Here is a 71909-nt window from a genome sequence, read left to right as displayed (position 1 = left end):
ACCGCACATGATGCTCCATTCTGTATAATGACCGCACATGAGGCTCCATACTGTATAATGACTGCACATGATGTTCCATACTGTATAATGACCACACGTGATGCTCCATACTGTATAATGGCCGCACATGATACTTCGTACCGTATGATGGCCACACATAGCTACTCCTACACACGCGGCTGCACTCCGTACACACGCGCTCCGCTCCATACACCTCGTACACACGCGGCTCTGCTCCATACACCTCGTACACATTTAGCTCCGCTCCATACACCTCATACACACACGACTCTACTCCGTACACCTCATACACATGGCTCTGCCCGCTCCGTACACCTCGTACACACAGCTCCGCTCCGTACACCTCGTACACATTTAGCTCCGCTCCATACACCTCATACACACACAGCTCCGCTTCATACACCTCGTACACATTTAGCTCCGCTCCATACACCTCATACACACACGGCTCCGCTCCGTACACCTCATACACACACGGCTCCACTCCATACACCTCGTACACACACGGCTCCGCTCCGTACACCTCGTACACACACGGCTCTGCTCCATACACCTCGTACACATTCAGCTCCGCTCCATACACCTCGTACACATGCGCTCCGCTCCATACACCTCGTACACACATGCGCTCCACTCCGTACACCTCATACACACACGGCTCCGCTCCGTACACCTCATACACACACGGCTCCGCTCCATACACCTCGTACACACACGGCTCCGCTCCATACACCTCGTACACATTCAGCTCCGCTCCATACACCTCGTACACACACGTGCTCCGCTCCATACACCTCGTACACACACGCTCCACTCCATACACCTCGTACACACGCACTCCGCTCCATACACCTCGTACACATGCGCTCCGCTCCATACACCTCGTACACACGCGCTCCGCTCCATACACCTCGTACACACACGCTCCGCTCCATACACCTCGTACACACACGCTCCGCTCCATACACCTCGTACACACGCGCTCTGCTCCATACACCTCGTACACACACGGCTCCACTCCATACACCTCGTACACACACGCGCTCCGCTTCATACACCTCGTACACACACGGCTCCGCTCCATACACCTCGTACACACGCGCTCTGCTCCATACACCTCGAACACACGGCTCCGCTACATCCACACTGTACACCTCCTGACCCCACACACGGCAGCTTACCTCATCCAGCAGGCACCATGGCAAGTTGGCAGCCAGCACAGAGCCGAGTCCTGCAATCCACGAGGTCCCGATCATATGACCCCTGACTCCTCCCTCCTGTGACCTCATCACAGGTCCTGTGGCCACGAAGCAGCCAATATGTGCTGTGCTCAGGGCTTAGGCAGCTCTGCGGGTGCAGGGAAGAGGCTGACCACAGTGACCGCCTGATACTGCAGTACACCTCCCAACCACTGCGGGACAATTAATGTCCCGCCCGGGATCGCGGGGCTGACTGTCAAAATCAGGACAGTCTCTCTGTATCCGGGACGGTTGGAAGGTATGCTGCTACTAAGCCCAAAACCCCAAAACAATTGACTGGGTTAGATGCCGTAAAAATTGAGATACACAGGCGGTGTAGCTAGCTTTACAGGCGGCTACTCTGCTGATGTGCAGACAATGCTACTAGGCCCAAAACTATCAACTGGATTAGATGCAGTGAAAATAGAGATACACAGGCGGTATAGTTTGTTTCACAGGCGGGCTACTCTGCTGACGTGCAGACAATGCTACTAGGCCCAAAACTATCAACTGGATTAGATGCAGTGAAAATAGAGATACACAGGCGGTATAGTTTGTTTCACAGGCGGGCTACTCTGCTGACGTGCAGACACTGCTACTAAGCACAAAACCCCAAAACGATTTACTGGGTTAGATGCCGTAAAAATTGAGATACACAGGCGGTGTAGCTAGCTTCACAGGCGGGCCAGGGTCATCCATCTGGCTAATCTCTCTTCTTGCTCCCTCTTTGACCGCTTACAATCTGGCTTCCGGTCACACCATCCACTGAAACTGCGCTAACTAAGGTCACCAATGACCTCTTAACCGCCAAGAGCAAGCGACACTACTCTGTTCTCCTCCTCCTCGACCTGTCGGCTGCCTTTGACACAGTGGACCATTCCCTATTATTACAGACCCTCTCATCCCTTGGCATCACAGACTTGGCCCTATCCTGGATCTCATCATACCTAACAGACCGGACATTCAGCGTCTCCCACTCACACACCACCTCCTCACCTCGCCCCCTCTCTGTCGGAGTCCCACAAGGTTCAGTCCTTGGGTCCCTGCTCTTCTCCATTTACACCTTTGGCCTGGGACAGCTCATAGAATCTCATGGCTTTCAGTATCACCTCTATGCTGATGACACACAGATCTACATCTCTGGACCAGATATCACCTCCCTACTAACCAGAATCCCTCAATGTCTGTCCACTATTTCATCCTTCTTCTCCGCTAAATTTCTGAAACTTAACATGGACAAAACAGAATTCATCATCTTTCCCCCATCTCACGTGACCCCCCCAACGAACCTATCCATTACAGTAAATGGCTGCCCACTCTCCCCAGTCCCACAAGCTCGCTGCCTCGGGGTTATCCTTGACGCTGATCTCTCCTTCAAACCACATATCCAAGCCCTTTCCACTTCCTGCCGACTTCAACTCAAAAATATTGCAGGAATCCGTTCATTCCTCAACCAAGAATCTGCAAAAACCCTAGTCCATGCCCTCATCATCTCTCGCCTTGACTACTGCAACCTCCTGCTCTGTGGCCTCCCCTCAAACACTCTCGCACCCCTCCAATCTATTCTAAACTCTGCTGCCCGACTAATCCACCTGTCCCCCCGCTATTCTCCGGCCTCTCCCCTCTGTCAATCCCTTCACTGGCTCCCCATTGCCCAGAGACTCCAGTACAAAACCCTAACCATGACGTACAAAGCCATCCACAACCTGTCTCCTCCTTACATCTGTGACCTCATCTCCCGGTACTTTCCTACACGCAACCTCCGATCCTCACAAGATCTCCTTCTCTACTCCCCTCTTATCTCCTCTTCCCACAATCGTATACAAGATTTCTCTCGCGTATCACCCCTACTCTGGAACCCTCTACCACAACACATCAGACTCTCGCCCACCATCGAAACCTTCAAAAAGAATCTGAAGACCCACCTCTTCCGACAAGCCTACAACCTGCAGTAACCACCGATCGACCAAACCGCTGCATGACCAGCTCTACCCTCACCTACTGTATCCTCACCCATCCCTTGTAGATTGTGAGCCTTCGCGGGCAGGGTCCTCTCTCCTACTGTACCAGTTATGACTTGTATTGTTCAAGATTATTGTACTTGTTTTTATTATGTATACCCCTCCTCACTTGTAAAGCGCCATGGAATAAATGGCGCTATAACAATAAATAATAATAATAATAATCGTTACTCGGACGTGTCCGCTCTTCGCCAATCGTTACACTGGCTGCCCATTCATTACAGGATACAATTCAAAGTACTTGTTCTCACCCACAAAGCTCTCCACAGTGCGGCACCCCCTTACATCTCCTCCCTCATTTCTGTCTATCGGCCTAGCCGACCGCTGCGCTCTGCAAACGACTTTCGACTAACCTCTGCACTAATCCGTACCTCCCACTCCCGACTCCAAGACTTCTCCCGTGCTGCGCCAATCCTCTGGAATGCTCTACCCCAAGATATTAGGACCATCCACAACTTGCATAGTTTTAGGCGCTCGTTCAAAACTCATTTGTTCAGAGCGGCCTATCACGTTCCCTAATCAGTCATTTTATGTTTGTGTGTGTGTGTAGCCCATTCACTATCTCCATCTACCCCCCACCCCCTGAAGATGGCTGGACCATCATTGTAAATACATCATTGTAAATACACACCTGTAATTTGTATCTCCCAACCTCATTGTAGATTGTAAGCTCTCACGAGCAGGGTCGTCTTATTTTGTCTTATTTTGCTTTATTACTGTATTGTTAACATTGTTACCTATGACTGTTGTGTTTGAAACTGTTAAACTGTAAAGCGCTGCGGAATATGTTGGCGCTATATAAATAAAGATTATTATTATATTATTATTACTCTGCTGACGTGCAGACAATGCTACTAGGCCAAAAACCATCAACTAGATTAGATGCAGTGAAAATAGAGATACACAGGCGGTATAGTTTGTTTCACAGGCGGGCTACTCTGCTGACGTGCAGACACTGCTACTAAGCCCAAAACCCCAAAATTATTTACTGGGTTAGATGCAGTAAAAATTGAGATACAAAGGCGGTGTAGCTAGCTTCACAGGCGGGCTACTCTGCTGATGTGCAGACACTGCTACTAGGCCCAAAACTATCAACTGGATTAGATGCAGTGAAAATAGAGAAACACAGGCGGTATAGTTTGTTTCACAGGCGGGCTACTCTGCTGACGTGCAGACAATGCTACTAGGCCCAAAACTATCAACTGGATTAGATGCAGTGAAAATAGAGAAACACAGGCGGTATAGTTTGTTTCACAGGCGGGCTACTCTGCTGACGTGCAGACACTGCTACTAGGCCCAAAACTATGAACTGGATTAGATGCAGTGAAAATAGAGATACACAGGCGGTATAGTTTGTTTCACAGGCGGGCTACTCTGCTGACGTGCAGACAATGCTACTAGGCCCAAAACTATCAACTGGATTAGATGCAGTGAAAATAGAGAAACACAGGCGGTATAGTTTGTTTCACAGGCGGGCTACTCTGCTGACGTGCAGACACTGCTACTAGGCCCAAAACTATGAACTGGATTAGATGCAGTGAAAATAGAGATACACAGGCGGTATAGTTTGTTTCACAGGCGGGCTACTCTGCTGACGTGCAGACACTGCTACTAAGCCCAAAGCCCCAAAATGATTTACTGGGTTAGATGCAGTAAAAATTGAGATACACAGGCGGTGTAGCTAGCTTCACAGGCGGGCTACTCAGATGACTATCAGACAATGCTACTAGCCCAAAAGGATTGGCTGAGCTAGATTACACCAAATGCTATGAAAAACACTTGCACAGCACTGGCACAGACCTGCCTGGCAAACAGTGCTATGAACTGCTGTAACCTACCCTGAAAAGGGCTGATATTACAACTAGTCCCATAGTCCCAACTCCCGACTCCCTAAACCTATCTCTCAGAAAATTCGCTGGCAAAAAAAGACTCTTTGACTGTATAGCGCCCACAGCAGCAGCGGTGCCGTCTAACACTAAGCTGCAGCAGTGAGGAAATGGTGGCGACGGGGCAAATGGCTGGTTCTCATTGGGCAAGGAGTGACATGTGACATACACAGCCAATGAGACATGCCCTTGCTTGTCTGAATCACATGCACATTGCTGTGTGTGTGCGCACTGCTGATAGGCTGAGAGACTGCACCACCCCTCTGTAAATGCGGGAAAGAAAAAAAAAAAGGAGATCGGCGTTATTTCAGCACAGATCTATCCTCCGCCCACTATACACTGAAACAGTCCATTAACAATGATAAACAGTTTTAATGTGCAAATCAAGCTAGGCTTTTTGTGAACGAACAGTTATCGAAAACTCAAACAGCCGAATTTTAAGCAAATTGTTCGGGTTCGTCGAACGACTCGAACACCGCCCAAGACAGCTCGAATTTGAAATTGGCGAACAGTTCGACTCGAACACCGCTCATCTCTACTTGTCATAGACTGGTTTTTATCACCTCTAAACAAGCTTTGTATTTGCATTTAATGTTTGAATGATTTGTCATTCTGTATCATGCTGTTCTGAGGAACGTTTTTTTAAATGCACATTGTGGTTGTATGCTATGCTGACATGCCGCATGTGATTTCTATGAATTTTAATTGTATGCAAATGTCATCACATGTGTGCGTTTAAAAGAACTAACTTACCATTCTCTGTATCTGGACCCGTGGAAACAGCCGTCGTCCTGTTTCATTTGCCTGCATAATCTGCACTTGTTTACCCGCAATACCTTGTCCATGATTTTTATAATGCAATAAAGGACTAAGGTTGTTTTTTCACCAATATTTGGAGTGCTGCTGCTGTTTTTCTTGCTTCTTTGGACTTTTCATGTTAGTAGCGTGTGTGTGAAAAATTTGGGGGCTCTAGCTGTTAAAATAAAGGGTTAGATCACGGAACAAACTGGCATGGGCTACTGCACAATTTTCTCCACCAGAGTGGTAAAGCCAGTGACTGAGGGCAGATATTAATAGCCTAGAGAGGGACCATGGTTTTTGCCCCCCCTGGCTAAAAACATCTGCCCCCAGCCACCCCAGACAAGGAGCATCTTTAAGGCTGCCGTCACACTATCAGTATTTGGTCAGTATTTTACATCAGTATTTGCAAGCCAAAACCAGGAGTGGGTGATAAATGCAGAAGTGGTGCATATGTTTCTATTATACTTTTCCTCTAATTGTTCCACTCCTGGTTTTGGGTTACAAATACTGATGTAAAATACTGACCAAATACTGCTAGTGTGATGGCAGCCTAAGATGCGCCTATTCTGGCACTTAGCCTCTCTCTTCCCACTCCCTAGTAGCGGTGGGATATGGGGTAATAAAGGGTTAATGTCACCTTGCTAATGTAAGGTGACATTAAGCCGGCTTAATAATGGAGAGGTGTCAATAAGACACCTATCCATTATTAATCCAATATTAATAAAGGGTTTAAAAAAACACACATTAGGAAAAAAGAATTTTAATGAAATAAATACACATGGTGTTGTAATATCTTTATTATATGCTCAATCCAAATGACAACCCTTGTCTTCTATAAAAAAAAGGTAAAAACAAAAAGCAACAATATCCCATACCTGTCCGGCGTACAGTCATGTCCCACGATGTAAATCCATCAGAAGGGGTTAAATAATTTTGCAACCAGGAGCCTACTAATGCAGCTGTTGCCCCTGGCTTTAAAAACTGGGGAATGAATGGAATGCAGGGGAACGTAGCTACCTAGACTTGCGGTGCTGTGACCCCTGCTGGCATAACCTCATATGAACTACAGCGTGGAAATTTTTGAGAATATTTTCCCACGCTAGAGTTCATATGAGTTTATGCCAGCAGGGGGCACATCACCGCAAGTCTACGATGCTACGTTCCTCTGCATTCTATTCATTTCCCAGTTTTTACAGCCAGGGGCCACAGCGGCATTAGCAGGCTCCTAGTAGTAAAATTATTTAACCCCTTCTGATGGATTTACATCATGAGACATGACTACGCCAGACAGATATGGGATATTGTTGTTTGTTTTTTACCTTTTTTCAGAAGACAAGGGTCTTCATTTGGATTGAGGGTATAATAAAGCTTATTACAACACCATGTGTATTTATTTCATTAATATACCTTTTTCCTAACGTGTGTGTTTTTTTAACCCTTTATGAACATAGGATTAATAATGGATAGGTGTCTTATTGACACCTCTCCATTATTAACCTGGCTTAATGTCACCTTACATTATCAAGGTGACATTAACCCTTTATTACCCCATATCCCACCACTACTCGGGAGTGGGAAGAGAGAAGCTAAGTGCCAGTATAGGCGCATCTTACAGATGTGCCTTTTCTGGGGTGGCTGGGGGCAGATGTTTTTAGCCATTGGGGGATCAATAACCATGGTCCCTCTCTAGGCTATTAATATCTGCCCTCAGTCACTGGCTTTCCCACTCTGGCGGAGAAAATTGCACACCCACACCAGTGTTTTCCATGATTTAACACTTTATTTTAACACCTACAGCGCCTAAATTTTGCACACATACACTTGTAACATTATTAGTGATTAATATGTTAAAAAAATAAGGGATATGAAATGGTTTACTGTATGTAACCCATGTCTCATATCCAGTCGGGTTTGGTAAGGTGATAGCAAAAGCCGACAATTGAATTGCCGGCTATTCTGCTATCTAGCTCTGTATTAAATATATATATATATATATATATATATATATATATATATATATATATATATATATATATATATATATATGTGTGTCTCACATGTATATGTATATATAAATACAGGGTTTGGACAAAATAATGGAAACACTTAACGTTTTGGCATCATAATCTTCGAACATGTTATAAACATGCACATGCAAACCGTGATATATGGTAATGTTTTGTAGTTGATTATTTGTGTTATGTGATATGTGTATGTAAATTAACTGTTTGTTTTGCTGAATTGTAAGAACATTGATGAGAACCTGATACCAATGGCAGACCTCTCAGATTTTCAAAGAGACCAAATTGTTGGTGCTTGTATGGCAGGCGCTAGTGTAACAGAAAGTGCCCGAATGCTTGGCGTGTCAAGAGGTACTGTCTCCAAAGTAATGACTGCATTTGAAAGAGAAGGAAAAATGTCTGCAGCAAAGAACTGGTCCGGCCGAAAGTCGAAGTTGACTGAGAGAGACCGTCGGACTCTAAAGCGAATTGTGAGAGAGGATCGCAATACCACGGCTCCGAAAATCACTGCTGAGCTCAATGAACACCTACATAACCCAGTTTCCACAAAAACTGTGCGTCGGGACCTGCACAAATCTGGATTCCACGGAAGAGCTGCAATTAGAAAACCGCTGCTCTCAATGACAAATGTTTACAAGCATTTAGAGTGGTGTAGAAACCTCCAGAATTGGTCCCTCGAGCAGTGGAAACATGTGATATTCTCAGACGAATCACCGTTTACCCTATTTCCAACCTCCGGCCGAGTGTACATTTGGAGACAGCACAAAGAAGCATTCCATCCAGACTGCCTTCTCCCAACCGTAAAACATGGCGGAGGGGAACGCCATCTTTCAGGATGATAATGCACCAATTCATACAGCTAGAATCGTTAAAGCATGGCACGAGGAACATTCTAATGAAGTTGAGCATGTCATCTGGCCCCCACAGTCCCCAGACCTCAACATTATTGAGCATTTATGGTCGATTTTATTAGAGATTCAAGTTAGACTAGAGGGTGTTTTAACTGCAGAATGGACTAAAATTCCTTTGGAAACAATTCACACCTTGTATGAATCCATACCTCGGAGAATTGAGGCTGAAATCACCACAAAAGGTGGACCTACACTATATTAAACTAACTTTTGTTGATGTTTCCATTATTTTGTCCAACCCCTGTATAGATATATACCTACACTGTGTGTAGACATTTATTTTCTCTATTCTATTCTAACCTGTCAGTGTGATTTTACTGTACAACGCACTGAATTACTCGCTTTTCCATAGAACACCGCTGCGTATTTCTCGCAAGTCACACATATAGTCCATGTGTAATCCGTATTTTTCTCACCCCCATAGACTTTAATTGGCGGATTTTTTTGCGCAATACGCTGACAAACGCAGCATGCTGCGATTTTCTCAGCCTGTAAAATACGTCTGCGACATATTCGGCAGATAGGAGCTGCTCCATAGAGAAATATTGGTTCGTGTGCAATGCGTTTTGCCCCTCTCATACATCCGTAAAACTCTCTCGTGTGTCGCCGTCCTATGTATGAGGTGTACGGAGAGGAGCCTTGTGTGTAATGGGTGGACGGAGCGGAGCAGAGACGTGTGTGTACAGGATGTACGGAGCAGAACCGTGTGTGTAAGAGGTGTACGGAGCAGAACCGTGTGTACGAGGTGTACAGAGCAGAGCCATGTGTGTACGAGGTGTACGGAGCAGAGCCATGTGTGTACGAGGTGTACGGAGCAGAGCCATGTGTGTATGAGTTGTACGGAGCGGACCCATGTGTGTACGAGGTGTACGGAGGGAGCTGTGTGTGTACGAGGTGTACGGAGCGGAGCCGTGTGTACGAGATGTACGGAGCAGAGTCGTGTGTGTATGAGGTGTACGGAGCGGAGCCGTGTGTGTACAAGGTGTATGGAGCAGAGCTGTGTGTGTACAAGGTGTACAGAGAGAGCCGTGTGTGTACGAGGTGTACGGAGCAGAGGTGTGTGTGTACGAGGTGTACGGAGCGGAGCCGTGTGTACGAGGTTTACGGAGCAGAGCCGTGTGTGTACGAGGTGTACGGAGCGGAGCTGTGTGTGTATGAGGTGTACGGAGCGGAGGTGTGTGTACGAGGTGTACGGAGCGGAGCCGTGTGTACGAGGTTTACGGACCAGAGCCGTGTGTGTTCGAGGTGTACGGAAAGAGCTGTGTGTGTACGAGGTGTACAGAGCAGAGCAGTGTGTGTACGAGGTGTACAGAGCGGAGCCGCACGTGTATTGTCATGTGTGTACAATGTGTGCAGAGCCGCGTGTGTACAAGGTGTACGGAGCGGACCCGTGAGTATGATCATCTTTTGGAGGATGAATAGCTTTCTATAATTGCCCTTAGAGGAGCTTACTATTTGATACAGATTAAGAAGGGTGATGAGTAGAGATTTGTGAACCCAAACAGTAAAGTTCAGGGTCCATATTGAACACCTACTGTTGAGGCATGGACCCCCGAACATGGACTTCACCAGGTAGTCCATTTTGTGACATCATGCTTTTTTATTATTATGATATACACTCACTGGCCACTTTATTAGGTACACCTGTCCAACTTCTTGTTAACACTTAATTTCTAATCAGCCAATCACATGGCGGCAACTCAGTGCATTTAGGCATGTAGACATGGTCAAGACAATCTCCTGCAGTTCAAACCGAGCATCAGTATGGGGAAGAAAGGTGATTTGAGTGCCTTTGAACGTGGCATGGTTGTTGGTGCCAGAAGGGCTGGTCTGAGTATTTCAGAAACTGCTGATCTACTGGGATTTTCACGCACAACCATCTCTAGGGTTTACAGAGAATGGTCCGAAAAAGAAAAAAAATCCAGTGAGCGGCAGTTCTGTGGGCGGAAATGCCTTGTTGATGCCAGAGGTCAGAGGAGAATGGGCAGACTGGTTCGAGCTGATAGAAAGGCAACAGTGACTCAAATCGCCACCCGTTACAACCAAGGTAGGCCTAAGAGCATCTCTGAAGGCACAGTGCGTCGAACTTTGAGGCAGATGGGCTACAGCAGCAGAAGACCACACCGGGTACCACTCCTTTCAGCTAAGAACAGGAAACTGAGGCTACAATTTGCACAAGCTCATCGAAATTGGACAGTAGAAGATTGGAAAAACGTTGCTTGGTCTGATGAGTCTCGATTTCTGCTGCGACATTCGGATGGTAGGGTCAGAATTTGGCGTAAACAACATGAAATCTTTGGGATGTGGTGGAACGGGAGATTCGCATCAGGGATGTGCAGCCGACAAATCTGCGGCAACTGTGTGATGCCATCATGTCAATATGGACCAAAATCTCTGAGGAATGCTTCCAGCACCTTGTTGAATCTATGCCACGAAGAATTGAGGCAGTTCTGAAGGCAAAAGGGGTCCAACCCGTTACTAGCATGGTGTACCTAATAAAGTGGCCAGTGAGTGTATAATGGGGTCTAGTTTCCACAATTTGGTCACTTGTGGTGTATTTCCTCTCTTTAGGCACATTAGGGGTTGTCCAAACGTGCATGACGTCCGCTAATGATACCAGCAAATTTTGCAGTCACACAGTCAAATGGAGCTACATCCCATCTGTGCCCTATCTTACACCCAAAGAGTAATTTTCCCCACATATGGGGTACCAGCTTGCTCAGGAGAAAATGCACAACAAATTTTGCAGTTTGTTTTCTCTGGGTACATACAAAAAAAATTTGGGTCTAAGGTAAAATTTTTGTGAAAAAAAAGTTAAATGTCCATTTTTTTTCCCTCGACATTCCACTTATTCCTGTGAAGCACGTAAAGGGTTAAAAAAACTTGTTGAATGTGGTTTTAAGCACCTTGAGGTTGTGTGCACACGTTGCGGATTTTGCTGCGAGTCCACAGTGGATTGGCCACTGCTGATTCGCCGCAGTTTTCCATGCGTTTACAGTACCATGTAAACCTATGGAAAACAAAATCCGCAGTGCACATGCTGTGGAAAAAAACACGCAGAAACGTAGCGTTGTTTATACCGCAGCATGTCAATTCTTTGTGCGGATTCCGCAGTAGTTTACACCTGCTCCATAATAGGAATCCACAGGTGTAAAATCGCAGGTGGAGTCAGCACAAAATCCGCAAAAAATTGCGATAAATCCGGGGTAATTCCGCAGGAAATCCGCAGTGCGGTTTACCTGCGGATTTACCAAAATCAGTCCGGAAAATTTACACCACTTTTCGCAACTTGTGCACGTGGCCTAAGGGGTGCAGTTTTTAGAATGGTGTCACTTTTGGTTATTTTCTGCCACATAGAACCCTCAAAGTCACTTCAAATGTGAGGTGGTCCCTATAAAAATGGCTTTGTAAATTTGTTGGTAAAAATAATAGAATTTGCTGGTGAACTTTTAACCCTTATAACTTCCTAATATCAAGAAAATGATGTTTCAAAAATTGTGCTGATATAAAGTAGACATGTGGGAAATGTTATTTATTAACTATTTTGTCTGACATCTCTCTCTTATTTAAGGGCATAAAAATTAAAAGTTTGATCATTTCAACATTTTCACCAAATTTCTGATTTTTTTCACAAACACAAGTCACATAGAAGAAATTTTACCACTGTAATGAAGCACAATAAGTCAAGAGAAATATGCCGCCATATAGTATACGTCCGGTTACCCTTGTGAAAATAAGGGGGCTAATAATTCCCTCATGTGTGGGGTCTATTTGTCTCCAAGCAGAGAAATCACACATTACATTCCACACACATATATATATAAGGCGCGGGGTAATTGTGCCAGTAGTGAGGGGAAATAATGGCGGAAATGTCACTAAGGCTGGTTTCACACGTCAGTGGCTCCGGTACATGTAGTGACAGTTTTCTCACGTACCGGAGACACTGACACACGTAGACCCATTCAAATGAATGGGTCTATGCACATGCCTGCGTGTTTTCACGGACCGTGTGCAAAACACAGAGACATGTCCATTTTTCTCCGGCAGCACGGTCCGCAAAGCGTCCCGCACACGTGCACACGGAGAACAGTGTGCACTCTCCTCCGTGTTCACGTACCGCCGCAGGAGAAACAGCGCTACAGTTAAACGCTGTCCCCTGCGTGTGGTGCTGAAGCCGGCATTCATCCCTTCTGTCCTGCTCGGCTGAAAGCAGCGCTTGCAGGAGAGAAGGGATGAAAGATCAAGTTTTTTTTTGTTAAAAATAAAGTTTGGGGTCACCTCCCGCGTCCCACCCCTCCCCACCCCCGTGAGCCCTGGTGCTTTCAGCCGAGCAGGACAGAAGAGATGAATGCCGCCTTCAGCACCACACGCTGGGGACAGTGCTCACTGTAGCGGTGTCTCTCCTGCACGGTCTGTGTGGTCCTCAGGCGGCACAAGGCTGCCGCACGTGTGCCACACTGATCTTCCACGTGAGCACACGGACACGGATAACTCCGGTACCGTTTTCTCCGGTACCGGAATCATCTGGACGTGTGAGACTGGCCTGAGGAGAAGTTTCCATGTAGCATCTAGTCCGCATATCATTCCCTGAGGCCCCTGATCATGTGACCCCTGACTCCTCCCCTCCTGTGACCTCATCACAGGCCCTGTGCGCACAGAGCAGCCATATATGTGGAGTGCGGCTTTGCAGGTGGAGGTAAGTGCTGGAGATTCCCCATTACTGAGCGCGGGGGACATTAACCCCTTCAGCACTGAGACTCTTTTGGGGGTTTTTGTTGTCACTTAATAAGAATCATATTGTTTTTGTTCTGTTTCCTGTAATAGTTCATACCACTAAACTATGGAAGACAGGAAGTGAGGGAACGGATTGTTCTCATAATACAGGGCATCATTCTTGGCTCTACGTAGTGCAATGCCCCCACATTACTGACATCCCCCCCACATACAGTATAGTGTTCCCACAGTACTGCCATCCCCCCCAAAGAGCAATGCCCGCATTATGCCCCTTATGCAGTAAGTATAATGCACCCAACACGGTAATGTTCTTACAGCACCGCCATCCCCCCACACCGTGTATTGCCCCATTATGTTCCTGTATTTAGTGACCAGATACAAAAAACACAAGGTAGAAGTAACCAATATAATTATTTATTTCCCTGATAATAGGAATCGTGAAAACTATGGCAACAGTGAATAATGCAAAACAGGGTGATTATGAGGTGAAACATACAATATCAGATATACAATGAATTCTCCGGCTCACTCTCACTGTAATAGCAGCCTCTAACCACATGTTATGTTAGCTATTGACAAGAGTGATGGTCCTGACACATATAGGCAACAACACTTTCTCTTCTGCGAACACCGGCCATAGTGGGGTCTCTGGTTCTTCCCGCTAGGCCACATGTCCTCCTGACAAAGTTTACCAAGGCTTGCTGAAATGCCTTCACTTCAACCGGCCCCTGTCTTGACTGTTGTATTGACCAGTGTTCCCCAAGTCCGGTCCTCAAGAGCCACCAACAGGTCATGTTTTCAGGATTTCCGTAGTATTGCTCAGGTGATAATTGCATCACCTGGACAGGCAAGCATTCAATGACCTGTGCAATACTAAGGAAATCCTCAAAACATGACCTGTTGGTGGCTCTTGAGGACCGGAGTTGGGGAACACTGATCTAAACTGTTCCTTCATGAAACTCTCCTTTTTCCCATTGATTCCTCAGTGTCCCTCCAGAATGACAGTCTTCTTGTATAAATGCCGCACAGTGTTGAGAATTCTCGCTCGCACACCTTTATAAAACACCCTATGTAGTATGTATGATGCCCCTCGCACAGTATAATGTTCAAACAGTGCTGACTTCTCTCACACAAAAGATATTTCCATGTTACCGCCCTCCCCCCACACACAGTATAATGTTCCCGTAGTACCAGCAACCCACCACACGCAGTATAATCGTCTCACGGTATCAAGATTCTCTCCACACACTAAAATGTTCCCACAGTACCGCCATCCCACCACACACATTATAATGTTCCCATGACAACTCCATTCCCCTCACACAGGATAGTGTTCCCACCGCCCCGCCATTCCACCATGCACAGTATAATGCTCCAATGGTTCCATCATCCCCCCACACATAGTAAACTGTTCCCATACCAAAGTACCATCATCTCCCCATACACAGTATAATGTTCCCAGAGTACCGCAGTCCCCTCCATACTGAGTTGGTGGTCCTTATTTTGTGTAGCAGGCTGTGGTGGCCATAATATTGTGTGAGGTGCTGTGGGGGCCATCATACTGTATGGGAGACCTCATTCTGAGCTACCTGGGTCACCAGGAGAAAAATTTCCTGGTGATGAGTATGACAGGGATTAGTAAGTGAGAAATATATCTAGTTGCAGACTTGAATTGACAAAGGCAGCATGCGGTCTTCAGAATCGGGAGATATGACTCCATCAAAAATATATACTGTATCTGTATATTTATTTCCTTGTGAGGTCAGGGGACCCAAATACAGCTATTGCTGTGGGACCTGTGATTTCTATATACACCACTGTGTATAGGATAATATAGTATAATATAGTTGTTATGGACGAGACTTGACTAACATTGTACAGTGACTGTTTTCCACATAGTGGCGGATATTTCTTTTTGCTAAAACTATATATTTTTTTCACTTTAACATGTAAAAAAAAATGCAAAATGTGTCTTTTCCTTTTTTATGTTTTTTCTTTTTACAAGAATTGTTGGAGCCAATTTCCTTTTGAAACATTTTAATATCGAATTTTTTACTCTTCGCCACAACAGCACCCACATGAGAGGGGGATCCGCTTATAGGAACAAGAAACCTACAGAAATAAAAGGGGCGGTCCCCCTCTCCTCCTCAGTTGGTTTCCTGTTCCTATAGGATTCCCTGGAATACCTGCATGAAATGAAGATTCCTGGGCCAATGCACCCGCCTGTGTGGTCTTTGTGGGAACAGCAGGGGCTGCGGTTTCAGAAGCAGCGGCGGGGGAGCCACTGCATGCAGCCTCCCCCTTGTCTGGACACTATCCGGCAGGCTTCGGGGAGATGACTCGGCCTCCCGAGGACACGTTCGGTAGTGGAAGCGGGGCAGCGGCGCGGCCACAGTTAGTGATCTCCGGCGTGTCTGACCTTTTTTGATGGCGCCATGCTTTAAAATGCCGGTGGTACACAGAGCGGTGTGCTCATTATGTTGTCCCCGGCGCATGAGGTGCACCCACCAGTGGTGGAGCAGAGCAGCGCCACTAAGAGTAGCAGCACTAGGAGTATTAAAAGTGCCAGGAGTGGCCACAGTGGCAGTACAAAAAGCAGCAGTACCAAGAAGAGTGGACACTCCAGAGAGGAGACTTCCACAGGCACAGGGCAACGGAGTAGAGAAGTGGATCTACCTTGAACCCACATGGCGTCTCCCCCTCCAGAACCGGTACCATTATAGCTTCACTGGGTGAGTGTGAACAAGCCTCTACCTATTAAGCTGACCCCTTCCTTCTCTATACCTCTCCCTCCTAGGCTAAGAAAACTCATAAGTTGAAACATGTGGAATGCGCCCTGTGTATACACCCCCTTCCTGACTCATACCCCAAACGGTTGTGCCCAGGTTGCATTGATCAGACCTTGCAAGAGCAGGCTGCAGTAGCAACCACAAATGTCAGAACCTTGATCAGACAGGAAATTCAGGCTCTGGAGTGCAAAGGTTCAAAGAAACAGGGGAACAGAGTCCCCTCCCCCGTCTTAAGTTCAGGATCCGAAGAGGGCTTGATCCGATCATCTTGTACCTCTGGTTCGTCATCTAGGTCATCAGACAACGAGGGCAGAACTTGCTTCCCCATCGATAGCATAGATAATCTTGTGAAATCTGTTAGGAATACAATGGGGTGCCCAGACACGAAAGAGTCTCGGTCCGCACAAGATATAATGTTTGCTGGACTAGCACAGAAGAAGCGGCGGACCTTTCCAGTGGTCTCTGCCATTAAGGACCTTGTTAAAATGGAATGGGACAGACAAGGTAAAGGATTCCGCCCATCCTCTTCTAAAAGGCGTTACCCTTTTAGTGACGAGGAACTGGCCGTATGGTCTAAGGTTCCAAAGGCTTTTGCATCCACCTCAAAACAGTCGTTTCTACCAGTGGAGGATGCAGGGGGTCTTGTCGGACCCACTGGACTGCAAGACTGATGCCTTGCTTAAAAGGTCCTGGGAAACAAACACGGGAGCTTTCAAACCTGCCATCTCTGGCACATGCACGGCAAGATCCCTATTAGTCTGGTTAGATCAGCTGGAGCAACAGGTCAAAGGGAAGGTGGCAAGAGAAAAAGTCCTACAGACAATTCCATTGATCAAAGATGCCGCAGCATTTTTAGCCAACGCATCAGCAGATTCTTTGCATCTGGCGGCTAGGTCGGCCGGCCTGGTTAACGCGGCTCGAAGAGCCCTCAGGCTAAAGGGCTGGAAAGGGGATGCACAGTTCAAATCTAGACTTTGTACTATCCAATGTCAGGGTGAGTTCCTGAAGACGACCATTTAATAGAAGGAAGCCATATGAGCCGTAAAAAGACCGCTGGGATTCAAAAGAAACAAGGCAAAGAGGTGCCTTGTTTTGTGGATGCGATACAACTAGACATAATAGATACCGATAGTATAAAAACCCCAGTAGGTGGTAGGTTAAGATTTTCTCACCACAAATGGAGGCATATAACAGCAAGTCAGTGGATCCTTCACCTAATAAAATCTGGGTTGAAATTGGAGTTTTGTCGGATTCCACAGGATACATTCATACGGACATCCCTTAGAGCGCTAGAAAAACAGGAGGCGCTCCAATTAGAATTCTTCAGTCTTTTGGCCAAAAAGGTTCTGGTAGAAGTGCCAAAGGTTCACAGGAAGGAAGGGGATTTTATTCCTGGTCCCCAAACCTGATGGTTCATTCCGTACTATAATAAATCTTATGAAATTGAATACCTTTCTGTATGAACGTACCTTTTAAGATGGAATCAATCAGGTCTACTATCAAACTTTTGTTCCCCAGATGTTTTATGGCTGTACTAAACTTGAGGGATGCATATTATCATCTTCCTATTCATGCCGGACACCAGCAGTACCTCAGGGTGGCAGTCAATCTGGCAGGTCAAACCCGACATTTCCAGTTTGCAGCAAAGCCTTTTGGCCTTTCGATGGCTCCTCGAGTATTGATGAAACTTATCCTGGAGGTGATGGCTTATCTATGTCAACAGGATACACTAATTGTGCCCTATCTAGATGATTTTCTAGTAATAGAAAAATCTGCCTCCCAATGTAAAGATGAGTCTATGAGAAACGTATTCAGCTGCCGACTCCGAGGAAGAAACTGCTTGTTGTCTATGGCCTAAAATATATAGGTTGTTCTGCCAATTTATGCTCAGTAAGAGAAAGTATTTGTAGTTTGACACGTGTTACGACCTATAAGCTGTGATGTTATCCTTTTATGATGTTTAAATATGTTTAGCACTTTCTGGCAGCATTCTTACAGATGCAGGTGTCTTCCCCTTTAAGTTCAGTGTGCTTGTGGGACCATCCCTTGCTCCTCTGTGAAGGAGACATGTTTTTAAACAAGCCTGGACTCCCTGCAGACAAGAGACCTCTATGCAGACAAGACACGTGTCTTTTGCTTCTGCTCACTTCTTACTACTATCCCCATCCTTCAGCTAATCCGGTGAGAATTGTAGTCTTGACTATGTGCTTATGTTAAAGCTTGTTTATATAAGTCACTGTTATAGTATTGTGTTAGTACAGGTGTATTGTGCTCTGTAATCCTCCATCTTAGTTTGTATTTCTTGCACTGTACATTTGAAGTGTCCGAGGGCAAGGCCGCCCGTGCATATCCATGATCTGGCCCAGCAAAACCTCCACACTCAGATTCCATCTTAACAAACGTATCTTTACTGTTATACATTTTTCTTAACACAGCAGAACACAATAATAGACAGTACAAAGTATGCTTATTCACAGAAATAACGTGTAATAACAAACTATCCCTCACTGTCCCTATACACACGTTACCAGTTCCTTTGCTCCAAGAGGTTATCTTCCCACGTCGCAGGCCTGTCGGTCACAGCAGGGAGACGCTCCAGCCGAAGAGAAAAAAGGAATTAAACAAAACTTTGTCTCTCAGGCCCAGACTGTAGTCCTTGGGGTTCAGCAGGTAAGGGTGGAATGTTCGGCCTCTCAATAGAGGACCCGCTTACAGTTCATGAGCTCCAGGATCTGTGAAGATGTCACCGCTGAGTGCTCCGCAGTGTGGGAGCTGGGAACAATCTGGATGTCAGCTTCCAAGAGAGAGGGGTAATCCAGGCAACCTTCTATATCGCATCTACAGGAGGACGCCAGCACACACAGACCTCTCTCTGCACCGACTGGTTTCCCGGGCTCTTTCTCTTCTCCCTCCCCTTCCTGTTCACATGACATAACAGGGGGGAGTTTAGCCAATACAGTTTGTTTCTCTGTAATCACATTCGGCATAGGTATAACTTCTGGCCACACGGGGGCAGTGTCTGTCACAGATTCTATGTCAATGATAACGGAACAGCCACAGCCGGCCAGCTCACTACACGCCCCCCCGCTTAAAGGTTGGCAGTCCCTGTCAACGACTGTCTCCAGGGCGGCGATGGCTGTGGAGGTTGTAGGACCTGGCTGTGAAAAGGGCCACACATATTGGTCTCTGTAGGACTGTCCCGGGGGCACTCCTGCGGTGGTCCTCGCTATCCGCCTAACGGGTGCTAGTCTCTCTCCCCGATCAGTCACCCCACTCTCCGCCCCAGTCGGTAAGTCAGTCGAGGAGGTAAGGGGTTCAGACGCGTCAGTCAGGCGAGCAGGGGTAGGGATGTCTTCCACCTCTACATCCCCGGTATCGGTGTCTCCCACAGTATTAGTGATATCCGTCTCTCTAGGCATTATAGGAGGGGAGTCAGGCTGAGAACGACAGGGGCGCAACATGTTACGGTGCAGGGTGCGGAGGCTGCCGCTGTCTTCGCCTTGTACTTGGTAGACGGGGCCACCAGGGTACGGGTGTCCAATTATTCGATAGACTTCGGACTCCCACTTGGGCCGGAGTTTTCCTTGCGGTTTCTTTATACGAACTAGGACTAGTTGACCCACACTGAGTAGGTCTTCTTGTACTGGAAGTGGATCAACGTGGACCTGGTCCTGGATCTGCTGTTCCACCAGCCGGTAGACAGTTTCCATCCTTTGACGGTGTGCTTGTAGCCAGGAAGGATAGGTACCACAGGTGTCTTCATCAGAGTTAGACAGGTGTAGCTCATGGATGCCTTTGCCTGGGCGGCCAAAAAGGAGGGTGTAAGGCGTGTATCCGGTGACAGAATGGACTTGATTGTTATAGGCCCACAGCAGTTTTGGGAGGAATCGAGGCCAGTCGGGCTTTTTGTCTTCTGCTAAGGTTCGGATCAGTTGTAAGAGGGTCTGGTTGAAACGTTCACACCCGCCATTCCCTTGTGGATGATACGGGGTGGTCTTGGACTTCTTGATTCCATACATCTGCTGAAGTTCTTCAATGACTCGCCCTTCGAAACACGCCCCCTGATCAGAGTGAAGCCGCTCCGGACACCCGTAGACCCGAACGAAGTGTTGACAGATGGCCTATGCAGCTGATTCGGCAGTCTGATCTTTGGTAGCAACAGCGACGGCGAATTTCGTGAAGTGGTCCACCATCACCAGACAGTACTGGTAGCCACTATTCGCCGTACCGATCAACAGATAGTCCACCATCAACAACTCAAGGGGCCTGGATGTGCTAATAGTCTGGACGGGTGCACGCTGCTCAGTAGACTTGTGGAGTTCACATGTACGACATCTTAGGCAGACGTTTTCAACCAGCTTACGGAGTCCTGGGCAAAAAATGAATTGCTGGGTCCACCGGAGGGTCTTGTCTATGCCGAAGTGGCCGTTCCTTCTGTGGGCTTCAGCCACCATCTCATGGGCTAGCTGCATCGGGACGACAATCTGCAAACATTCTTCCAGCATATGGGATAAAAGGGCCCTGCGATACAAGACTCCATCCTTCACGATCAGCCGATCCCATTGGGCAAGTAGGGCAGAGGCCCTGGTTGATAGTCGGGCTCTTACTTCGGAGGGTGGTTTCTCTTGTGTCTTCACGTACTGTTTCAGTAAGACGTGTTCAGGGTCTCGATCTTGAAGCTTGGCCCATTCTTGTTGGGACAGGGGGGACCCCACTACGGCTTCGATCCCACCTACAGCATACTGGCGGCTATCTTCTATTTGTTTAGCTAGCCGGGCAAAGTCGGGCAGTTCATCTTCCTCCAACTCTTCATCCCGGTCCCCCACTGGCAGGGATGATGTCACTCTGGAAAGGCTGTCAGCATTCTGATTCTCCGTCCCCACTCTGTATTTAATTTTGTATTGGAATCTAGAGAGCCTTGCCATCCAGCGCTGTTCCATTGCCCCTAGTTTGGCATTTTCTAGGTGGGCAAGAGGATTGTTGTCTGTCACGACCAGCACCTCCGCCACTGTCAGGTAGCCAGCAAATTTCTCTGTCATAGCCCAGGTCAGGGCCAGGAGTTCCAGGCGGAAACAGCTGTAGTTGACGGGGTTCTTTTCGGTGTCACGGAGGGATCTACTGGCATAGGCTATTACGCGTTCCTTGTTATCTTGGACTTGGGAGAGGACCGCCCCGAGACCTTGAAGGCTGGCGTCGGTGTATAACTGGAACGGCAAGGTGTAGTCTGCATATGCCAGAATAGGGGGTGATGTCAGAGCAGCTTGAAGCGCCCGGAAGGATTTTTCTTGGTCGGGCCCCCAGCTGATGTGTCGTCCTCTGGGACTTTTCGCGGTCCCTCGGAGGGTCTCATGCAGTGGTTCCGCAAGCCGGGCAAAGTCCTTGACAAATCGGCGGTAATAGCCTGCTAGCCCCAGGAAAGCCTGGACTTCTTTGATGGTAGTTGGCTGTGGCCACTCTTGGACAGCTGCTATCTTCTCTGGAGAGGGTTGGACACCTTCGGCCGAGATCCGGTGTCCCAGGTAATCGATCTCCTGCTGGAATAGACGGCACTTGCTGGGCTTCAACTTCAAGCCGTGTTTCTTCAAGCGCTGGAACACTTTGCCAAGCTTGTGAAGATGATCCTCGAAGGTGGCGGAGTATACCACGATGTCATCAAGGTATATCAGCGTGAATTCGAAGTTGAAATCTCCCAGACAGCGTTCCATCAGTAACGCTGACGGGGTGAATTGTAAGGGTCCCATGGGGTTTACTTCTGTGGGTAGAGCATATACTCTGGCAAGTTGCATGCCAGCCTCAAGAGCTACACCTACGTCTGCGGTGTTGTTTAGCCTGACAGGGACTCTTCCGTTCCTCACGACGGCTAGGGTGCGGGCGACTAGTGGGTTTAGCTTACTCCCACTTGGAGCCCTCGGCTCGATTAACACTTCAACTCCTTCAAGTTGTCGGTTGGTGTTAAGAGGCAGGGAAATGACTGTCTCTTTTTCAGCGGGCAAAGTAATCCGGGTACGGCGGGGCACTTTAATGGCTGCTAGGGGTAGTTGTTCCTTTGCCATCTGTTGAAGTCCAACGGTCCGGATTACGCGTTGGAACGCCAGACGAGTCGGTTTATGTTTGGTAACTTTCTGCCAGTACTTGGGCCCTTTTCTTGTCAACAGCATAAGGTCCAGGTCTTTCAAGATATTCATTCCGATTATCACTGGGGTCTCGGAGCCGAAGCCTTCCTTGACAATGACGATTCCTCGTTTCCCTAGGTCTTGTCCGCAGGCCTTCGTATCCATCCAGGCGACTCCGGTTACTGGAATAGGTAGGTTATTAGCCGCAATAATCTTAATGGTGGTATCTGGATCACAAGCAGTTCTTGGTTTGAGGTACTTTTCATAAAACTGTTCAGAGATCGTGGTCACTTGCGACCCAGTGTCCATCAATCCTTGCACTGCAACTCCCTCCAGAATAACTTCAAGTGTAGGACTACTCGAGGCAAGAGTACTCCGTTGCTGGCTCTGTTTTTCTACACCCCATTCTCTGTCCCCCCCTGCTGTTCGAACCTCAGCTGCAGGGGTGTCTAGTTTAACGGCGGCCATTGTGGTGAGACCTGGCGTGGTGGCTCTGCTTGTGGATGTAGCTGATATTCTGTTCGTCGTGGTAACTGATGGTTTGTTCGTTGAGGACAACGATTCGCCCTGTGGCGAGGGTCACCACATGACCAACACGGTCCCGCGGGATGGCTAGGTCGTATCCGCTGGTCTCTCTGTCGTTCTAGTGTTAACTGTGACACCTGTTGCTGTAAATCTGCTACCATCTGTTTCAGCTCCTCGGTGTCACTGTTGGGCTGTTTAATGTCTAATATGGATCTGCACGCGCGCTTTGAGTCCCCACATCCATGACGGGTCCCCTAGAACGTTCTATGGCTTCCTGCTTGACTTCAGCGAAGGTGAGAGTCGGCGTCATCCGAATCAAGTCCTGTAGCATACGGTTAAGATACTGGTCTCTCAGCCCTATAACGAATTGGTCTCTCAGTACCAGGTCACAAGGAGCTATAGTAGCCAGTTGTTCCCCTTTTGCACAGACTTGTTCAAGGAGTACCTGAAGGGCATTTGCATATTGGGGAATGTCCTCCCATTGAAGCTGTGTCCGTCTGAAGAACAGGTATCGCAGTGTTCCCTGGTACGTAGTAGGTCCATAGGTCTTTTCCAGCACCTGCACCAAATCCTCCAACGCACGCTGCCCCCTGACCGTCTCCAGTCTGTCGTCCATGCCTCCCCCTCTAGCGTCAGTACCGCCATTTCTGCCAAGGTCTTAGGGTCAATATTATACATTTCTCCCAGTATCCGCACTTGTTCCGCCCACTCTGGTACGGGGTAGTTTCGCCCGCCAAACTTCCTGACCTGGTTTACAATGGACACCGGCAGCGGTTTCTGACTGTACACTGGGCCTGGGTGGGAATCTTGCTGGGCACAGATCCTGCCGACTACGCCAGATGAAGTGTCCGAGGGCAAGGCCGCCCGTGCATATCCATGATCTGGCCCAGCAAAACCTCCACACTCAGATTCCATCTTAACAAACGTATCTTTACTGTTATACATTTTTCTTAACACAGCAGAACACAATAATAGACAGTACAAAGTATGCTTATTCACAGAAATAACGTGTGATAACAAACTATCCCTCACTGTCCCTATACACACGTTACCAGTTTCTTTGCTCCAAGAGGTTATCTTCCCACGTCGCAGGCCTGTCGGTCACAGCAGGGAGACGCTCCAGCCGAAGAGAAAAAAGGAATTAAACAAAACTTTGTCTCTCAGGTCCAGACTGTAGTCCTTGGGGTTCAGCAGGTAAGGGTGGAATGTTCGGCCTCTCAATAGAGGACCCGCTTACAGTTCATGAGCTCCAGGATCTGTGAAGATGTCACCGCTGAGTGCTCCGCAGTGTGGGAGCTGGGAACAATCTGGATGTCAGCTTCCAAGAGAGAGGGGTAATCAGGCAACCTTCTATATCGCATCTACAGGAGGACGCCAGCACACACAGACCTCTCTCTGCACCGACTGGTTTCCCGTGCTCTTTCTCTTCTCCCTCCCCTTCCTGTTCACATGACATAACAGGGGGGAGTTTAGCCAATACAGTTTGTTTCTCTGTAATCACATTCAGCATAGATATAACTTCTGGCCACACGGGGGCAGTGTCTGTCACAGATTCTATGTCAATGATAACGGAACAGCCACAGCCGGCCAGCTCACTACACGTTGTCAAGGTTGCTTGTTTTAGATTCATACCTCTGTGTAGAATTGTGCTTCCTGCAACTCATATTGTCCCAGCTGTTTATGATTAATGTATTCAGTGTACACTTTGTATTGTATTATCATTGCTGCTGGTTCTTATGATGTGCCCAGTATTGACTGCTACTCTCTGTATTTTTATAGTTTTACCACTCATATTCATCTTTATATCATCGCACCAATAAACCATAGACTACAGAACTTTACAGTCTATTTATTTGGGATGTGAAGGAGGTTTAGCTGTATGCTGGAATCCACATAGCCCCACACGTGGAAGAAGGCAGAACATAGGTTTTATTAGTAGATGTAAAGAAGAAAACAAAATACTGTAAAATAATAAATATCGTTATATGTTTCCCTTATTATCTCCAGTAATTGTATTATTACACAGGATTTTTATGATGTTAGATCGGCTCATCTTCTCATTCAGGTCTCTACAATATCGGATCCTCTCAGTGAAGATCTTCTATAGAAGAGAATTTTCCTGATTTACCCATCAAGGATGAATATGGACAGAGACAAGATGGCGGAGAGGATATTACACCTCACCCTAGAGATCCTCTTCCGGCTTACTGGAGAGGTGAGAGATTCTGGTGACGTCACATTACATCATTCTTATCTATGGGAATAACAGATGAACAGAACTGGAGAGGTGAGGACTCTGGAAATATCTGTAGTGAGATTTATTAATGTGTCTCCATTACCAGGATTACACAGTAGTGAAGAAGACCTCTAGTGAGCGCTGTCAGGACCCTGTGTCTGAGGGATGGGAAAAACCTCTGAACCCAAACACAGGACCTCCACCTCACCTCTTGATACATGAGGACATCAATGACCAAAAGATACTAGAACTCACCTACAAGATGATTGAGCTGCTGACTGGAGAGGTGATCATGCTGGGACATTGTACAGTAATGCCATGAAGGGATCAGGTGATAATGGTATCATTGTATGTGTCAGGTTCCTATAAGATGTCAGGATGCTGCCATATATTTCTCCATGGAGGAGTGGGAGTATTTAGAAGAGCACAAATATCTATACAAGGACTCCATGATGGAGGTTCCCCAGCCTCTCACATCACCAGGTATTAGACAGGACTAAATAAACAAGGCCTACAATTATCTGTATGTAAAGAATAAATTCAGTTACTGTATGTGTTTCCTCCAGATCTATCCAGTAAGAGGACAACACCAGAGAGATGTCCCCATCCACTTCTTCCACAGGACTGTAAACAAGAAGATCCCAATGTTCCTCAGGATCATCAGGTAGATGGAGAGAAGGTGTCATGAGATCTCCCCTATGATGTGTAGATGCTGTGAAGGTCTTGTGCTCTTTCTTGTTTTATCCACCAGTATTATATGTTTTATACTTGTGTAATGAGATTGGTGGAGATGGCAGGATTAGAGCTGATCATAGATGTGACTTCTCCATCTGTCTGTGACTTTTACAATATTTATTTCAGGGTAAAGATCTGACCCATATTAGTACTACAGAGACATATGTGAGGGGTGATGAGAGGTGTAAAGAGGAGATTACTTCAGATAACCAGCCAGGTGAGTATTAACCACGAAATACAGAGTCACAGATTCTACTCTGTCACCGATGGTGGCTGCTTTATCGGTGGTGTAGTTTTACCTTATCTGTCACGAATGTGTCACGTCCTCCAAGGAGATCTGGGATGAGAAGGTCACTATGTATTGTGAATCGCAGATCTTCCATTTACCCTGTGTGTTTGTGTGCCTTATTAAATAGATTTTGTTTCATTTTGTGCTGAAAAGGATAACGACCTGTTCAATACTGGTCAGAAACATGCACCTCCATTTCAGCGGCTTCTGATCTGGCCTGATCATCTCTGCCCTTTTTAGGTCCTTGGAGTAGCTGTACTGAGATCTTTGTTGCTGCTGGAGATTGTTGCATGATGTTTTGGGTGTATGCTTTCCTCATTGTCCTGTTCCAATTTGACTTGTACTTTCCTACCCTTCCTTATATACCGTATATACTCAAGTATAAGCCGATCCGAGTATAAGCGGAGACCCCTAATTTTGCCACAAAAAACTGGGAAAACTTAGAGACTCGAGTATAAGCCTAGGGTGGAAAATGCAGCAGCTACCTGTAAATGTCAAAAATAAAAATAGGTATCAATAAAAGTAAAATTAATTGAGACATCAGTAGGTTAAGTGTTTTTGAATATCCATATTGAATATAATGCTCCATACAGTTCATGATGGGCCCAATAAAATGCTCCATAAGAAAATATGCCCCATATAATTCTGCACAAAGGTTAATAATGGCCCCATAAGATGCTCCATAGAAAATGTGCCCCATATAATGCTGCATAAAGGTTGATTATTGCCCCATAAGATGCTCCATAGAAACATTTGCCCTATGTGCTGTTGCTGAGATTTAAAAAAAAAGACATACTCACCTCTCGTTGCTCCACTGCCGGGGGCGCCTCTCTGTCTTCCACGTCCTCTGCAGTGACTGTTCAGGCAGAGGTCGGCGCGCACACTAAACACGTCATCGAGCCCTCTGACCTGAGCGTCATAGCCCGAGGATGCGGAAGACGGAGCGGCGCCCGGCGGTGGAACGGGGACAGGTGAATATCGCGCAATGCTCACCCTCTCCATTATACTCCCCTGCTCCCGGCGCGGTCCCTGCTTCTTTCTGACAGATGGTCTCCGGGCGCTGGCAGCTTCTCTGAGCGGTCTCTGGTACCGCTCATTACAGTAATGAATATGCGGCTCCACCCCTATGGGAGTGGAGTCGCGTCCATTTTCATTACTGTGTTGAGTGGTACCATGTGACCGCTCAACACAGGAAGAGCTGCCAGCACCCGGAGACCATCGGGGATGCAGGGACCTCACCAGGAGCAGGTGAGTATGTCACAGACTCCGCCGCTCCCCCTCCCCTACTTACAATGACTCGAGTATAAGCCGAGAGGGGCACTTTCAGCCTAAACAAATGGGCTGAAAATCTCAGCTTATACTCGAGTATATACAGTACCTCTCTACCTTTGTTGAGTGTTTTTGTAGGTTAGTTGCTTTTGTTATCCCTGTTTGTCTTACGTGTTTATACACTAGCATTCTGTCCAGGCCTCCTGGGTAGTGGGAGGGGACAGCTTAGAGTATAACAGGAGAACAGTAAGGCTGGTGGCCCAAATCTCATCGCCTTTAGGCCGGTGTCACACTTAACGTATGAAAAATTGGTCCGATTCTCTCGGCCGAGAGTAGCACAAATCTTCTCCGTATGGTGTATAATGCGTGTGCAATGCGATGATGCGATTTTCTCTCACATATGTATCCGTATGACATCTGTATGGTACGCGTATGGATTTACATTTCTCACTGCTTTTCCCTATTGAATTTAATGCCCTTAGTAATCAGTTTTGTCAGGGTCTGTCTGAACCATTAAATGATGCATCGGTGCAGTACGAAACGCCAGCATCATTGGAGGCCACCATGACTCTTGCTATATTTATGGATAGACGCCTCAGGGATAGATCTGTGGTACTTCCCAAAACTTAAGTTCTCCCGGTGTGCTTTAAAGAATCTATGCAGATAGTGGGTCACTTGCAGGTTGCCATAAAACAGGGCCTGTGCTTTTATTGTGGAAAAAGGGTAATTTCATTAGGATTTGTCCGTCTATACCGAAACAGTATCCGTCGGAAAACTTCTGACCCCAAGATGTGTAGAGAATTACAACCTTGACGTATATATCTCCTCTGCAGGTGTGTCTCAGTTTATCCTACCTGCGTAAGTGGTTATAGGTACAAAAACTGAGACAATATCTGTCCTACTGTATAGTGGGACAGGAGCCAATATGGTAGATGCGTGATTTGCTCAGATCCATGATCTCTCCTGTAGTAAGCAGGCAAAGTCCATTCCCATATTTGCTATAGACTCTGCATCTCTTGGTCGGGGAAGCTTTAAAGGGAACCTGTCACCCCCCCACAGTCGTTTCAAACTAAAAGAGCCACCTTGTGCAGCAGTAATGCTGCATTCTGATAAGGTGGCTCTTTTAGTTCTGGGTGCTGTAACTACCGAAATAATCAGTTTTATTATTTGTCCGAAATACCTGCTCCTTAGTCAAGTGGGCCGGCGTTTCCCCCCTGCTTCAGACAGCACACAGCTGTCACTAACATCTTCTTGGCGCCGGGCGCCGCCTCCTCCTCACCGCTGTTTTGAAAAGTAGCTGGCGCCTGCGCTCTTATCCCCTGCCTGGTGCAGGCGCAGTGAGCGCTGGCCGTCTTTCCTCATATGCAGCCCAGCTGACTGCCTGCGCGGCCGCCCTGCCTGTGATTCCCAGCCCTGCAATATGAATAAATCATAAGTCACTGTGGGGTTGGAAATCACAAGCAGGGCAGCCGCGCAGTCAACTGGGCTGCATATGAGGAAAGACGACCAGCGCTCACTGCGCCTGCACCAGGCAGGGGATAAGAGCGCAGGCGCCGGCTACTTTTGAAAACAGCGGTGAGGAGGAGGTGGCGCCTGGCGCCAAGAAGATGTGAGTGACAGCTGTGTGCTGTCTGAAGCAGGGGGAAACGCCGGCCCACTTGACTGAGGAGCAGGTATTTCGGACAAATAATAAAACTGATTATTTCGGTAGTTACAGCACCCAGAACTAAAAGAGCCACCTTGTCAGAATGCAGCATTACTGCTGCACAAGGTGGCTCTTTTAGTTTGAAATGACTGGGGGGGGTGACAGGTTCCCTTTAAGCAAATAGCGCATCAGGTGAACCTTCGTGTAGACGCTCTTCACAAGGAGCTCCTTTCTTTTTATCTTCGGGAAGGCCTCTCTACTCTTATTGTGCTGGGTCTTCCCTGGTTGACTAAGCATAATCCGGTCATAGACTGGCAGGCCAGAGAGATTAAGTGGAGTGATTTTTTGCAAAAATAATTGCCTAGGTACTATTATCTCTAATGTCTCCACTAAGAACATTCCATCTTTCTGTGCGATTTTGAGGACATGTTCTCCGAAAAGGGGTGTCAAGAACTGCCTCCTCATCGTGTGCATGATCGTCCTGTGAATTTGCTTCCTGGGGCAAAGTTGCTCAAGACCAAATTATACAATCTGTCAGGTCTTGAGAGACAGGCAGTGAAAGACTATATCTCTGAGAGCACTGCCATGGGTCATATTAGATCCTCATCTTCGCTTGCAGCAGAGGAGTTTTTCTTAGTCAAGAAGAAAGATGGGGGGCCTGCACCCCTGTTTAGATTTTCATGACTTAAATCAGACCACTAGCCGGGACCCATATCCCCTCCCACTCATTCCTGATTTGTTCAATCAGATTACTGGGGCAAAATGGTTCCCAAATTGGATCTCAGGGGATCCTATAATCTGATGAGGATTATAGAAGGGGATGAGTGGAAGACGGCTTTCAACACCGCAGAAGGACATTATGAAAACCTTGTCATGCCTTTTAGTTAGGCTAATGCTCCCGCCATTTTCCAACATTTCGTTATTGACCTCTTCCTTAAACTCATGGGTAGATTTGTAGTAGTGTAGCTTGATGATATTTTGATCTACTTACCCAATCTCAAGTTTCGCCCGGGAAAAAGTCAGGCAGGTGTTACAGGTTCTCCAGGATAAAAAACTGTATGCCAAGTTGGCGAAGTGTGTATTCGCTGTACAAGTCTTTCAGTTCTTAGGTTTCCTAGTGTCAGGTTTCTGCATGGACCATGATAAGGTCTGAGCAGTCCTGGAATGGAACCTCCCTGAAGATCTGAAATCATTACACTTTTTTGGGTTTGCATACTGTTGTCAGGAAAATTATCCGAAACTTCTAGTCTATTGTTAAACCCCTCACTGATATGATGAGGAAAGATAGGGACTTCTCAAGGTGGTCGAACTGCGCTTGGCAGGCATTTTTTTCTCTGAAGAGATGTTTTTACTCTGTGCCAGTACTCATACACCCCGATGCTTCTCAACCATTTATTGTTGAGGTTGATGCTTCGGAGGTGGGGGTCAGGGCTGTATTGTTTCAAGGGTTGTCCTCTGGTAAATGGCATCTATGTGTTTTCTTCTCTAAAAAGTTGTCATTGGCAGAAACGATAATGTAGGAAATAGGGAACTTTTGGCCATTAAATTGGCATTTGAAGAGTGGCATAATTTTTTGGAGTGGGCAGGTCACTCGGTCACAGTCATTACTGATCACAAAAACTTGATGTACTTTGAATCGGCTAAACGTATTAATACGAGGCAAGCTAGATTGTCTTTGTTTTTCACCAGGTTTAATTTTGTGGTCAGTTACCGTCCTTGGATTAGGAACTTCAAAGCGGATGCTTTGTCTCGGAGTTTCCCTGGGGGTGGGAGTACTGAAGATGCTGTCCCTGTTTTACAAGAAGGAGTGTCCGTCTCAGCAGTGTGTTCTAAACTTGAGGGCGAGGTATTGAAGGCTCAAGGGGGACGCCCCTGCTGGTTTTTTTAGGGAAATTGTTTGTACCTGTACATATGAGTCTTAAAACTTTGGAGGCACATCATAACTCAGGTCTGACTGGTCACCCAGGTAGTAAGGTGACCTTGGACCCCCTTTCTCGTCATTTTGGTGGCCAAGGTTATATAAGGATGTAGTTGACTTTGTGTCTGTGCGCGTTCCAAGACCCCGCACACTCATCCGTCTGGGGCTCTTTTACCATTAACCATTCCTGAATGTCTATGGACTCATTGATCCATTGATTTCATTATGGCTCTTCCTTCATCCTCTAAAATGCTTATCTTGGTTGTAGTGGATAGGTTTAGTAAAATGGCGCACTTTACCTGCTTTCCTTAAAGGGAACCTGTCACCCCCCCAGGCGTTTGTAACTAAAAGAGCCACTTTGTGCTGCACTAATGCTGCATTCTGAGAAGGTGGCTCTTTTAGTTCGGGTCCCTGGCACTGCTGAAATAATCGCTTTTGAAGTTTGTCCCTCATAACTGTGAAATCGTCCCGAGGGCAGGTCTTCCCCCCGAATCCAGACACCTCGCAGCCGTCAATCATGGCCTCTGCACATCGGGCGCCGCCTCCTCTTCCTTCATTAGCGTCCCCGGCGCCTGCGCTGTAAGTTCGAAGGGCAGCGCAACTGCGCATGCCGAAAAAAAAGAACAGCGCAGGCGCCGGGGACGCTAGTGAAGGAAGAGAAGGCGGCGCCGGGCGCTCAGAGGCCATGATTGACAGCTACGAGGTGTCTGGATTAGGGGGGAAAGATCTGCTCCCGGGACGATTTCACAGGTATGAGGGACAAACTTCAAAAGCGATTATTGCAGCAGTGCCAGGGACCCGAACTAAAAGAGCCACCTTGTCAGAATGCAGCATTAGTGCAGCACAAGGTGGCTCTTTTAGCTACAAACGCCTATCAGATCTTATTGGATGACTCTACCTTCTCTCCCTTTTGTGCTGCTGAATGTGCTCATATGGTCTCTACAAGACCAGGTCCAGTCTTTCTTGCCAAACCTCACTTTTATGATGGACAACATGCAGTGAGGGCCAAGTGGGAATTTCTGTACAATAAGAACAGAGTTTCCCTTATCCTGACTTTTCAGCCTCTTTTAAAACCAACTAAAGTCAAACAGGATTGTGATAAACTACATTAAAACATTACACCTGTGCCATGATATATCTCTAAGCTGTGTGTGGCTAATGGCTGTAATATACCGTATTTTCCGGCGTATAAGACGACTGGGCGTATAAGACGACCCCCCAACTTTTCCAGTTAAAATGTAAAATCTTCTTAAAAGTCGGGGGTCTTCTTATAAACCGTGTCGTCTTATAGGGCCGTGACTTTTGTGCCTTTTGGGGGGGGGGAGTGGGCCTGATGACGACGAGGGGGCGTCTCACAGGAAAGTGAGTATCCCCCATTACCTCATTGTATCGCTGCAGCGTGGGGTCTCTGCTGGGAGCGGCGGCGGCGGCTGTGCTGTGGGGCGGCGGCGGCTCCTCTTCTTCAGTGTGGGGCCTCTGTGCTGCTGGGCGGCGGCGGCTTATCTTCAGGCAGTCGGGGCTCCTCCGGTATCTCCTTAAAGCCCGGAGGCCCCGCTGGTAGCTCGGTACAATGCGGTGGCCTCCGGGAACATGGCCGCTGCTCAGATTCAGATCTCGTCCCTAGATCTCGGGAGACGAGATCTAAATCTGAGCAGCGGCCATTTTCCCGGAGACAGCTCCATTGCTGCTATGCGGTGACCTCCGGGAAAATGGCCGCTGCTCAGATTTAGATCTCGTCTCCCGAGATCTAGGGACGAGATCTGAATCTGAGCAGCGGCCATGTTCCCGGAGGCCACCGCATTGTACCGAGCTGCCAGCGGGGCCTCCGGGCTTTAAGGAGATACCGGAGGAGCCCCGACTGCCTGAAGATAAGCCGCTGCCGCCCAGCAGCACAGAGGCCCCACACTGAAGAAGAGGAGCCGCCGCCCCACAGCACAGCCGCCGCCGCCGCTCCCAGCAGAGACCCCACGCTGCAGCGATACAATGAGGTAATGGGGGATACTCACTTTCCTGTGAGACGCCCCCTCGTCGTCATCAGGCCCACTCCCCCCCCACCCACTATACACCGGCGTACAAGGCGATACCCGGCGTATAAGACGACCCCCGACTTTTAAGAAGATTTTCAGGGGTTAAAAAGTCATCTTATACGCCGGAAAATACGGTACATTTATTCATGCATGCAGGAGATGTGTTGGCATGGCTCGAGCTCTGGTTTCATGGATTCATTCCATGTCATAAATTACATTGTTTTCAATCCTATGAGACTGGGATTACTGCACAATCTCTCCTGAAATGGGGCGCACTAGAAATAGAGGGAATATCTCTATATTCGGTTCAGGTCACGTTCGCCGAATGAGCACTTATTCACCAATTAATTTGGCTAATATTCGCCGATCATAGCTGAACGCCATTCATGTCAATGGGAGGCAAAAACAAATGCATGCACAACACCTTAGACTGGCCCCAAATGCTGCCAACACACATACAATGAGGGACAGACACCAGGAAAGTGGCCTCAATTCACCCACAGTACAAATTTCAGCATGGAACTGTAGTAATCAGCCAGGCATGAGGTATCATGAGGGGTCTGAGACAGCATTTACAACTTTCCAATGGACGTCACAGTAAGACGATGTGGGTGAGGGATCGGTGTAGGGCCCTTTTGCTGGAAGCCCTGATACCACACAAATATAAGTTTTCTAGACTACCATTGTCAGAAAAATTTAAGGATAGTAACACGGGTAGTTGAGTGCAAGGAAGTGGAAGCCTGATGTTCTCGGAGACCTATTGCTACATGATGGACACCCAACCAGGAGTGTTCACATTTCCAATAATTCTTGGCAGACAACACCAAAGTGGAATCAATTTCACCACAGTAGAAATTGTAGAATAGGGACTGACAGGTCTTTCACAACACCTAAACCAGCAGATGGACACTCTGTAAGCAGGTGCGGGAATGCAGTAATGCAGGGATTGCAGAACAATGCTGTATAACAATGTTGTTTAATTTTTAACAGAGAAATCAAAATGATTTCCTCGCAGGGAGTTAATAAACAGGAAAAAAGAGCAGTAAATAGTTAATGCAACAGTCTGATAGTTAAACAGCACTTATCGTAGTCTTTTCTGATCTTGTTCCACAAACAGTCTGATGGGAGTTGGAGTACCGGCAACGGCTGGCATGGTGTCCTCAGGTGGATGCCAAAGAGTTACGGTCCAGCTTCTGGCGGCAACGTACGGTCACCGGTTTTGCCCTCTGAGCCCCTAGTCCATAAATCTGTGTAGGTACCCGCAGCTCGGCCTTCCTCTTTACAACTCAACAAGAAGTGTTCCCATTTAAGCATTACAGCAGATGTAGACCAACCATGACTGTTCACATTACAACAAATTTGTGTTAGCATCAGCAGCAGTCACAGAAGTGACACTAAAGATAGCACAGTGTGCAGTTATGTGACATTAATGCATCACACAAAAGAATGCAATATCACCTATTCTGTACAGTCTGACTTGTTCATCTTAATGAAAGTTAGGCGGTCTACACTTTCAGGGGACAGCCGGATACGCTCATCCGTCAGGCACCACCAGCAGCACTGAAGACACGTTCTGAGAGAATGCTGGCTGCCAGGCACGATAAAACCTCCAAGGCATGTGAGGCGATCTCAGGCCACTCCTCCATTTTGGAAGACCAAAACATGAAAGGGTACAAATCCTCCCAGATGGTATTGATATTTAGTTCTAGATACTCCTGCATCCTTTTCTCCATCCATTCACCACGTGTAAGACTTGGACTCTGTTGTGCTGGTGCACGAGTTGGTCTAAAAAAAGTGTCAAAAATTGCTTCTTCCACTTCAACCACCGCTGCTGCTGCTAATGGTTGGGTCTTGATGAATTGACGGGCCGGAGGTTGGAAGTTTACAGCTGTAATGTGAACTGTGTGCTTCACTGCTGTCTTGGGGAAAAGCTCTCTTAAGGTTGTATACAAGTGTGTTTCGATACTCCAGCATTCGAGGGTCCCTTTCTAGGGCAGGAATCATTTCACCAATTTTTTTTTTTTATAATGTGGATCTAATAAAGTGGCAACCCAGTAGTCAGCATTATTCCTAATCATAACCTTACGGAGATCATGTTGCAGATAGTGCAGCAAGAAGGCACTCATATGTCAGGCTCTACCATGAGGTCCAAGCCCATGCTGTGTTGGTGGCTGTGTAACAATGAAGTTCATTTCCTTCGTACCCTCCCACCAACTCCGAACAACAGAGAGGTGAGGATTATCCTCTTCATCCGACAGTTGCTCGCCCATCACCTCTTCCTCCTCTATTTGGTCCTTGGATCTTGCACCTTCGATAACAGTTTGCCTGTTATCATCATCACCAGCCCTCCTCGACCGTAGTACTCCACCCTCCCTTGCCACTCGCCTGTGTGACAACAGTCTTGAACTTTGAGACAATGTTGTCCCTTCCACAGCCTCCTCTTCTTCCTCCTCTTCTTATGGGACCACCATCTCTTCCCGCAGGCTATTCAATGTCTGCTCCAGCATATAAATGTCCGGAATAGTGATGCTAATGACGTCGTCGTCAGCTCTAACCATCTTAGTAGTTTGAAACTGTGTAGAAGGTCCTTAATCTGTGCCCACTCTGTAATCATGATAGGTGCCACCTCCGTACTGTGTTGGCTCAGGCTATACGACATGGCATACTGCATCAGGGCTCGTCGCTGCTGACAGTCTCTGCAACATGTGCAGAGTAGAATTCCATCCGTGCCGGCACATCGCATATCAACCTGTTAACTGGCATGGATAAAGACATCTGTATCGATGCAAGTCGATGAGCAGAGAGGTGCGAATGGTGGCAATTAGCACACTTCTTACATGCTTTCTGGAGCAGGTCTTCCCCGCCAGGATAGTGACTGAGAAAACGCTGTACCACTATGTTGAGGACATGAGCCATGCAAGGCACGTGTGTGAGCTTGCCTTGTAGGGCCGCCACCAGGTTTGCACCGTTATCGGAGATGGCCTTCACTGGATGCAGGTCCAGTGGAGACAGCCATTGATCAAACTCAGCCTGGAGAGCTGTCCACAACTCTTCAGCTGTATGACTACGACCTGCAAGGCATATCAATTTTAAGACTGCCTGATTTTGGTGCACCCTGGCTGTGCAGTACGGGGGTGGCGGGGGTTCGCTGTGCACTGTTGGAATTCGTGTCTTGTGAAAGCAGAAATTGAGGGTGTAGGTGTAGGCCCTAGAGGAGATAGATAAGGCAGAAGCAGTGGAGAAAGTGTTTAATGTAGAGGTTTGGCCTGAAAGCCATGGGGATTCCAACACTTGTGGAGCAGCGCCTGTCCCCACAGCCACTAGAGTGACCCAGTGCCCAGTCAGCGACATGTAATGCCCTTGGCCATGCTTACTCGTCCAAGTGTCTGTGGTGAAATGCACCCTGTCAGACAATGATTTTGTCAAGAAATGGGTGATGATGTCTGCTACATGCTGGTGTAGCGCAGGCACAGCTTCCTTTGAAAAATAATGGAGACTGGGTAATTGGTACTGGGGGACTCTGACGGCCAACAGCTTTTGGAAACCCTTGGTGTCCTTCAAGCGGAAAGGCAACATTTCTGTTGCCAACAAATTTGAGAAGGTGGAGTTCAACCTCTTAGCTTTGTCATGTGTAGGAGAAAACAATCTTTTCCATGACCACAACTGCAAAACAGTGGGCTAGCTGCTGTGATGTGAGAGGGCGGAGTACGGTGAACCGGACAAACTGCTGGACCGTGAGAGAGGTACAGGCGAATATGTTAGTGTGGATTGAGAAACTGCTAGTGTGATCGTTCTCTGAGAGTGGTCAAAAATTACAGGCATGTCCGCTTCCATTACAGCTGAAGGATGCCTCTTGGTCAGCGTTACTCGATCGGGTAAACAACGCGAGGTATTACGGTCAAAGACCTGCACCTCAATAGTTGGCACGGTAACAGAGGAGGAAGAAAAAGCAGCAGTGGCGATTGATTGGGAGGCTGATGGTGGTTGTTGTCCGCCGGTCTGCATTTTTGCGCAGTGGACTTCCCACACTAAAGCGTGTTGATTGTGCATGTGAAGGTTCATACATGTAGTAGTACAATTATTGCAGTTTTTACCTCAACTCAGTTTTTTGCAAAGTTGGCAGATTACATGAGTTGGCTCATCCTTTGCAATGTCAAAAAGGGCCCAGGCAAGGCAACCCTTGCCACCCCTGAGAGCTGCGGACTCTGCTGGTCAGAGGCACAGCTGTGGCTGAGGATCAATCGCTCGTCGTGGTTGCATCACTATGTGTCTGCGATGGATGGCACAACGTAACCTCCTCATCCTCCCCTTTAGATGACTTACTCAGCTGTGTGCCTCTATGTCCACACCAACTGGGATCTTAAGGTACCTTCACACGAAGCGACGCTGCAGCGATAACGATGCCGATCGCTGCAGCGTCGCTGTTTGATCGCTGGAGAGCTGTCACACAGACCGCTCTCCAGCGACCAACGATGCCGAGGTCCCCGGGTAACCAGGGTAAACATCGGGTTGCTAAGCGCAGGGCCGCGCTTAGTAACCCGATGTTTACCCTGGTTACCAGCGTAAAAGTAAAAACAACAAACAGTACATACTCACCTGCGCGTCCCCCAGCGTCTGGTTCCTGACACTGACTGAGCTCCGGCCCTAACAGCACAGCGGTGACGTCACCGCTGTGCTTTTACTTTCACTTTAGGGCCGGCGCTCAGTAAGTGTCAGGAAGCAGACGCTGGGGGACGCGCAGGTGAGTATGTACTGTTTGTTTTTTTTTTACTTTTACGCTGGTAACCAGGGTAAACATCGGGTTACTAAGCGCGGCCCTGCGCTTGGTAACCCGATGTTTACCCTGGTTACCAGTGTAAAACATCGCTGGTATCGTTGCTTTTGCTGTCAAACACAACGATACACGGCGATCGGACGACCAAATAAAGTTCTGAACTTTATTCAGCGACCAGCAACATCACAGCAGGATCCTGATCGCTGCTGCGTGTCAAACTAAACGATATCGCTAGCCAGGACGCTGCAACGTCACGGATCGCTAGCGATATCGTTACAAAGTCGTTTCGTGTGAAGGTACCTTAACACCTCATCACTATCATCTGTGTTATCACATTCCTGGCCATTGGAGTCACTCTTTTCTCTCACTCTCACTCTCTTCTTGCTCTGACAGCACAGTACAGTCTGCGTAGGCCTCAGATATCTGAGTCTCATCAGGGTCACCTTTCCCCCAGGGTTAACATCTGATGAGGAGGGTCAGGATGCTGTTGGGACCATACATCTTCCTGCCCCTGATCCAGGCTAAAAAAATTTGGGCATCGGTGCAGATTTCCTCATCTTAACTCTGCAAAGCTCTTGAGTACACTTCTGATGAACATGGCATAGAATGTGTAAAAAGCTCTTCAGACTCATCATCTGTGGTTCCATACAGTCAGTTGAACGTTTGGATAGTTGGGACGCAGGGGGAAGCAAGGGGAATTTGGGTGCAACATCTGTAGACTGTACTGGGTGTGATGTTGAGGTGGAGGAAGAGGAGGAGAGGCCACTTGAAGCTGCACTTGCCATCCACTCGAGTACATGCTCTTTCTGGGCATCATCGACAAGGTACCACTGTGCGGCTGCCAAAGAAAGGTAGTGGTGTAGCCTGTCCAGTTACATAAGTTGTCAGTTGTCTTTGCATAAGAAGTGAGGTTGCTTCACTAGTGCTTTCACCAACAATACCACCTACCCCATGTACACTTTGAACAACAAGCCTAATTCCCCTTCCACCACGGCCTCGCTTTTTCCCAGTCATGTTGCTCAGATAGTGTGGTATGAGCACAGTATTAACACGCAAAAATAAGATTTTAAACTCTGCACCACCTCTCCAAACAGCTGATTTTCAGCAACCCTGACCTTGGATCAGGCCTCTATAACACACTACATGCTAGAAAAATATTTCTCAAGTCAGGTCCCTTACTATATAACATTAATTTCAGAATAATTTGTTTGTGGCCTATGTATCAGCCCTCTATAACACACGAGATGCTACCAAAATATGTTTCGAGTCAGGTCCCTTACTGTATGACGTTACAGAAGAATGTGTTTGTGGCCTCTGGATCAGGCCTCTAAAGCTTTATTTCAACCCAAACAAAATGACAAAGTGTGCTACAGTTGGTCATCTAACTTTTTGCAACTGACAAATTATAATTTTCTTTTAATGTGCCTTAGGTCTGCACACAGGTTCATATCACCGCCACAAAATGACAACATGGTATATAGCAGGCTGTTTCACATTTAGCACCTGGAAAAATTATAAAAAAAATTTATGTGACTTAGGTCTACAGACAGTTCTATTTCACCACAGCACTAAATTACAAGGTGGGATACAGCTGGCTGTTTAATTTTTTTCTCTAGCTACATATGAATTAGAATGCTATACTTGTGCATGGATCACAATAGAAGCAGGGCACAACATGTGCCTTGCTGGATTTGTTTGTGCACCTCAGTATGACCAAAAAAGAAGAAAAAGTGCTGGAAGGTAAATTTAACCCCTTCCTGACGTCGGACGGGATAATACGTCCGACGTCAGGTCCCCTGCTTTGATGCAGGGCTCCGCAGTGAGCCCGCATCAAAGCCGGGACATGTCAGCTGTTATGAACAGCTGACATGTGCCCGCAATAGGCGCGGGCAGAATCGCGATCTGCTCGCACCTATTAGCTAGTTAAATGCCGCTGTCAAACGCAGACAGCTGCATTTAACTACCGCATCCGGCCGTGCGGCCGGAAATAACGGCATCGCCGACCCCCGTCACATGATCGGGGGTCGGCGATGTGTCAGGAAGGTAACCATAGAGGTCCTTGAGACCTCTATGGTTACTGATCTTCGGTAGCTGTGAGCGCCACCCTGTGGTCGGCGCTCACAGCACACCTGTATTTCTGCTACATAACAGCGATCTGATGATCGCTGTTATGTGCAGAGCCGATCGGGTTGTGCCTGCTTCTAGCCTCCCATGGAGGCTATTGAAGCATGGCAAAAGTAAAAAAAAAAAAAAGTAAAAATAAATGTGAAAAAAATAAAAAAAACATAAAAGTTTAAATCGCCCCCCCTTTCGCCCCAATCAAAATAAATCAATAAAAAAAAAAATCAAACCTACACATATTCTGTATCGCCGCGTTCAGAATCGCCCGATCTAGCAATAAAAAAAAAAGCATTAACCTGATCGCTAAATGGCGTAATGAGAAAAAAAATCGAAACGCCAGAAATACGTTTTTTTGGTCGCCGCGACATTGCATTAAAATGCAATAACGGGAGATCAAAAGAACGTATCTGCACCAAAATGCTATAATTAAAAACGCCAGCCTGGCACGCAAAATATAAGCCCTCACCTGACCCCAGATCACGAAAAGTGGAGACGCTATGAGTATCGGAAAATGGCGCATTTTTTTTTTTTTTTTTTGCAAAGTTTGGATTTTTTTTTCACCACTTAGGTAAAACATAACCTAGACATGTGAGGTGTCTATGAACTCGTACTGACCTGGAGAATCATAATGGCAGGTCAGTTTTAGCATTTAGTGAACCTAGCAAAATAGGCAAGCAAAAAACAAGTGTGGGATTGCACTTTTTTTGCAATTTCACCGCACTTGGAATTTTTTTCCCGTTTTCTAGTACACGACATGGTAAAACCAATGATGTCGTTCAAAAGTACAACTCGTCCCGCAAAAAATAAGCCCTCACATGGCCAAATGTACGGAAAAATAAAGTTATGGCTCTGGGAAGGAGGGGAGCGAAAAACGAACACGGAAAAATGAAAAATCCCACGGTCATGAAGAGGTTAACAGCCAAACCGGACACTAGCTACCTACAGTATCTGACTGTTATACAACCGCCTAACTAACTAGCTAAAATGTGGAATACAGCAGGTTTTTCACATTTACCTACTGAAATAATATTATGTCAAATGCTATAAACTTGCATGGAGCACAAAAGAAGCAGGGCACAACACCCTTCTAGAACATGTGCCCGCCGGCCGTCTCTGACAACCTCCGTAATAAACCCCCCCCCCCCCCAAGAAAAAAATAATTCCAGAAGGTAAATTTTACAGCCACAATGGACACTATCTATCACTGGACATGTGATTTCAGATTGGCTAGTCGCAATGTGCACACATAAAGTTAGGAAACAAAAATGACTTCTGTGTTGTGCTTACAAGAACGCTGCCCCTCTGAGCTCTGCAACCCCCCTCCCCTCATCATACACGTGCCAAACGCTCATGATACACCACCATTATCAATGCTAAAGTGCGAAATATTTTTGTGGCAACGCAAATATTTTCCCGCATTTTTACCGAATGATACAGATTTTTACTGATTTTATGCAATTTTGCTCGGGTTTCCGATCACGGATCCGAATGTGCTATATTCGTGCTGAATGTGTTTGACGAACATTCGCCGATCAAATTCGCTCATCTCTACTAATAATTTCTCTACTCTTCTGGTCAGGACTCATAGTGCCTCCAGTGGTCCACCATAAATGAGTGAAACTCCAGGTTGTTGTTGGAGCTCTCCTTCCGAACATACGTTGTTGTTGGGGATGTAACTTATTTTTTTATTGTCGTTTTTTTACAGGTTCATTCTGTATGATAGTTTGATTGTGGTGGGATCGGCCTGCCTCACTAATGTGTCTGTAACGTCCTGGTAGTCTTTAAAAATAATATTTCTTCCAGAAACTCATCTGACAGAAAATATTGGCCCTTACAATAGTTTAGATTGCAAAGAGCCACTGAGCCCCATACTCTAATTACCCCAGAGAAGTTTCACCGCTAGTTACTCATTTATTGTTGATGAAGACTGTTGAGTTTGATCAGTTCGGTAGATGTGTTATTGTCTATACTCAGGTTTTGACTACAGTAGTTAGTTCCCAAAATACTCTGATTTAACCATTTCCCGCAGCCAGTTTTGTGTTCCTAATCAGGGCTCTTTTTTAAAATCTGATGTTTGTCACTTTATGTTGTGATAACTTTGGAATTCTTCACAAGGGATAATAGGAAACAAGTGGACCTTAAAACTTATTTTCCAGCTTTTACATACAGTCATATGAAAAAGTTTGGGCACCGCTATTAATCTTAAGCTTAATGTTTTATAAAAATTGTTGTTTTTTTTTGCAACAGCTATTTCAGTTTCATATATCTAATAACTGTTGGACACAGTAATGTTTCTGCCTTGAAATGAGGTTTATTGTACTAACAGAAAATGTGCAATCTGCATTCAAACAAAATTTGACAGGTGCATAAGTATGGGCACCCTTATCATTTTCTTGTTTTAAATACTCCTACCTACTTTTTACTGACTTACTAAAGCACTTTTTTGGTTTTGTAACCTCATTGAGCTTTGAACTTCATAGCTAGGTGTATGCAATCATGAGAAAAGCTACTTAAAGTGGCCACTTGCAAGTTGTTCTGTTTGAATCTCCTCTGAAGAGTGGCATCATGGGCTCCTCAAAACAACTGTCAAATGATCTGAAAACAAAGATTATTCAATATAGTTGTTCAGGGGAAGGATACAAAAAGCTGTCTCAGAGATTTAACCTGTCAATTTCCACTGTGAGGAACATAGTAAGGAAATGGAAGAACACAGATACAGTTCTTGTTAAGGCCAGAAGTGGCAGGCCAAGAAAAACATCAGAAAGGCAGAGAAGAAGAATGGTGAGATCAGTCAAGGACAATCCTCAGGCCACCTCCAGAGATCTGCAGCATCAACTTGCTGCAGATGGTGTCACTGTGCATCGGTCAACTATACAACGCACTTTGCACAAGGAGAAGCTATATGGGAGAGTGATGCGAAAGAAGCCGTTTCTGCAAGCACGCCACAAACAGTCGGCTGAGGTATGCAAAAGCTCATTTGGAGAAGCCAATTTCTTTTTGGAAGAAGGTCCTGTGGACTGATGAAACTAAGATTGAGTTGTTTAGTAATACAAAAAGGCGTTATGCATGGCGGCAAAAAAACACAGTGTGTTGTATAGTTGACCGATGCACAGTGACACCATCTGCAGCAAGTTGATGCTGCAGCTCTCTGGAGGTGGTCTGAGGATTGTCCTTGACTGATCTCACCATTCTTCTCTGCCTTTCTGATGTTTTTCTTGGCCTGCCACTTCTGGCCTTAACAAGAACTGTACCTGTGTTCTTCCATTTCCTTAATATGTTCCTCACAGTGGAAATTGACAGGTTAAATCTCTGAGACAGCTTTTTGTATCCTTCCCCTGAACAACTATGTTGAATAATCTTTGTTTTCAGATCATTTGACAGTTGTTTTGAGGAGCCCATGATGCCATTCTTCAGAGGAGATTCAAACAGGAGAACAACTTGCAAGTGGCCACTTTAAGTAGCTTTTCTCATGATTGCATACATCTAGCTATGAAGTTCAAAGCTCAATGAGGTTACAAAACAAAAAAAAAAGTGCTTTAGTAAGTCAGTAAAAAGTAGGTAGGAGTATTTAAAACAAGAAAATGATAAGGGTGCCCAATGCCCATACTTATGCACCTGTCAAATTTTGTTTGAATGCAGATTGCACATTTTCTGTTAGTACAATAAACATCATTTCAAGGCAGAAACATTACTGTGTCCAACAGTTATTAGATATATGAAACTGAAATAGCTGTTGCAAAAAAAACAATTTTTATAAAACATTAAGCTTAAGATTAATAGGGGTGCCCAAACTTTTTCATATGACTGTAGGTACATAGCTGAAAAAAGACATAGGTCCATCAAGTTCAACCTTCCTCCTCCAATTGTACATTTCGTCACTAATTGTATTATAACCTGCAATGTTATGTGTATCAAGGAAATCATTCAGCCCTTTTTCAAAGGTATCATAATGTCTGCCATAACTACCTCCTGTGGTTGGCATTCCACAGACTGACTGCTGTAACTGTAAAGAACCCTTTCCTATTTAGCTTCCAGAATTGCCTTTCCTCCGCCCGTAATGAGTGCCCCCTAGTCCTTAGATGGTGTTTGGAAGGAATAAATCATGTGGCAGTGTTTTATACTTGCCACACATATATTTATACATGTAAATGAGATCTCCTCTGTGGTGTCTTTTTTTTAAAGGGGTTGTCCACTACTTTCAGTTAACCCCCCAATGTATTCCCCCGGGGCCCCTAATGAATTTTATAAATGCCTTCTGTTGCCGTTTTCGCCTGTGAGCGGCGCTATGGCAGCGGCTGAGTCCGGGTCACGTGACCCCCAGGCTGCAGCCGCCGCTAATTTCCGCCGACATCACGTCAATTTCCAGACTCTGCATGCACCATTCGCTTCTCCATTATTAACCCGGCTTAATGTCACCTTACAATAGCAAGGTGACATTAACCCCTTATTACCCCATATCCCACCGCTACAGGGGAGTGGGAAGAGAGGGGCTAAGTGCCGGAATTGGTGCATCTCACAGATGCGCCATTTCTGGGGCGGCTGGGGGCTGGTATTTGTAGCCAGGGGGGCCAATATCCATGGCCCCTCTCTAGGCTATGGATATCAGCCCACAGCTGCCTGCGTAGCCCTTCTGGCTATAAAATATAGGGGGACCCCACGTCATTTTTTTTGGGGGGGTCCCCCTATTTTAATAGCCAGTAAAGGCAACGCAGACAGCTGTGGGCTGATATTCATAGCCTAGAGAGGGGCCATGTGTATTACCCCCTTCCCAGGCTACAAATATTGGCCCCCGGCCATCTGCTTTCCCCCTCTGGCGCAGAAAATTGAGCGGGAGACCACAACATTTTTTTTTTTTTAACTGAAACATATTGTTCATTAACCCCTTTCTGCCAGCTGACGGAATAGTAAGTCAGCTGGCAGTATCCCCCGGTTTGAGGTGGGCTTCGGCAGTGAGCCCACTTCAAAGCCGCAACATGTCAGCTGTTTTCAATACAACAAAAAAAATTTACATGATCGCTAAACGGCGTAGCGAGAAAAAAAATTCAAAATTATGTTTTTTTGGTCGCCGCGACATTGCATTAAAATGCAATAGCGGGCGATCAAAAGAACGTATCTGCACAAAGGTGGTATCATTAAAAACGTCAGTTCGACACGCAAATAATTAGCCCTCACCCGACCTGATATCTCAGAAAATATAGACGCTACATGTATCGGAAAATGGCGCAATTATTTTTTTTCTTTTTAGCAAAGTTTGGACATTTTTTTCAACACTTAGATGAAAAATAACCTAGACATGTTTGGGGTTTATGAACTCGTAATGACCTGGAGAATCATAAAGGCAGGTCAATTTTATGCTGTGTGCACACATTGCAGATTTGGGTGCAGAATTTGCTGCACAAAATCTGCATCTCCTTGCAGAAAACGCAGCTGCGTTTTTTTGTGCTTTTTTTTTTTCACGGTTTTTGCGTGGTTTTGATGCGTTTTTTTGTGCGGTTTTGATGCAGTTCTTGGTGCGTTTTTTTGCGCAGTTTTGATTCAGTTTTTGGTGCGGTTTTGATGCAGTTTTGATGCGTTTTTGGTGCATTTTTTGCGAGGTTTTGATGCATTTTTAAATTTGTTTTTGTGCGTTTTTATGTGCGTTTTTGTATGCGTTTTTGAAAGCTAAATAAAGATGTATTATTGAACAACAAAAAAAAAGATTTGTGATGTCATTATTGTCAAACCTTCTCTTTTACATTTGTCCAACCCACACTCAATTACACACAGATAGACAGATAGATAATAGATGAAATGGATAGACAGATCTACATATAGATAGATATAGATGCATACCTCTATCTATGCATGTATCTACAGTATCCATAGATATATCTGGATAGATATATCTATTGATAGATGTATGGATAGTGTAGGGTGTGTGTCCACTGTCCGGATTACATCCAAATTAGCTGCAGATTGGATGCTGCGTACTTGTAGTCCCATCAGATGATGCCTGCACACACACCCGAACAGTCCCGCACACACCCGAACAGTCCCGCACACACCCGCACAGGGCCGCACACATCTGAACAGTCCCGCACACACCCGAACAGCCAGGAACACACCCGCACAGTCCTGCACACCCCTGAACGGCAAGGCACACACTCGAACAGCCAGGTACACAGCCAGGCACACACCCGCACAGCCCCACACACCCAAAACAGTCTCGCACACACCCGAACAGTCTTGCACACTCCTGAACAGTCTTGCACACTCCTGAACAGTCTTGCACACTCCTGAACAGTCTTGCACACTCCTGAACAGTCTTGCACACTCCTGAACAGTCTTGCACACTCCTGAACAGTCTTGCACACTCCTGAACAGTCTTGCACACTCCTGAACAGTCTTGCACACTCCTGAACAGTCCCGCACACACCTGAACAGTCCCGCACAGCGCCGCACACATCCGAATAGCCCACAGACCCCGCTCGCACACACATACACACACACACAGTCACCGCCCACACACTTCCCTCCTCCCAAACTGCAGTGTTTCTCGGACCCACATCCGCAGCAAAACTGCAGATCTTTTTTACATCTGCAGTTTTGCTGCGGATGTGCCCAACTCGATGAAAGTGTAAGGGTGCAGAAACGCTGCAGTTCGGCACAAAAGAAGTGACATGCTGCGGAAAGAAAAAGCTGCGTTTCGGTGCGGCTTTTTCCGCAGCATGTGCACAACAAGTCTGCGGCTCCCATAGACTTACATTGGTTGTACACTACACTGCGGATTTGATGCAATTCTGTGCAGCAAAAAACCCTGCGGATCTGCAATCAGATCCGCAACGTGTGCACACAGCCTTAGCATTTAGTGAACCTAGCAAAAAAAGCCAAGCAAAAAACAAGTGTGGGATTGCATTTTTTTTGCAATTTCATCGCACTTTGAATTTTTTTCACATTTTCTATTACACGACATGGTAAAACCAATGGTATCATTCAAAAGTAGAACTTGTCCCGCAAAAGACAAGCCCTCACATGGCCATATTGACGGAAAAATTATGGCTCTGGAAAGAAGGGGAGCGATAAAAAAAAAAAAGAAAAAGCTCCAGGGGTGAAGGGGTTTAGAAACATGGGTATGGACATATCTATGTAAATAGACATTAATATATAGATACATATCTATCTATCTACCTATCTATCCATCCCATATCTATCTATCTATCCATCCCATATCTATCTATCTGTGTGTAATGGAGTGTGAGTTGGTCAAATGTAAAAGAGGAGGTTGGACAGAAATGACATCACAAATCTTTTTTAAGCTAGAGGAGAGGGGTTTGGGTGTGTTTTGGAGTGGGTGTGGTAGGTTCGGTCTTAGAAGCCTGTGCAAAGCATCATGGAACTTGTAGTATTAGAGCACCATAACTCAGGAGAAAGGAAGTTGTTGATTAACCCCATGAGAGCTGGATCCAGCACTGAAGATTTGCTGCCACAGCATGGTAAAAGGTAATATTGCTAAAATAAACACAGTGGATGTTTTCAGTGGCACATAATAGCAAGATTTCTGAAAAAAAAATAATTTTTTTTATACACCTTAAAATCTTTCTTTGCTCTTGCAGCTGCTGCTTGACAATCAGTACTGCTGCTCAGCTTACTTGTAACCAGAATCCCAAGTCCTTCTCCTATTCTGTAGTCCTCAGTATGCTTTCATTTAATGTATATGCACAATATAGTTACTCCGTCCTAGGTGCATTACTCTACGTTTATCTACATTAAATCTTATTTGCCAAGTGTTTGCCCATTCAGACATCTTATCCAAATTGTTTTGCAATATTGTAATGTCAAGGACAGATTTTAGAAGAGAATGAACTAGAAGACAAAAGAGCGTAATAGGGTCTTATCCGATGATAATGGAACGGTAGGAAATGTGAGAACACTCACCTGGTGTGGTTGCAAATAGACAACATGAGATGGGCACGTATTACAGCAGCTGCAGGACACCGGTCACATATGGACCCATGGAAAATTAAGAACAGGAAGGTGTCATTCAATGCGCTGCTGAAGTAAGCCTGAAGGCACAGTGAAATCAATTGTATTTTAATGTAAAGGTTTATAGGTCAACGTATTTCAAGGTCTCACACAACCTCTTCATCAGGACAAAAACCTAAAAAAAAAATAAAACATTTTTGTCAAGCTTCCTTCAGCGCATTGTATGACACCTCCTTTCTGTACTTAATTTTCCAAAGGTCAGATTTTAATATCCTGCATAGTTGGTGCCATCAGCAAAGAGTGACACTTTACTCTCAATCCCATCCACCAGGTCATTAATGAAGAGGTTAAAAAGAATCGGTCCTAGCACAAATCCCTGCGGTACTCCACTGCTCCCAGTACAGATCAGCTGCTGACCCCACTGCTTCCAGTACAGATCCCTTGTGGCCCCCACTGCTGAGTATATCCCATTTAGTAAACATACCATTTATGACTCCTTGTTTCCTGTCATTTAGCCAATTCCTTACCTTTTTGCATATAGTTTTCCCTAGTCCTGGCTTCTGTATAAGGCTGTTATGTGCATTTTCACGAATCTGACAATACTCTATTGTGTTTACTCCTGTCTGGGTACATGACAGGGTTAACAAGGGAAGGAGCACCATTTAGTTATTTTAATGCAGATCTTGTTGGAATAATTTGAAGATACAATGTAATGGGGGCACTGTTCGTGATCATCTGGTACCTCAAAACATGGCTACCGTGAACAAATTTGGAGTTATCTACTCCATTTTCCAGATCCCACAGATTGTCTAGCTCATCACCCTGTAACCCCTCTACAAGGATCTGGACTTACAGAGTCCCTTAGGCTTGGGCCAAGGTGTTACCTGCTGCTCTGTGGAGTGAGACAGGAAGAAGTCCGATACCCGAGTCAGAACCAGGAGGGCAGAGAAAATACAAAATCGGAAGAATCAAAAGTAGTCAGTAAATGGGCCGGGATCACAACAGGAATCAAATACACCAGCTGGGAGTAGAGCACAGAGGACTGAAACAGAGGAGAACAAGGCTGTATCTGGCAGCTTCCAGCGATATGCTTTGAGGTTTAGTAGGGTGAGGTGCTTTCTAATTGGTGGAAGAAGTGAGCAGGTTACTGCAGCTTGACAGCACACACCCATACTGCTAGACTGTATGCGGACTCCAGGCAACTTAATCGTAGTAGCTGGACAGAGCCTGCACCACCCAAATCTTCTGGTTCCAACGTCTCCTCTATTACCAGCGCCTCCTGCAGAATGAATAAGGCGGCTCCTGGTGACAGAAGCAGATGTTGCAGGAGTAGATCCCAGAGAAGATGGAACACACCATTTGCAGAATCCCTAATATAATAAAATTGCAGAAAACTAGCGCAGTAAAAATCCCCATAAAGTGACTCAATTTTGGAAATTATAATCCTCAGTTAATTAATCTATAGAAGTAGTGACTTTTGAGTGAAAATTGTACATTTTCCATTTTATTCCCCAACACATAGTGCCCAAATTATGCTCCAGGATACACACACAACGTAGATTGTGGGTTCTTCACACTATAGTAATGCTAAATACATGGATGCTGAATGTAATTTGGGCACACTGCAAGATTTAGAAGCGAGGCGGAGATTTGACTTTGGGAGAGCAAATATTGCTGGATTGGTTTACGGAAGCCTTGTTGCTTTCAAGAGCTTTTGAGCCACTAGCAATGTGGAAACACCTGTTTTTTCAATGACAGATGATAGACCTGAGTGGGGAGTTGTTTTATGTGAGATGAGTAGAAGTTTTTTATTAGTGTCATTTTTTCCTACATAAAATTGCTTGGTGGCTTATTATTCCATATTTATGAGGCAGAACGAACAAACAGTTGAACACCACGCCGCACTGCACTGTACTGCAGTGTTCCCCAACTCCGGTCCTCAAGAGCCACCAACGGGTCATGTTTTCAGGATTTCCTTAGTATTGCAAAGGTGATAATTGCATCACCTGGACAAGCAAGCATTCAATCACCTGTGCACTTCTAAGGAAATCCTGAAAACATGTCCTGTTGGTGGCTCTTGAGGACTGGAGTTGGGGAACACTGCTGTACTGGTTCATCCTATGAGGTTTTCTGTTAGACTGTGAAATGTCATTGTCTTGGTGAATAATTTAGTTTCTTAAAACAACTTTTTATTTTTATGAACAGTTTAAGTTGAAATGTTTAAAAATATAAAAGTCAAGGACATTTTATTCAAAAATCATAATTTGTTTTATTCTTGGCAGATGACTGTATGAGGAGATCAGAGGAACAGCTGACACCTTTAATGTTTAAATCAGATGATCTTGAGATCCCACAGGATACAACTGAAGTGAATTCTATTACTCCAGATATAACATCATCCCATTGCAGCAAAGATCCTTTGAGAGAGGGTCTGCCTTCTGATTCATTACCGACTTCTAAGGAAAATCAAAGTCAGAAAATAAGCATTAGAAGACACACTGCACCTAAAGCTAATAAGCCATTTTCAAATTCAGAATATGGAAATAGTTTTCCCTTTGAAAAGTCTTTTCTTAAACATCAAATAATTCACACAATAGAGAATAGATGTTCCAAATGTGGGAAATGTTTTAACCAGAAATCACATCTTGTTAGGCACCAGAGAACTCACACAGGGGAGAAGCCTTTTCCCTGTTCAGAATGTGGGAAATGTTTTAGCCAGAAATCAGATTTGGTTACCCACCAGAGAACTCACACAGGGGAGAAACCTTTTTCCTGTTCAGAATGTGAGAAATGTTTTAACCAGAAATCACATCTTGTTAGTCATCAGAGAAGTCACACAGGGGAGAAGCCATTTTCATGTGCAGAATGTGGGAAATGTTTTACTTGGAAACCACTTTTTATTAGACATCAGAGAACTCACACAGGGGAGAATCCATTTTCATGTGCAGAATGTGGGAAATGTTTTAAACAGAAATCAGATTTGGTTACCCACAAGAGAACTCACACAGGGGAGAAGTCTTTTTCATGTGCAGAATGTGGGAAATGTTTTGTATGGAAATCACTTCTTATTAGACACCAGAGAACTCATACAGGGGAGAAGCCTTTTTTCTGTTCAGAATGTGGGAAATGTTTTAACCAGAAGTCAGATTTGGTTATCCACCAGAGAACTCACACAGGGGAGAAGCCTTTTTCCTGTTCAGAATGTGAAAAATGTTTTAACCAGAAATCCTCTCTTGTTAGTCATCAGAGAACTCACACAGGGGAGCAGCCATTTTCATGTGCAGAATGTGGGAAATGTTTTTTATGGAAACCACTTTTTATTAAACATCAGAAAACTCACACAGGGGAGAAGCCATTTCCATGTGCAGAATGTGGGAAATGTTTTATATTGAAATCACTTCTTATTAGACACCAGACAACTCACACAGGTGAGAAACCTTTTCCCTGTTCAGAATGTGGGAAATGTTTTAACTATAAATCAGTTTTGGTTACCCACCAGAAAACTCACACAGGGGAGAAGTCTTTTTCATGTGCAGAATGTGGGAAATGTTTTATGTGGAAATCACTTCTTATCAGACACCAGACAACTCACACAGAGGAGAAGCCTTTTTCCTGTTCAGAATGTGGGAAATGTTTTAAACAGAAATCACATCTTGTTATTCACCAAAGAACCCACACAGGGAAGAAGCCTTTTTCATGTTCAGAATGTGGGAAATGTTTTACAGATCAGTCAAGTCTTATCAAGCATCAGAGAACTCACACAGGGGTGAAGCCTTTTTCCTGTTTAGAATGTGGGAAATGTTTTAGCCAGAAATGGAATTTTGTTGTACACCAAAGAACCCACAGAGGGAAGAAACCTTTTTCATGTTCAGAATGTGGGAAATGTTTTACAAAGAAATCAAGTCTTATCAAACATCAGAGAACTCACACAGGGACAAAGCCTTTTTCATGTTAAGAATATGAGAAATGTTTTAACCAGAAATCAGATTTTGTTAAGCACCTGAGAACTCACAGGAATGAAGCCACCATTTTTATGTTCTGAATGTGGGGAATGTTTTGAGAAGAAATCATCTCTTCTTAGTCACCAGAGTAGTTACACAGAGGGAAATCCCTTTCCTGTTCAGAATGTGGGAAATATTTTAACCAGAAATTGATTTGTGTTATACATCAAAGAACTCACACAGGACAGAAGCGTTTTTTAATATGTTCAGAATGTGGGAAACATTTTAACCTGAAATCAGATGTTGTTATATCCACCCAGGGGAGAAACCTTTTAGGTATTCAGAATGTGGGAATTGTTTTAACCACAAAGTGCACCTTGATAGACATCAAAGAATCCACACAGGGGAGAAGCCGTTTTCCTGTTCAGAATTTGGGAAATGTTTTGTGAAGAAATCATCTCTTCTTAGTCACCAGAACAGTTACACAGTGAAAAAACCTTTTTTATATCCTTAATGTGGGAACTACTTTGCTTGAAAATCAACTCTTCTTAAACATCATAGAAGTGAGACAGGGGAGAAGCCTTTTTCATGTTCAGAATATTGGAAATGTTTGAATGTAAAATTGTATCTTCTTTAAAAGTGTCTACTATTAGGACAACCTCTTGTCATTCCTCATGTTTGGCTGTATTAAAATATATGATATTAATGTCAAATCTGACTGGACAAAAACACATCGGTGTACACCACCATTAAAAATAATTGTTAGATTTTATTACACATCCTTTCCCCATTTCCTATGTTTCAGCTTCGTTAAAATAAAAGCACTTATACTCGCCTCCTATGTTGGTAATATTCCAGTGGTGCCGGGACTCACAGTTACTGAGGCTAACGTGAGGTTGATATGTCACATGAGCCCTGTGCCCAATCACGGCTGAATTCACTGTCCCTGCTTTATGACATATTGAAGATTAAAAACAAATCAGGGCTGCTGCTCTCTCTGACTTCCTTGTGATGTTTGATTTGTCTGAAGGTAGGAACAGCAAAGCCAGCACTGATTGGGTGCTCACATGATGTAACAACCTCACATAATCCCCAGGAATGCACATCTCTGCACTGCTAGAAGAATGCCTGCATGGGAGGTGTGTATAAGTGTTTTAGTTTTAATAGGCGCAAACATGATCCATGGGAAGGGAACTGATCACCAGTTTTGTCCCATAGAAACTAAAAATATCTCCTTATTCTGCATTCCATAAATCCTTACATTACTCCCCACACTCCCACTGTATACCCCCCCCGAAAAACCTTTTCAATTTCTCCCACACTGTATGGTAACTGGGTCGATCCGGTCCGATGGGTGTGGCTTTGGGACTCTCCACCCCTCTCCCTGGGTGTTGCTCTCTGTTTTCCTTCTTTAATTGAGGTAAATGACGCCTGTTGAATCATCCACATCCGTGTTCAAAATCTTGTGCCTTCACAGACATTTCACGCCTCGCGCTTACACAGTATGCTTTGTCCTTCTGCCGGCAAAGCCTAAAAACAGAAGTGCGCATGCGCCCGCACACTTATTACTGACTCTTGCACTGTAACTATTTCACAGCCATTGCTGTGTTTCCTTCTTCTGGAAACAGCAGAAGAGGCCTGGAGAGCAGGACCGGAAGAGAAGAAAAGCACAAAGTAAAAATTCTATAAGTAGAGACCTGTTGAACACATAACTGATAACCAGTAAATTGACACATTTTTGTCATGTCCCTTTCATCTTTTATCATTCCTTCTATCCATCTATCATTCTGTCCATCTATCTATCAATCAATCATTCTATCATTGAACCAGCAGCGGAAGAGAAAGTTGGAATAAAAGAGCCGAAAAGAAGAAAAGTTAAAAGTAAAATATAAAAAAATTAAACACATATACACAATAAAGTGTAAACCTAAAAAACATTTTCGTCACGTCTTTAATTTTTTCCCATTCCATATAATCTATCTATCATTCTATCTATTGTAGGATGGCCGCCGGACAGGTCCTTGAGGGATGATATGTTTCATCGCGGTTGGTAGCTACAGTGATGTAAGCCCGGGAAAGCATGCCCCAGCACGTATAATGCTGAAAGAGTTAATATGGCGTAAGGACTGGGTATTATGAGCAGTCAAAAAAGATGGGTGGGAATGACTACTCACATATCCACCTCGGGGCCTGGTTTGGCAGATAAAATGGAGACCAAGTGTTTCATTCTGGGTCTGGAGATATGTGGATCTCCTGCGTGTTGGTCTGTGCTAAGGCCTTAAGAACTGGACACTGAGAACTGGAACCTGAGTGGGCAAACGAGCAATCCTGTAAAGATTTTTTGCTTTGTGTTTTCACTTTGTGCCAGAAAAGGCTTTTTTTTGGCTTGGTTCTCTGAGCGATTTTTGCAGTTTTAATAAACCAGCCTGGACATTTTCATGAAACCACTTCCTGTGCCTACCACAACCGCAGCTGAGCGACTGCAAAACATTACACTATGTATCTATCTATGTATCTATATATCATTATCTATAATTCTATCTATTGATGGATCAGAAGAGAAAGTATGAAAATAAGAGCAGAAGATAAGAAAAGTAAAATGCTACAAAATAAAAAAAGCCCATATACGAGATAAACCGTAAATCTAAAAATATTTGTCTCTTTCATTTTTTCCATGTCATATCATCTATAATTTTATCTATCTTTCTATTTATCATTCTATCTAGAAAAAAAGAAGCAACAAAAAAAGGCAATATAAAGTCATTGCGGGTGCAACATCAGGCAAATTACCAAACCTTCAGATAGCTTAAGAAAAAAAAAACAGCGGCACTCTAAGAAATTTAGGAACATCTTTGATATAGTAGCCCACTGCGGCTCAGCAATGTTTCAGTTTTGTTGAGAACATTTCTCAAGCAGTTTACAAGTGATAAAGCAAGGTTTTTATACATCCTTTATACATTCATACAGATAATAAAGTGCTTAACAGTAGTTCATTTCCAGTGTCAGAGTCAGTACATTCATTAATATTTATAGAATTTCATCAGTAAAGTGCAGTGTAGTGAATCCATCATATCCATATTCATGCAGAGTGCGAAAAATGTTGATTGACAATCATGTATAACATATGAAGCGCCTATTCCTGCATCTAAGGCTATGTGCACACGTTGCAGATTTCCTGCAGTGTTTTTTTCCGCCCAGAAACGCTGCAGATCCGCAAGTGATTTACAGTACAATGTAAATCAATGGGAATAAAAAAAAGGCTGTGCTAATGGTGTGGAAAAATCCGGAGGGAAAACGCAGCAGATTCAAAAAAGGACCATGTTAATTCTTTTTGCTGATCTGCAGCATTTCTGCACCCATTGACTTCCATTGATTCTGTCAAATCTGCAGCAAAACCGCAGGATCTGCAGTTTTGCTGCGGAGTTGCGTGCGAGAAACGCTGTAGATCGAGAGGAATAAGAGAGTGTGGGCGGAGACTATGTTCGGATAAGATGTGTGTGTCTGTGTGCAGGTGTTTGTGGGGCTGTGGGGGGGTCTGAGGAGCTGTGTGGGTGTGTGCGGGGCTGTATGTAGGCAGGCATCGTAGGCTATACCTGCTACAGTGACAGCTAGCCAGATGATGGGACAGTATAGTCCCATCGTCCGCCTACTGTGTTCAACTGTTAAAAAAAACAACACATACACACATACTGTATATACATACAACATACAGTACATACCAATCACCTGAAGCCATCGATCACCTGTAAGAGATATAAAAATAAACCAACAATATACTCCCTGATCCGCAGTCATCCATGTAACGAGTGTCCCACGACGATATCCCATGGAGAGCTGTCACATCGCCAGATGAGACCGCTCTCCTGGGGCTCTGGGACACAATGACGGAAGATATCCTTCCGCACTGTATCCTTCCACCTCTGTGAGTACAGTATACTTTATACTGTCACTTGCTGCACAGCTGCATGGGAAAATTCTCATGCATCAGTGCCGTAAAGTGAGAGCAATGAACTAATTGAACCCTCAGTGGTAACACTGCAGGAGCCATTGTCTCCTGTCAGTGCATCACAGGAGGCCTATAGAAATACTTTTTTCTGGCTGTGTCTTTTTTTAACTCTTTTACTACTGTAGGATTAGTAATGGATAGGTTTTATTGACGCCTCTCCATTACTAACCGGGCTTAATATCACCTTACAATCAAAGGTGACATTAACCCCTTATTACCCCATATGCCACCGCTACAGGGCAGTGGAAAGACAGAGGCTAAGTGCCGGAATTTGCGCATCTTACAGATGTGCCATTTCTGGGGCAGCAGGGAGCTGATATTTATAGCCATGGGGGGTCATTATTCATGGTCCCTCTCTAGGCTATAAATATCAACCCGCAGCTGTCTGCATAACCTTTCTGGCTATAAATTATAGGGGGATCCCATGTCATTTTTTGAGGGGGGTCCCCTATTTTAATAGCTAGTAAAGGCTAAATATACAGCTGTGGGCTGATATTCATAGCCTGGGAAGCTCCATGGGTATTAACCCCTTCCCAGGCTATAAACATCGGGCCCCAGTCACTGGCTTTCCTACTCGACTTGAAAATTGCACAGGAGCCCACACAATTTTTTTCCATTTTTTAAAATTACACATAGCGTTTAAGGCCGGGGTCACACTTGGGAGAAACTCGCATGAGTCTCACACCTCAATACCCGGCACTGCCGCTAGCACCCGAGACTGGAGTGTGCAGCTGCATGTATTTCTATGCAGCTGAATGCTCCGGTCCCAGTGCCGGTGGCAGTGCTGGGTATTGAGGTGCGAGACTCGTGCGACTTTCTAGCAAGTGTGACCCCAGCCAATGCAGATTTTGTGTGTCTTTATTTAACTCTTTATGTACCATTTTATTATGTTTATTACTGAACATCGGGCTTGGTATTATCTCTATAAATATATCTATAGATCTATCTTTTTATAGATCTATCTATAGATCTATCTGTGTAAACATTATTCTTCAATGGAGTTTGTTAATGTATAGTGTGATGCATTGACCCCTGTTACAACTAGGGGCACTGTGTGTGCTCCTGGGGATATACATGGAGGCATATCTGTTATAATGATGGTGAAACAGTGACTGGCAGAATTGTAAATGGCCGATATGTGTTGAAGAGGGAATCTGCGCTGTAAGCCTGAAGTAATGTTGTTTTGGGACCTGTAGTCCCACAAGTATTTGTATAATTGCGAAGGGAGGCTTACAGGGATAGTTGAGAGCTGGGCAGGTCAAACTAGCCACACACACCTCCCATCTATGGGAGTGGTTACAACTTCATAATGTGACCATGGTGTGAGATCCTGGCTGGCTTGTGTGTTGGGAGTTCCTGAGTGTGGACTGGATCCCTGAATAGCACACTGTAAGGCCGTGGATCTGAAGACCTGTGTGTTGGGAGATCCAGGGAGTAGGATCGGATCCTTGTTAATCACACTGAGAGACTTGTGTGTTGGACGGTCCCAGGTGGGGAAGGACGTCTTGAATAGCTCACTGAGTGGCCTGTGTTGGAAGACCTCGGAGTAGGCTTCCTGAATAGCACAACCTGTGTTGGAAGTCCTGGGAGTAGGACTTCCTGAAGAGCACAACCTGTGTTGGGAGTCCTGGAAGTAGGACTTCCTGAAGAGCACATGGAAGGAGTGTATGCAGAGTCTGTGATAGCACTGCTACAGCCCATCTGAGAATCTAGACTAACTGATATGTGCCTGTCAGGCAAGTTGGTGATCCTGGTTCGGCAGTTTCCCTGGAGGAGAGAGGACAGACAGGAGTCAGCGTGTGGAGCAGGAGCTCCTGGAAGGTAACCCAGTGTATGGGGAAATGTGTGCACTGACAGGGGGTCAGTAATGAACTGTGCAGTCTCCCACGGTTACTGGATGAAGTGAGGTCCAGCATGTTTAGAGATGGCGAACCAATGTCTTGTGCGTTATATGACATGAATATTGACACGGCATATGGACACCCCCAGGAACTAGTCAAGGAGGGCTGGCGGATGTAGTATCTGAACTGGGAGTTAAAGCCGTACAAGAAGTATTAAGTTAAAGCTGCAAATTAATGACATCTGTTGGTGCTTATTATGCTCTATGAAGTTTATAATTAACTGTGCATAACCCGGTTTACGATGCCATAATAAACCGCATGGACTGTTTTTGTGAGAAAAACGTGCCTGTGTGACTGAATTCCGTTGCTAAGCGAGTGTCCCCAAAACACATGCAGTAAGTGTGGTCCAGGAAGAACGTGTGGAGTTAATTGCTGTGGCTCGGTGGGACCATGAAGATTGCAAGCGTCTGGCTGTAACTCGGCGGGGTTACGAAGTTTGTTTTGGATCGCCAGGACCATGAAGCTGACAAGCATCTGACTGTAACTTGGCGGGGTGTTATGATCCTAATGGCAGAGGATCTCAGGAGTACCAGCTAAGTCTGCAAACACAAAAAACCAGCTCATAGGGAAGTGGTAACTAGGCTGACCATATACCTGATCCTAACAAAAACAACTAGCAGCAGCCGGTGAACGTACCTACGTTGGTTCTAGACGTCTCGCGCCAGCCGGAGAACTAACTAACCCTTTCAGAGAAAATAAGACCTCTCTTGCCTCAAGAGGAAAGACCCCAAAGTTAATACAAGCCCCCCACAAATAATAACGGTGAGGTAAGAAGAAATGACAAACGTAAGAATGAACTAGATTTAGCAAAGAGAGGCCCACTGACTAATAGCAGAAAATAGAAAGATGACTTATACAGTCAGCAAAAAACCCTACAAAATATCCACGCTGAATATCCAAGAACCCCCGCACCGACTAACGGTGTGGGGGGAGAATAACAGCCCCCCTTGAGCTTCCAGCAAAATCAGGAATCACATTTTAAACAAAGCTGGAACAAAATAAGGAAAATACAAATGCACAAAAATAAGAAAGCAGGACTTAGCTTATCTTGCAAAACCAGGAGACAGGAGAAAACAGACATGGTCTGATAACAACGATTCCAGGCACAATACAGAGTCTCCAGGAAGTTTATATAGGCACACCCAAGGCCAAACGAATCAGGTGGGTGCCAACCTGGGGAAAGACACTCCAAGTGCCATACCTGTTGTGATCCTAATGGCAGAGGATCTCAGGGTCTTCAGCAAAGTCTGCAAACATAAAAACTAGCTCTTAGGGAGGTGGTAACTGAGCTGACCACATACCTGATCCTAGCCCACAACTAATAGCAGCCGGGGAACGTACCTACGTTGGTTCTAGACGTCTCGCGCCAGCCGGAGATCTAACTAACCTTTTCAGAGAAAATACAGACCTCACTTGCCTCCAGAGAAAGGTACCCCGAAGTAGATACAGGCCCCCAACAAATAATAACGGTGAGGTAAGAGGAAAGGACAAACGTAAGTATGAACTAGATTCAGCAAAGAGAGGCCCACTAAATAATAGCAGAAATATAGAAAGCGGACTTATGTGGTCAGCGAAAAACCCTACAAAAATATCCACGCTGAATATCCAAGAACCCCCGTACCGACTAACGGTATGGGGGAGAATATCAGCCCCCTTAGAGCTTCCAGCAAAATCAGAAATCACATTATGAACAAGCTGGACAAAAAACAGAATAATACAAATAACAAAAAAACAAGAAAGCAGGACTTAGCTTATGTTGCAAAAATCAGGACCAGTAGACAAGAGCAACCAGACAAGGACTGATTACATGGATGCCAGGCAATGGACTAAGACTCCAGGAAGTTTAAATAGAAACACCCAGAGTCTTAACGAACCAGGTGACTACCAACCTGGGGAAAGAGTATCCAAGAGCCATACCGCTAGTGACCACAAGAGGGAGCCAAAAAGTATAGTTCATAACAGTACCCCCCCTTTAAGGAGGGGTCACCGAACCCTCACTACGACCACCAGGGCGATCAGGATGGGCAGCGTGAAAGGCACAAACCAAATCGGCCGCATGAACATCAGAGGCGACCACCCAGGAATTATCCTCCTGACCATAGCCCTTCCATTTGACCAGATACTGAAGCCTCCGTCTAGAGAGACGAGAATCTAAGATCTTCTCCACCACATACTCCAACTCGCCCTCAACCAAGACCGGAGCAGGAGGGTCAACAGCAGGAACCACAGGCACAATGTACCGCCGCAACAAAGACCTATGGAACACATTGTGAATGGCAAACGACACAGGAAGATCCAAACAAAAAGACACCGGATTAAGGACCTCCAAAATTCTATAAGGACCAATAAAGCGAGGCTTAAACTTAGGAGAGGAAACCTTCAGAGGGACAAACCGAGAAGACAACCAAACCAAATCCCCAACACGAAGTCGGGGACTCACACCGCGGCGGCGGTTGGCAAAACGCTGAGCCTTCTCCTGTGACAACTTCAAGTTGTCCACCACATGATTCCAAGTCCGCTGCAACCTATCAACCATGGAATCCACCCCAGGACAGTCAGAAGGCTCAACATGACCCGAGGAGAAACGAGGATGAAAACCAGAGTTGCAGAAAAATGGCAAAACCAAAGTAGCGGAACTAGCCCGATTATTGAGGGCAAACTCAGCCAATGGCAAGAAGGTCACCCAATCATCCTGATCCGCAGAAACAAAACATCTCAAATAAGCCTCCAGCGTCTGATTAGTTCGCTCCGTTTGGCCATTAGTCTGAGGATGAAAGGCAGACGAGAACGACAGATCAATGCCCATCTTAGCACAAAAAGATCGCCAGAATCTGGACACAAACTGGGATCCTCTGTCAGACACGATATTCTCAGGAATGCCGTGTAAACGAACCACATTCTGAAAAAACAAAGGAACCAGATCGGAAGAGGAAGGCAACTTAGGCAAGGGCACCAAATGGACCATCTTGGAAAAACGATCACACACCACCCAGATGACAGACATTCCCTGAGACACCGGAAGATCTGAAATGAAATCCATGGAAATGTGTGTCCAAGGCCTCTTCGGGACGGGCAAGGGCAAAAGCAACCCGCTGGCACGAGAACAGCAAGGCTTAGCCCGAGCACAAATCCCACAGGACTGCACAAAAGATCGCACATCCCGCGACAGGGACGGCCACCAAAAGGACCTAGCCACCAAATCTCTGGTACCAAAAATCCCAGGATGCCCTGCCAACACTGAGGAATGAACCTCGGAAATAACTCTACTGGTCCATTTATCAGGAACAAACAGTCTGTCAGGTGGGCAAGAGTCAGGTCTACCAGCCAGAAATCTCTGCAACACACGTCGCAAATCAGGAGAAATGGCCGACAAGATTACTCCCTCTTTAAGAATACCCGCTGGCTCTGAGACTCCAGGAGAGTCAGGCACAAAACTCCTAGAAAGAGCATCAGCCTTCACATTCTTTGAACCAGGCAGGTACGAGACCACAAAGTCAAAACGGGAGAAAAACAACAACCAACGAGCCTGTCTAGGATTCAGGCACTTAGCGGACTCGAGGTACATCAGATTTTTGTGATCAGTCAAGACCACCACACGATGCTTAGCTCCCTCGAGCCAATGACGACACTCCTCAAATGCCCACTTCATAGCCAACAACTCCCGATTACCAACATCATAGTTCCGCTCAGCAGGTGAAAACTTCCTAGAAAAAAAGGCACATGGTCTCATAACAGAGCAACCAGAGCCTTTCTGCGACAAAACAGCCCCTGCACCGATCTCAGAAGCGTCTACTTCAACCTGAAAGGGAAGTGAGACATCAGGCTGGCACAAAACAGGCGCCGAAGTAAACCGGCGCTTCAACTCCCGGAAGGCCTCCACGACCGCAGGAGCCCAATTAGCAACATCAGAACCTTTCTTGGTCATATCCGTCAAAGGTTTTACAACGCTAGAAAAATTAGCAATAAAACGACGGTAGAAATTAGCAAAACCCAAGAACTTCTGAAGACTCTTAACGGACGTGGGTTGAGTCCAATCATGAATAGCTCGGACCTTGACTGGGTCCATCTCCACAGTAGAAGGGGCGAAAATAAAACCCAAAAAGGAAACCTTCTGCACTCCAAAGAGACACTTTGAGCCCTTCACAAACAAAGCATTATCACGCAAAACCTGAAACACCATCCTGACCTGCTTTACATGAGAATCCCAATCATCAGAGAAAACCAGAATATCATCCAGATAAACAATCATAAATTTATCCAGATACTTCCGGAAAATGTCATGCATAAAGGACTGAAACACTGAGGGGGCATTAGAAAGCCCAAAAGGCATCACCAAGTACTCAAAATGACCTTCGGGCGTATTGAACGCAGTTTTCCATTCATCTCCCTGCTTAATGCGCACAAGGTTGTACGCACCGCGAAGATCTATCTTGGTGAACCACTTGGCACCCTTAATCCGGGCAAACAAGTCCGACAATAGTGGCAAAGGATACTGAAATTTGACAGTGATTTTATTCAAAAGCCGATAGTCTATACACGGTCTCAAAGAGCCGTCTTTCTTGGCCACAAAAAAGAATCCCGCACCAAGAGGGGAAGAGGATGGACGAATATGTCCCTTCTCCAAAGACTCCTTAATATAAGCACGCATCGCGGCATGCTCAGGTACAGACAGATTAAATAGTCGTCCCTTAGGAAATTTTCTACCAGGAATCAAATCTATAGCGCAGTCACAGTCCCTATGAAGAGGAAGGGCACTGGACCTGGACTCACTGAATACATCCTGATAGTCCAGCAAATACTCAGGGACTTCAGAAGGAGTAGAAGAAGCAATAGACACCGACGAGGAATCGCAATGAATTCCCTGACAACCCCAACTTGACATGGACATTGCCTTCCAATCCAAAACTGGATTATGGATCTGTAACCATGGCAGACCCAGAACGACCAAATCCTGCATTTTATGCAAAACAAGAAAACGAATCACCTCCCGATGTTCAGGAGACATGCACATGGTCACTTGTGTCCAATACTGCGGCTTATTCTCCGCCAATGGCGTAGCATCAATTCCTCTAAGAGGAATAGGATTTTCTAAAGGCTCTAGGACAAAACCACAGCGCTTGGCAAACGACAAATCCATAAGACTCAGGGCAGCAACTGAATCCACAAATGCCATAACAGGGTAGGAAGATAATGAGCAAATCAAAGTCACAGACAAAATGAACTTAGGCTGCAAATTACCAATGGCGACAGGACTAACAACCTTTGATGGCCGTTTAGAGCATGCCGAGATAACATGTGTAGAATCACCACAGTAAAAACACAACCTATTCTGACGCCTATGATTTTGCCGTTCGGTTCTAGTCAGGATTCTATCACATTGCATTGAGTCAGGCGTCCGTTCAGACAACACCGCCAGAGGATTAGCAGTTTTGCGCTCCCGCAATCGCCTATCAACCTGGATGGCCAGAGCCATAGAATCATTCAGATTTGTAGGAATGGGAAAACCCACCATCACATTCTTTATGGCTTCAGAAAGGCCATTTCTAAAATTTGCGGCCAGAGCACACTCATTCCATTGAGTAAGCACGGACCATTTCCGAAATTTTTAGCAGTACACCTCAGCTTCATCCTGGCCCTGAGAGATAGCCAGCAATGCTTTTTCTGCCTGTATTTCAAGATTGGGCTCCTCATAAAGCAATCCGAGCGCCAGAAAAAACGCATCAATATTTGCCAATGCCGGATCTCCTGGCGCCAATGAGAAAGCCCAATCCTGAGGGTCGCCACGCAAGAAGGAGATAACAATTTTAACTTGTTGAGCTGAGTCTCCAGACGAACGAGGTCTCAAAGATAGAAACAATTTACAATTATTCCTAAAATTCCCAAATTTAAATCGATCTCCAGAGAACAGCTCAGGAATAGGTATCTTAGGTTCTGACATAGGACTGCTAATAACAAAATCCTGAATACCCTGCACACGTGCAGCAAGCTGATCCACACTAATAATCAGAGTCTGAACATTCATGTCTGCAGCAGAGCTTCAAGCCACTCAGAGATAATGGGGAGGAAGAAAAAAAAAACAAAAAAAAACTCAGACTTCTTTTCTTATAATCCCGCTTAGCAATGCACTTATTCGGCCTGGAATACTGTTATGATCCTAATGGCAGAGGATCTCAGGAGTACCAGCTAAGTCTGCAAACACAAAAAACCAGCTCATAGGGAAGTGGTAACTTGACTGACCGTATACCTGATCCTAGCACAAAAAACTAGCAGCAGCCGGGGAACGTACCTATGTTGGTTCTAGACGTCTCGCGCCAGCCGGAGAACTAACTAACCCTTTCAGAGAAAATAAGACCTCTCTTGCCTCAAGAGAAAGGACCCCAAAGTAAAATACAAGCCCCCAACAAATAATAACGGTGAGGTAAGAAGAAATGACAAACATAAGAATGAACTAGATTTAGCAAAGAGAGGCCCACTGACTAATAGCAGAAAATAGAAAGATGACTTATACGGTCAGCAAAAAACCCTATAAAATATCCACGCTGAATATCCAAGAACCCCCGCACCGACTAACGGTGTGGGGGGAGGATAACAGCCCCCCTTGAGCTTCCAGCAAAATCAGGAATCACATTTTAAACAAAGCTGGAACAAAATAAGGGAAATTCAAATGCACAAAAATAAGAAAGCAGGACTTAGCTTATCTTGCAAAATCAGGAGACCAGGAGACAGGAGAAAACAGACAAGGTCTGATAACAACGAATCCAGGCACAATACAGAGTATCCAGGAAGTTTATATAGGCACACCCAAGGCCAAACGAATCAGGTGGGTGCCAACCTGGGGAAAGACACTCCAAGTGCCATACCGCTAATGACCACAAGAGGGAGCCAAGAACTATAGTTCACAACACAAACCCATTCCCAATATACAAGGCAATCCCAATACCCAACCCAGTCCCAATACCCAAACCATATATTTGAAAAAACTGACCGTCACATCCATACATAGACTAAGTGTGAACAGGTGCTGAACCTAGAGTAACCAACTCATATATAGTAAAGTAAAAAAGGCAGCACACTGCAGCGCCAAAACATGCAAACATGAAACATGAAAACTGAACTGCAATACTGCACTAGAAATATGAAAAATGAGAGCGTTTAGCGCATAAAAATGGCCAATTTTATGTGTAACTGATAGCCCCTTTACGGCACCTCTCGTATATCAGGTCCTACGCTTGCCTACCTCGCTGAGAATAAACGTCTCCATGTGAATGGGTACCTGTCAAAACCTCTTCCTAGACTCATATTCTCTCTCTCTGTGGAGGGGTACCGGACCTGCTGCGATTAAAACACCTGGGCTAGGAGGCGGAGTGCTCAGTCAGAAGGCTAAATAATATATTTGAAAAAACTGACCGTCACATCCATACATAGACTAAGTGTGAACAAGTGCTGAACCTAGAGTAACCAACTCATATATAGTAAAGTAAAAAAGGCAGCACACTGCAGCGCCAAAACATGCAAACATGAAAACTGAACTGCAATACTGCACTAGAAATATGAAAAATGAGAGCGTTTAGCGCATAAAAATGGCCAATTTTATGTGTACCTGATAGCCCCTTTACGGCATCTCTCGTATATCAGGTCCTATGCTTGCCTACCTCGCTGAGAATAAACATCTCCATGTGAATGGGTACCTGTGAAAACCTCTTCCTAGACTCATATTCTCTCTCTCTGTGGAGGGGTACCGGACCTGCTGCGATTAAAACACCTGGGCTAGGAGGCGGAGTGCTCAGTCAGAAGGCTAAATAATATATTTGAAAAAACTGGCCGTCACATCCATACATAGACTAAGTGTGAACAGGTGCTGAACCTAGAGTAACCAACTCATATATAGTAAAGTAAAAAAGGCAGCACACTGCAGCGCCAAAACATGCAAACATGAAACATGAAAACTGAACTGCAATACTGCACTAGAAATATGAAAAATGAGAGCGTTTAGCGCATAAAAATGGCCAATTTTATGTGTACCTGATAGCCCCTTTATGGCATCTCTCGTATATCAGGTCCTACGCTTGCCTACCTCGCTGAGAATAAACGTCTCCATGTGAATGGGTACCTGTGAAAACCTCTTCCTAGACTCATATTCTCTCTCTCTGTGGAGGGGTACCGGACCTGCTGCGATTAAAACACCTGGGCTAGGAGGCGGAGTGCTCAGTCAGAAGGCTAAATAATATATTTGAAAAAACTGACCGTCACATCCATACATAGACTAAGTGTGAACAGGTGCTGAACCTAGAGTAACCAACTCATATATAGTAAAATAAAAAAGGCAGCACACTGCAGCGCCAAAACATGCAAACATGAAACATGAAAACTGAACTGCAATACTGCACTAGAAATATGAAAAATGAGAGCGTTTAGCGCATAAAAATGGCCAATTTTATGTGTACCTGATAGCCCCTTTACGGCATCTTTCGTATATCAGGTCCTACGCTTGCCTACCTCGCTGAGAATAAAAGTCTCCATGTGAATGGGTACCTGTGAAAACCTCTTCCTAGACTCATATTCTCTCTCTCTGTGGAGGGGTACCGGACCTGCTGCGATTAAAACACCTGGGCTAGGAGGCGGAGTGCTCAGTCAGAAGGCTAAATAATATATTTGAAAAAACTGACCGTCACATCCATACATAGACTAAGTGTGAACAGGTGCTGAACCTAGAGTAACCAACTCATATATAGTAAAGTAAAAAAGGCAGCACACTGCAGCGCCAAAACATGCAAACATGAAACATGAAAACTGAACTGCAATACTGCACTAGAAATATGAAAAATGAGAGCGTTTAGCGCATAAAAATGGCCAATTTTATGTGTACCTGATAGCCCCTTTACGGGGCGCTGCAGTGTGCTGCCTTTTTTACTTTACTATATATGAGTTGGTTACTCTAGGTTCAGCACCTGTTCACATTTAGTCTTTGTATGGATGTGACGGTCAGTTTTTTCAAATATATTATTTAGCCTTCTGACTGAGCACTCCGCCTCCTAGCCCAGGTGTTTTAATTGCAGCAGGTCCGGTAACCCTCCACAGAGAGAGAGAATATGAGTCTAGGAAGAGGTTTTCACAGGTACCCATTCACATGGAGACGTTTATTCTCAGCGAGGTAGGCAAGCTTGATAAAGACCCATGTGGGTTGAAACGTTGCATTTGGCAAATAAAGGAATTCGTTTTTGAACAGTTTCACCTGGACTGGATGCTGTCCTTCATTTCTTACTTGGTAAGTACATTTTCCATGGGGGTCCAGTGGAACTAGGACGTGCATCCGCTCATCTGTTGTGCTGTCGGTCAGCTGCTTTCCTCTAAGACAAAATAATCCGCAAACTGGTCCCTCATCCTGGTAACAGAACTGTGGAGCGAACACAGCTGCTGCGGTAATCCCACAAGGTTGTTACCAATTCTTCTTGATCGAAGGAAACAGGCTCCTTGGACAGTATAAAGATATGGAGCACCACACAGGCCTTAACAACTTCGTCTATTGTTTTGGTTTGCAGTTTTATTGCAGTCAGCAGAACTCTCCACTTTGCCGTCAATATGCCAAAAGCACACTCAACGACTCTTCTGGCTCGAGTAAGGCGGTAATTAAATAACCGTTTAGTACGGTTTAAGTCACGGCTACCATAAGGTTTGAGTAGGTGCGGCGATAGCTGAAAAGCTTCATCACCGACACATACATATTGCATGGGTGGTCCACTGGTTCCCGGGAGTGGTGTTGTGAATTCTGCTTTTGGGCTCCCTCCAGTGGTTGTAGGTGGTAATGCAGTTGTCTCTGAGTTGCAGCTCTGACTGGGGTATTTAGGCGTGCAGGATTCATTAGTCCTTGCCAGTTGTCCATTGTTTTTGGACGTTTCTCCTTACCTGGTTCCTTATGCCTTGCTGCCAAATCTGCAAAAATAAGTGTCTGGTTTTTGTGGCACACATGCTGTGTGCTTATGATTTAGTGCTATTCAGTGTTTTTTTGTCCAGCTTAGATTGTATCAGTACTTTCTCAGTCTTGTTGGATTCTCAGGAGTTGCAGATATACATTCCATATCTTTAGTTAGATAGTGGAACTTTTTGTATTTTCTGCTGTGGATATTTTTAGAGTTTTAATACTTACCACTTAGTATTCTGTCCTATCTTTCCCTATTTAGCTAGAGTGGCCTATTTTGCTGAATTCTGTTTTTCTGCCTGTGTGTGTCTTTCCTCTCCTATTCACAGTCAATATTTGTGGGGGGCTGCCTATCCTTTGGGGTTCTGCTCTGAGGCAAGTGAGTTTTCCTATTTCCATCTATAGGGGTATTTAGTCCTCCAGCTGTGTCGAGGTGTCTAGGGTTTTGTTAGGCACACCCCACGGCTACTTCTAGTTGCGGTGTTAGTTCAGGGTTTGCGGTCAGTACAGATTCCACTTCTCCTGAGAAAGTTTCATGCAGCTCCAAAGCCACCAGATCATAACAGTACAACTGGCCAGCAATGAGTTAAATGCATCTCAGAAGAAGGGAAGAAAGGTGTTGAGCCATTTTATTTTCTGTAGTCTGTTTTGCCTGCTCCTCCCTCTTTTTCCCTGGGTGGCTGAGGAGTCTTTGTGTTAGCATGGATGTTCATGAATTAGCTTCTCGTGTGGACCAGCTTGCTGCTAGGGTGCAGGGAATTTCTGATTATATTGTTCAGACTCCTGTTTTGGAGCCGAAGATTCCTACTCCTGATTTGTTTTTTGGTGACAGGTCTAAATTTCTGAGTTTTAAAAACAACTGTAAACTGTTTTTTGCTTTGAGACCTCGATCCTCTGGTGATTCCATTCAGCAGGTTAAAATCAAGTTATTTCCCTGCTGCGTGGCGATTCACAGGATTGGGCATTTTCCCTGCAATCTGGGAGTCCTGCTTTGCTTAATGTAGATTCTTTTTTGCAGGCTTTAGGACTATTGTATGATGAACCTAATTCTGTGGATCAAGCGGAGAAGACCTTGTTGGTTCTGTCTCAGGGCCAAGAGGCGGCAGAATTATATTGTCAGAAATTTAGAAAATGGTCTGTGTTGACTAAATGGAATGATGATGCTTTGGCGGCAATTTTCAGAAAGGGTCTTTCTGAATCCGTTAAAGATGTTATGGTGGGGTTTCCCACACCTGTCGGTCTGAGTGATTCTATGTCTCTGGCTATTCAGATTGATCGGCGCTTGCGGGAGCGCAGAACTATGCGTACTGTGGCGTTGTTCTCAGAGCAGAGTCCTGAGCCAATGCAGTGTGATAGGATTCTGTCTAGAACAGAACGACAAGGATTCAGACGTCAGAATAAGTTGTGTTATTATTGTGGCGACGCTTCTCATGCCATTTCAGTCTGCCCTAAGCGGACAAAGAGGATCGCTATTTCATTTACCATCAGTACTGTACAACCTAAATTTCTGTTATCTGTGTCCTTGATCTGCTCATTGTCATCATTTTCTGTCATGGCGTTTGTGGATTCAGGCGCCGCTTTGAACTTAATGGACTTTGAGTTTGCCAGGCGTTGTGGTTTTCCCTTGCAGCCTTTGCAGAACCTTATTCCTTTAAGGGGTATTGATGCTACACCTTTGGCTAAAAATAAGCCCCCATTTTGGACTCAGGTGACCATGCGCATGGTGCCAGCCCATCAGGAAGATTGTCGATTTCTGGTGTTGCATAATTTGCATGATGCTATCATGCTGGGTTTTCTGTGGTTGCAGGTACATAATCCTGTGTTGGATTGGAAGTCTATGTCTGTGACTAGTTGGGGTTGTCAGGGGGTTCATAATAAGGTTCCTTTAATGTCCATCTCCTCTTCTTCCTCTTCCGAAATTCCAGAGTTTTTGTCTGATTTTCAGGATGTATTCGATGAGCCCAAGTCCAGTTCTCTTCCACCGCACAGGGACTGTGATTGTGCTATTGATTTGATTCCAGGCTGTAAGTTTCCTAAGGGCCGACTTTTCAACCTGTATGTGCCTGAACATACCGCTATGCAGAGTTATGTTAAGGAGTTTTTGGAGAAAGGGCATATTCGGCCATCTTCTTCACCGATGGGAGCAGGTTTTTTTTTTGTTGCTAAGAAGGATGGCTCCTTGAGACCCTGTATTGATTATCGCCTCTTGAATAAGATCACGGTCAAGTTTCAATACCCTTTACCCTTGCTTTCCGATTTGTTTGCTAGGATTAAGGGGGCTAGTTGGTTTACTGGTTGGATTGACCTTCGGGGGGCGTATAATCTTGTTCGTATTACGCAGGGTGATGAATGGAAAACTGCGTTCAATACGCCCGAATGTCATTTTGAATACCTTGTGATGCCGTTCGGGCTCACTAATGCTCCATCTGTTTTTCAATCTTTCATGCATGATATCTTCCGGACTTATATTGATAAATTCTTGATTGTATATCTGGACGATATTTTGATTTTTTCTGATGATTGGGAGTCTCATGTGGAGCAGGTCAGGATGGTGTTTCAAACAATGCTTTGTTTGTGAAGGGGTCTAAGTGTCTCTTTGGGGTGCAGAAGGTTTCTTTTTTGGGTTTTATTTTTTCTCCCTCATCTATTGAGATGGACCCGGTCAAGGTTCAGGCCATTCATGATTGGATTCAACCCACATCCGTAAAGAGCCTTCAGAAATTTTGGGGTTTTGCAAATTTTTATCGCCGTTTCATTGCTAACTTTTCCAGCGTGGTTAAACCCTTGACCGATTTGACGAAGAAAGGCGCTGATGTGGCGAATTGGTCCCCTGCGGCTGTTTCTGCCTTTCAGGAGCTTAGACGTCGATTTACTTCTGCTCCGGTGTTGCGTCAACATGATGTTTCTCTTCCGTTTCAGGTTGAGGTTGACGCTTCTGAGATTGGGGCAGGGGCCGTTTTGTCTCAGAGGGATCCTGCTGGTTCCTTGATGAAACCGTGTGCCTTCTTTTCCTGTAAATTTTCGCCTGCTGAACATAATTATGATGTCGGCAATCGGGAGTTGTTGGCTATGAAGTGGGCATTTGAGGAGAGGCGACATTGGCTTGAGGGAGCTAAGCACCGTATTGTGGTCTTGACCGATCATAAGAATCTGATTTACCTCGAGTCTGCCAAGCGGTTGAATCCTAGACAGGCTCGATGGTCCCTGTTTTTCTCCCGTTTTGATTTTGTGGTCTCGTATCTTCCGGGTTCTAAGAATATTAAGGCTGATGCCCTTTCTAGGAGTTTTTTGCCTGATTCTCCTGAGGTCCTGGAACCGGTCGGCATTCTGAAAGAAGGGGTGGTTCTTTCTGCTATTTCCCCTGATTTATGGTGGGTTCTTCAGGAATTTCAGGATGACAGACCTGACCGCTGTCCAGTGGGGAAACTGTTTGTTCCTGACAGATGGACTAATAGAGTGATTTCTGAGACTCACTGTTCTGTGTTGGCTGGTCATCCTGGTATTTTCGGTACCAGAGACTTGGTTGGTAGGTCCTTTTGGTGGCCTTCTTTGTCACGTGATGTGCATTCTTTTGTGCAGTCCTGTGGGACTTGTGCGCGGGCCAAGCCTTGTTGTTCTCGTGCTAGTGGGTTGCTTTTGCCATTGCCAATCCCTGAGAGGCCTTGGATGCATATTTCTATGGATTTTATTTCTGATCTTCCTGTTTCTCAGAAGATGTCGGTTATCTGGGTGGTTTGTGACCAGTTCTCTAAGATGGTTCATTTGGTGCCTTTGCCTAAATTGCCTTCCTCCTCAGATTTGTTTTCATTGTTTTTTCAGCATGTGGTTCGTTTGCATGGTATTCCGGAGAATATTGTGTCTGACAGAGGTTCCAAGTTTGTTTTGAGGTTTTGGTGAGCCTTTTGTGCTAGGCTGGGCATTGATTTATCTTTTTCCTCTGCATTTCATCCTCAGACAAATGGCCAAACTGAGCGAACCAATCAGACCTTGGAGACTTATTTGAGATGCTTTGTGTCTGCTGATCAGGATGATTGGGTGGCCTTTTTGCCATTGGCCGAGTTTGCCCTTAATAATCGGGCTAGTTCGGCTACTTTGGTTTCACCTTTTTT

The 71909-nt window shown here is 45.5% G+C and overlaps 1 protein-coding gene across 1 annotated transcript; it reads left to right on the top strand.

Moving 5' to 3' along the window:
* The first annotated feature begins 13538 nt into the window (after positions 1-13538).
* Positions 13539-52754, top strand: LOC143767653 (uncharacterized). Its single transcript, XM_077256107.1, has 7 exons — positions 13539-13595; positions 25126-25275; positions 25403-25582; positions 25656-25779; positions 25863-25960; positions 26158-26248; positions 50319-52754. The coding sequence occupies exons 2-7, from the start codon at positions 25198-25200 to the stop codon at positions 51989-51991; spliced, it is 2244 nt and encodes a 747-aa protein (XP_077112222.1). The 5' UTR covers positions 13539-13595; positions 25126-25197; the 3' UTR covers positions 51992-52754.
* The last annotated feature ends 19155 nt before the right edge of the window (positions 52755-71909 follow it).

The sequence above is a fragment of the Ranitomeya variabilis genome, chromosome 4, assembly GCF_051348905.1.
Source record: "Ranitomeya variabilis isolate aRanVar5 chromosome 4, aRanVar5.hap1, whole genome shotgun sequence".
Taxonomy (NCBI): Eukaryota; Metazoa; Chordata; class Amphibia; order Anura; family Dendrobatidae; genus Ranitomeya; species Ranitomeya variabilis.
Note: the sequence above shows the minus strand (reverse complement) of the source record. Positions and strands in the feature narration are given on the sequence as shown.

Bases quoted from the DNA above. Each gene is read 5' to 3' on its own strand.
- LOC143767653 (XM_077256107.1), top strand. From the start codon at position 25,198: ATGAATATGGACAGAGACAAGATGGCGGAGAGGATATTACACCTCACC. The intron at 25,583-25,655 runs GTGATCATGCTG...TGTATGTGTCAG, and splicing joins TTGAGCTGCTGACTGGAGAG to GTTCCTATAAGATGTCAGGA. The intron at 25,780-25,862 runs GTATTAGACAGG...TGTTTCCTCCAG, and splicing joins CCAGCCTCTCACATCACCAG to ATCTATCCAGTAAGAGGACA.